Genomic DNA, 68,418 nt, shown 5'->3' with positions numbered 1-68,418 from the left:
ACTTGTACCTCATAAATTTGTATAACAAAAAAGATAAGTACCAACGCACATATACTAGTTTAGTTATTCGTCCGTCTGTGACGACGATGACCACAGTCTCATCTTCGCAGAGGAGGGGATTAATCTGGACAGTGAATGCGGAGGTGACTGGTCACACCGATCCTCGCACAAACAGATGAAGAAGTTTTTCGACTAGAGCCACGTCCCCTTCGTTGTAAATCTCAGCTGGGATAGAGTCTCCGACAGGTTCTTTGCCAGTTAACAACAGGCTAATTGCTTTCTTGATCTCATCCAACGTGGAAACGGCGTCCAGTGACTGGTTAATGGGAAACTGGGCAGTCGGTTGATGGCTTTGTCGTTCATGGTAGAAGGGCGGTTCAGAACGCCATTTAAATGTTCAGCCCACCTGTCAAGTATCTTTTCCTTCTCTGTAATGAGTACTGTATTAACCCGTCATCACTGAGGAGAGGGGGTGAGCCTGATGGAGTTGGCCCGTAGACTTACCCTATTCCACAGTAAAAGTTATTTCTGTCATGAGATTCGGCGTAGCATTGGATCTTGTCAGCTTTAACATTCAGTCAGGAGTCTTGAATATCCCTAAGCTTTTGCTTCACTGTGCTGCGAGCGTCTCCAGACGTCTTTTTGGCTGTGGAGTTGGTATCATCAATATGAGCCTTGTACATGTAAGCGCGATGTTTGTCCTGTAAAAGCTGCGTGATCTCGGCACGGTTCTCATCAAATCAGTCTTTGTGTTTTTCTTTTGTGGAGGGCCCAAGACACTCGAAGGATGCATTGTACACTGTATTACGAAGTGTGCTCAATGCTGCTTCCACGTCGTGGTCATCTAGCACGGTTGATTTCAGGCGTTCTTCCAGGGTGTCAGCAAAGTACTGAGAGGTGGAAGGCAACCTGAGCTTGCCAACGTTTTGAGACGTTTTGAAGCCTTAGTCCCCTAAGGACGTATCCTGAGTTTGATCTTGAAGTTGAGAATTGAAGTTTAGAGACGATGAGACGATGATCTGTCCAGCACTCCGCACTCCACATAGCCTTGTTGAACAAATAAACTTTCTGTCTGTCTCCCTTCCTGACAATGACGTAGTCAATGAGACGCCAGTGCTTTGAGCGAGGGTGCATCCATGACATCTTGTCCCGGATGGGAAGGCAGAAAACTGTGCAAGTGATGAGAAGGCCATGTTCAGCGCAGGTGTGAAGAAGCAACAGGCCGTTACTGTTGCACTTACCACTCCGTGCTTCCCAATCATGCCTTCCCTGGTGGTGGTGTCACGTCCAAGTCTCGCATTAAAGTAAGGTCCTCATAGAACGTGTTTTAGCCTCGTCTGGGTAAGTCAGGGTAGGAACATATGCGCTGACAATAGTGGCCAACTATCATCAAGTGAGGAGATCTCATCGTCATCAGGCGGTCATTCACTGCTAAGGGTATGCCGACTAGCTTGCCAGCAAGTGTCGTCTTTATAGCAAAGCATACGCCAGCTTATCATCTCTCCTTGGTTCCTCGTCCTCTTCAAAAGAAGATTTAGCCATCGTCTCTTTCACACAGTTCACCTTCTCCATCCATTCTGGTTTCACTGAAAGCCGCAATGTCAATGTTATACTGTAAACCAATTATTATACGCGTCATTTTTTATTCGCGACTGACCGCTAGAGAACTAATCCGCGACGATTTATTTCCGCGAACAAGTGGTCATATTTTTTTTTTATTTCCACATATAATTTTGGTATCAAATTAAAAAATTTTATCCGCCCATAAACTAGGTAAAATGCTACCGTGAGTACTGCTTACGCATTATCATTCAAGACATTCTGTGCATTGCGTCCATTTAAAATCTTATATCCGCACCTAAAGTAGGTAAAATGTTACCATGAGTATACTTCTTACGCATTATTCACGACGCTCGAATGAAAATCAGGAAAAAATCGAGGAAATTAAAGTTGATTTCAAACTCTCGTGTGTAAAAGTACCTCATGCTAATTGGGTAATTGACGCTTTACAAGATCTACATAGCCAAAGGGCAATTATTATAAATGGTTGGGACAGAGCAGGACTGGGCCATAATTAGTCGTAATTAACCAGGCTATCTCTAACTCGTCTGTGACAATAATGAACAATAATAACACAAGCTGAAACAATTATTGACGTTTTAATCATTTTTAGACAAATAGTTTTAGATTTGCCATTCGTTTATATCTTTTTTCTTAATGTTTGTAATTAAATTTCAACTGCTTCTAGAACACTAGAGTTCTTCCGTGATTACTTGTTGAACCGTCGGGATCGGTATTCAAAAAAGGGTAAATAACTCTAATCATAACAACTGGTTCGCGACGATAAATATCCGCGAGCAGAGGTTACTCGCGGAACTCGCGGATATTTATCGCACGCGTATAATACTTGGTTTACAGTATCTCGTGAGTTCGCTTGCGATCAGTGCTGTGCGTCTCTGGGGTCTGTCTGTAGAGTCTCTGTCGAGAAGCGTTCGAACGTTCCACGATCCAGGGCACAGTGGGATGATCCTTGTTTTCTTCTTGTAATCTTTGTTATTCCAACCACATTTGTAGGGTCCCCACCAGCCGCGGTAAACTTGCTAGAGAAGGGTGGAGCAGGCAATGTTTGGGATACCTTTTTTAACCCACTCCTCTTTTCATGGAGGTGAGCAATGCGTTCCTATGAAGAGGGCTGCTTAGTCGCACAGGTGGCTGCCGAACTCCAACGCTGCTCCGGTCTGTGGAGAGTGACTCTATGGCCTGTGCCGCCTGCAGCTCCAGGACTAGCGACTTTCAGTGAACCCACACCTGTCACTTTTGTTCCTCGACTGTCGCCACAGGGCGTTGGGGTGGGTGATAGAAGGGATGGAAGATGATCGATGACTTGCACGATGAGTTTGATTCAATAAAGAAGGGTTGCGCGTCGCCGACCTCACTCTCTCGCCCGCAACCATCTAGATCCAGTGGCAAGACATGTCAGTACGTCTGGAGATGCAGACAGATACAGCGGATGACTTAGACGTGCTATATGTGCCTTGCCTTGCTCCAAGCATTCCATGGTGCTTACTGTGTCCGCCCTCTTTTCCGTTAAACCATGACGGTTTCCCCCATAGAGTCCGCCGGTGCGCAGTTTTACATGCGTTATAGGTAGGCAAGCCCTCAATCAACAGGGTTTGAGAGCCGTCAGCACTTTGTGTAGAGAGTGCTCTCCTAGAGGGATCTCCCTTAAGAGGGTACGGGTTCTCTCTACCCGGACTATTGGAGGGAAGGGACGTCAGATCATTGCAGGTCATGAGACAATGCCCACAAAGCAAATATATATGGAATCAAATGACTGTGCATATATGTTCCTTAATTTTGATGTCAAAAATATATAACAAATTACACGTTTAACTTAGATGATCATACAAGTGTCCATTATCACCATCTTTTAGCTTGAGATTAAATAAATAAAACATTTTACGTAAAGGCTCTACTTGAGACCTGACATATTCACAATATCTATGTTAAAGGTACTTGGACACAGATTTGAAGTTATTATTTTTTTTATAATATTACAACTTATATAATTTAATAGCATTTCACACAAAAATTAATTAAAAATATTTTTTCATATAAAAGATATTAGAATTTAAATTTTTTTGGCGGGTTTGATTGACAATCCTTGCACTTTCACGAATTAATTTTATTCTTAATCCTTAGGAAAAGTGGCAATCTCGTTGTGCTTAAATGAAAAATATTAATACTATAATCCAGAAAATTCAGAGTAGACATGTTCGAAAGCAAAACAAACACATAATATATTGTCAGTCCGTGCACTTGTGGTAAGCAGACTGTGACAATTAAACGCACCCGGTGAATTGTAAAGATCAACAAAAACAGAACTCGGCCCTGTTTACAAAAACTGTGTATGTAAACACGAGTGTGCTCGATTTGCTAAACTTTGTACGCAACTCTTAGTTCGGAATGACGATACTTGTGAAGAAGTTTTGCTTTCTAACATTTCTACTCTGAATAAAATTATTTTCTGGATAAAAATTTTAATATTTCTCATTAATACACAACAAGATTGCCACTTTTCCTAAGGATTAAGAAAAAGGTTAAAATTTGTGATAGTGCAAGGATGTGTCAATCAAACCCGCCAAAAAATTTGAAGTTTTAATAACTTTTAAAGGAAATAAGATTTTTAATTAATTTTTGTATGAAATGCTATTAAAATATATAAGTCGTAATATTATAGAGAAAATATTGACTTCAAATCTGTGTCCAAGTACCTTTAATTAAGTAAAAAATATATATGTACGCACAGGGTAAATGAAGGCAATTAATCTTAAATTTTCATTTTTAAGAATAGGGATAAAGATTTTTTATGAAACCAAGTTATATATATTTGTTACTGAAATAATGGTTTAAAATGCTAAAAATTCTTTAAATAAAATGACCGTACAATATGTTTTTGATGTGAAAATTGTCATGGTAGTAATTTCTTTTAGCTGATTAAAATTTCAAAATCGCATATTCCATTTTTATGATGAAGGGTAGAAATTTATTCCTATATATTTCAGACGGCTCATTACAGAACCAATATTTATATAATAGTGTTGCATTATGCATGTACTATGCCTAAATAGTAGGCAGGGTTTGACACATGGTGCACGAGCCGGAGGCGAGTGCACTATGTGTCAAACCCTGCCTACTATTTAGGCATAGTACATGCATAATGCAACATTATGCATGTACTATGCCTAATTATTATGCTTCCTGTCAGTTTGTCTCTATATAACCCATACCCTACTATTCTCGCATAGTGGTCTAAGGATTTGTATAGCGTAAGCATACTATGCCGAAATAGTGCACGGCCTTATTTTCTGAATAAAATTCTCTAGTGCACATGCCGGGGATCGAACTCACGACCATGAGGTTGCTAGTCCGATGCCTTATCGATTACGCCACAGAGACGATCACTGATTTAGGGAATTTTATTAAATATATAAACTTAATTTATACAATTGACACAAGAAGGAGAAAACAGACAAATGTTATTTGAAAACAGTTATATTTATTCTAAGGAATCTTAGATAAATGTGTACAACAAAGTTTCAAACTAATTACATGCAGATCGTTAGATGAATTGATATCATGGGGTCATTAAAACGCTTTTTTATATAGCGCTTGATTGAAGGATGTAAAAGAAAATTATCAATGAGAATCCACGTCTGTAAACAAATCAGTCTTACTAGCAAAACAGAAAATAAAGATGAGTATCTTTGGGACAGAAAATCCTGACTTATTTAGAGAAAATACTAGTAACCAAAATAACTAAGCATGCAACTAATTTTAGCATGAAGATTTTGAATGAGTTTTTGCAAGTGCGCTGTGTTACCACCATTATTTTCAGGAAAAAATCAAATGGATTGCCGCATAAATAATAACAACAGTCAGCATAATAATAACAATAGTGTTGCATTATGCCTCCGGCTCGTGCACCATGTGTCAAACCCTGCCTACTATTTAGGCATAGTACATGCATAATGCAACACTATTATATAAATAGTAGGCAGGGTACACATAGAGCCGGAGGCGTGCACTATGTGTCAAACCCTGCCTACTATTTAGGCATAGTACATGCATAATGCAACACTATTGTTATTATTATGCTGACTGTTGTAATTATTTATGCGGCAATCTGTTTGACTTTTTCCTGAAAATATCGGTGCTTAAACAGCGCACTTGCAAGAACTCATTCAAAATATTCATGCTAAAATTGTTTGCATGCTTAGTTATTTTGGTTACTAGTATTTTCTCTAAATAAGTCGGGATTTGCTGTCCCAAAGCAACACATCTTTATTTTCTGTTATGTTAGTAAGCCTTATTTGTTTGCAGACGTCGATTCTCATTGATAATTTTCTTTTACATCCTTCAATCAAGCGTCATATAAAAAAGCGTTTTAATGACCCTATAAAATCAGTTCATCTAAAGATCTGTATGTAATTAGTTTGAAAGTTTGTTGTACACATTAATCTAAAGTTCCTTAGAATAATATAACTGTTTTCAAATAATATTTGTCTATTCTCTCCTTCTTGTGTCAATTGTATAAATTAAGTTTATATATTTAATAAAAGTGCACAAATCAGTGATCGTCTCTATGGCGTAATCGATAAGGCATCGGACTGACAATCTCATGGTCGTCAGTTCGATCCCCGCACGTGCATGGAAGAATTTTATTCAGTAAATAAAGCCGTGCACTATTTCGGCATAGCATGTTTACGCTATATAAATCCTTAGACCACTATGCGAAAATAGTAGGGTATGGGTTATATAGAGACAAACTGACAGGAAGCATAATAATGAATGATAATTGAAAAGGGTAATAGGATGGTCTGCATTCAAAAGAATTTTCAAGAAAATATCATACGAAATAAGATAGAAATTGTATATTGAAAAAACAACCTTCTTCTTTCAAAGACACAGCTGAGAGAACGAACAAGTTGGGTTGGTGTTTATAAACAGTTGATACACCATTAAAGCCACAATCAATTGAATGCTATCATACATTTTCTGAAGGTAGAGATGTACGTCCTTCAAAAATTAACTATGAAAATTATTCACCAAAGATGGTACCGATATCGAAAAATTCATGGCCTGGCTCATGGACTAGTATGGTTGTGTAGATAATTTATCGTAGAAGACAATGGTAATAAACAGTTTGACAGTGCATTTCCTCTGAAAGTGAATGCATTTCTGAGATAGGGGTACTTAGTGTAATTTGGAGTTAGATACTTACATGCATTTTTTTTTTTTTTTTTTTTTTTTACAATTTTGCAACAAAATAATCTGACATCAAAGTTGCAGCTCATATTGCTTTAATAATTAGAACGAATGTAGGTGTTTTTTTAATTGTAAACTACCTTCACCGTAGACAGTTCAATAAGTTGACGATGTTCACTTAAAATGTTTCAACACTTCTGAAAACTTAGTCGGAATGGATTATGTGTTTAGGAAATATATTGATGAATCGAAATTACTCTAAAATCTAATATGCAAACCATTTATCCTTGCGTTTACAAACATGCACGGACTTCGTCAAATAATTAGAAAGACTATATGAACAATGTGTTAGGTTCTAGCTTATGTCATGTTGTAAATTTTTAATTTACCGGGTGGCAGTATAAATACAAAAATTTGATGTCATATTGTAAATTTGTATTTACTGCCACGCGGTAAATTCAAAATTTACCACAGGACACAGGCAAGGAATGATTGCAAGGTTTTTCATTGCAATATTAAACGAACTTGGTTTTTAATTCTACATTGTATATACTGGAAATAAAACTTTTACCCGCATTTCACTTTTGAAAGATGAGATCACATTTTACTATTACTAAAAACCTTTAACATTCAAGTTTACTAACATAGATGAGTTAGATCTACCCTTTACCTTTATTGGATTCTTAAACTTAATAAAATCCTTACAAACAGAGATACATGTACTTTGCCGGGTCCAGACGTACTGTGCTACAACATATGCCAGAAGTATTAAAAATCAGATGTTGATTCTACAAAACTATACAAATTACTAATAGAAAAGTTAAAACTGACAATTTTTTAAAACGCCCTTTATATATAGAGAGTAATACATACCCTTTTCCATATCACATCTTGTATCATCCAAGGGCTGATATTGGTCGAGGGCTGTTACAGGATGTGATGTGGAAAAGGGTATGTTTTATTATATTTATTATATGCTTAGTAATAAAATACAGAATACATTAAGTTGAGAAGAAAATAAGTAAACAATCATGCACGGAATTCTTAAAATGTACACAGTCTATTGTCTCATACAGTTTCGGTTTGTTTCTGCATGCAGTTCTATTTCAAATGTCCTCAGTCCGTAATTTTGAAATAATCTTTCATTTATCAGTTAGATTTTCACTACATTCAAAAAGTTAAAATTAAGAGAATTGTGTTACCTCCAAAATATGTTTCTGATCAAAAGTACTGTTTTTTGAGGTTTAATTCACTAGGGGTGTGATATTGATCCGTATCAGCCCTGCAGGGCTGATCCGTATCAGCCCTGCAGGGCTGATACGGCTATTGTGACGTCAGCCATATCGCATATGCAAAAATCCTGTATTTATTACTAAGTATGTAATTAAAAAAAATGTAACGTGTTTGCCTAACACGTATACTTATGATTTTACTCTGGGTCTAGGGCCCCCTCCGATAACTTGCTGAGGAATTTGATTGTTGACTAAAACTTATTTACATATGCAAAATATACAGATATCGGGTGCTTCCCTAGCACGCAAATAAACGAAATAATCAATCGGGCTTCTAACTCTGGAGCGACTTCAAGAAGCGCCCAAAGAAACAACTAAAGCACGTCGCTTTTACCAGAAGCGACAGGTTACTCCTAGATTAATACAGAAAGGCTCACGTAGACTGTTACATACTGGGTAAAAACTGTTCTGCACATCGCAAAGCAGTCATGATTTATGAACAGATTTACCGCTGTCTTCTAGGCCTATCTCCGGACTTCTCCTCTGGCACTCTTTCAGAAACTGACTCTATCGAGTCTCGAGGCCTTATATATACTATGAGTATATCACGTGACGTGCCCACTCGGAATTCTAGGGAACTCGGAGTTTAACTAGCCTGGTCCCCTGGCTCAACCTTTGCCAAGACTAGTGACGCGGAGTATACGAAGCAAAACAGGGACAGGGAACCAGGCTAGGAGTTTAACGAACTCAGGGTCCTTTCGGAACGCCCTGTCCCCTTCCCTTAGTTATCTATTTCCGTTACAAAAACTACAAAAAATTTAGTAATTTACTAATTTTCACTTTCTAAAAACATATAGATTTGATTAAAAAAGGCAAAAAAACTATTACTTGATTAAAAAAGGTAAAAAAAAAAAAACATGACGTTGAAGGACGTCACAGAGCAGCGAGTAGCAATAAAATTTCACTTTGCATTCGGGAAACTTCTTTAACAAACTTAAAAAATTCTGTATATTTAAAACCAGGAAAAGTATTAAAAATAAGTCGTGTATAAAATGGAAAATACAATTTTTGAGTGGTAGCAAGTTTGAATCGGACGATGAGTGGTCTGCAGAGAAATAGGTTACAGGTAAAAATCTTGTCAAAAGAGTTAGGAACGTCATTAACCAGTGATATGCGCAATTCTTTACCGCGGAACTAATAGAGTTACGCGGTAAAGATTTTGAAAACACTGACAAGATAGTTCAAGCTATTTACACAATTGGTAGCAAACTAGGTGTTAAGTGTAATGGGTATGTTTATATGAATGGAGAAGACGATATACAAACCGTGAAATTAAAAAAGCAGAGTAATTTTGAGAAACTTTCACGACGTTGTTTTTGACGTTACAATGTTGGTTAACCGTGCTCCTTGGTAACAAAAACATGTTGCTTTAAAAATTGGCTAACATGAGTTCTATTTAATCAAATGGAATGAAACTTGACACTTCGACAAAATAAATGTTTTTATTTACGAAAATTTGTTGATATATAATCTTGTAATTTAATAATATGACGATGAGGAACATTGTCTACGTATTTTTTGAATGACCATCGTAAATACATGCACTTTCTTCAAAAGCTTGGATACCTATAATTTTTATTTCTAAAATGTTTTTGTTGATCATATTTGAATTGGAAAATGCATAGAAGGTGTTTTTATTTGCATTTCCATTTGAGATTTACCAATTTCGACCCATAGAACTTTAGTACAGATGAAGTTTGAAAAATTATCGTGGGTAAAAACATGTTACTTTAAGAATTCAGACATTTTTGTAAGCGTTTTCAGTTAGTCAATGCTTGATTTTCAGAACCTGAGGATCGGAGTACCTTAATCCTCCTGTGCGCTAGTCCGAAATACGACTGGGAATTTCTCCATCTTCAATCGGAGTGTATTTTTTAAAAAATACTTGGGAACCGAACTAAACCGAAATTTGAATTTATCAGTAGCACAATTCTCTAGTACACACCAATATCGATGAAAAAATATTACTCCACATTCCGTTGGTGACTTGAAAGCTTTTAAAATGCACAAAATAAAGACAAATCTCATGAGTCTGATAAAATATTTTCATCAGAATGTATATTTTATCAATGAACCATAAAAACGATATTGATAAGAATTAAAAATATTGCACTATTGATAACTTCTGAGTTTGACAATTAATTCGGTTTGCAAGTATCTATTATCAACTCGAGAATGCCGCCTCAGTTGGAGGCGGCGAATTCCCAGTTTTCATAAATGCACCGGTTCTGACGTTTTCCTGGCATGTAAAAAATCAAAATCATAAAAAGCCAGAAAAACCTCAGATATTTCGGACTACCTGTGCGCCAGTTCTGAAATTTCCAAGGGTCCGTGTTTGTGCCCTCTTATCAGACTTGTATTGATTAAAGATTTTTTAAGATCATTCTTTACCTTTTTCCTTTGAAATCTATAGCGAGAACAGTGACGTATTTCTGCTTCTAAAAATTACTACAGATCAATACCTACCTACCTACCTACCTAGTCCTTGTTGCAACCGGAGGCACATAGGGCAAGGACTAGGGATTTCCATTCCTCTCTATTCTTTGCAATCTTCTCCACCTCTCCCCAGGTGAGATTTATCTCCTTAAGCTCTTTCTCTACTGTTCGCCTCCAAGTTGTTTTTGGTTGGCCTTTCCTCCTCTTCCTGTCTGGGGTACATCTAAGTGCCACTCTTGTGATGTCATCTGTGGGTTTTCTCAAGACATGGCCTATCCACCTCCATCTGTTTTTTTATTAGTAAGGTCCTCATGTCTGTTGTTTTATACAGATTTTTGTTGGTTATTTTTGTTGGCCAAAATATCCTCAAGATCTTTCTGAGGCACTCATTATGAAAACTTGATAGCTTCTTTACTTTCACTTTCAGTCATCCTCCTGCATTCAGCACCATACATTAGGACAGATAGCACACAGCTATTATACAATTTGATCTTAGTATGTCTGCTGATGTTGCTTGACTTCCATATATTCTTAAGCTTGAAAAAGGATCCTCTGGCTTTTCCTAATCTTGATATTATGTCCTCGTCAGCTCCGCCAACTGATGTTACCACACTTCCCAGGTATGTAAAGTAATCTGTATTTTTGATATCCCCTCCATTCAGTTGTATTTTGGGTGGGCTTTTTGTATTTAGGGACAATACTTCTGCTTTCTTTATGTTGATGTTCATACCGATTTTGCTGGCATTTATTTGTAAATAAGATGTTTTTCTTTGCATTTGTGTTTCCAGATGAGATAATAAAGCCAGGTCATCTGCATAATCTATGTCTTCTAGTTTGCTGAAAAGAGTCCATCTGATGCCTATATTTTCGTCACTAAGAGTTGATCTCATTACCCAGTCTACTGCTATGATGAACAATAGTGCTGACATCACACATCCTTGTCTCACTCCTGACTTAACAAGAAAGCTTGTGTTTGATGAACTACCAATAGAGCATTTAAATTCTGCATAGAATGCTTTTATTAGGTCAACTAGTTTAGATGGTATACCGTAAGCCTCAGGATTTTCCACAAACTGTCTATGTGAATGCTATCAAAAGCTTTTTCAAAGTCAATGAAGTTTATGATGAGTTGTCTTTGTCATTCTGTGCACTGTTCTATTATGTTTCTTAGTACAAACACTTGGTCACAGCAGCTCTTTCCTTTTCTGAAGCCTGCCTGTTCTTTCCTTAGCTTTTTATCCACTGCTGTCTTTATTCTGCTTACAATTATTTTACTAAATATCTTGCTAGGTATAGAAAGTAAAGTAATATCCCTCCAGTTGTTACAGTTAATGAGGTCTCCTTTTTTTGGTAGTTTGATGATGCTACCTTCAGACCATGTTGCTGGTATCATATTGTACTTCCATACCTTGCAGAAAAGGAGGAAGGATATCTGCTGCAAGGATAGGGGTCTGCTTTGAATATTTTAGCTGGTTAGTTGTCATTCCCAGGTGCTTGATTGTTCTTTGAATTCTTGATTGCTGTGATTATTTCTAATTTTGATGGTTCATCCGTGTTGATATCTAAGTCGATGCTTGTTTTGGGTATTTCTGCTCTGTTGCTTGGATCTGGGCGGTGCAGTATCTCTTGAAAATGCTCCTTCCATCTTTGTTCTTGGTCTTTCTCAGATGAAATCATTGTGCCCTCCCTGTCTCTTACTGACATACATGCATTTCTTCTTTGTCCACTTAGCTTCTTGGTGATCTGATAAACATGACCCATTCTCTGTTCTGATGCCGCTTTTCCAGCTTCTTTTGCCATATTTTCAATGAAGTTCTTACGGTCCCTCTTTGTGGCCTTCTTTATTTCTTTGTTACTGTCTGAGCATTGTTCTCTTAATTTCTCTTTGATTCTTTCTGAATGTGTGTTACACAACCTCTTCTTTAGTTCTTTTCTGTTGTCAATGAGTTTCCATGTACCTGGTGTTATCCATTCTTTATGTACCTGTTTTCTGAAACCAATAACTTTCTCGCTTGCATTGTTAAACGTATCTTTTACTTTTACTCAGTGTTCATCTATCTGTTCTTCGTCTATATCACTACGTTGCAAGATAGAAAATCTGTGTTTTTCAGCTCTAATCTAAAATCTTGCTTGGTTTTGATATCGCTAAGTTTGCCAATATCGAATCTTTTCCAGCTGTACTTAGGTATAGTTTTCATCAGCTTAAGTTTAAAAAATATGCAGTACTGTTACAAGGTGGTGATCGCTGCCTAAATCTGCACCTGGTCTTACTCTCACATCCTGAAGATATATATATATATAACAATATGGTCTATCTGATTTTTGTCTCTTCCTCCGAGTTATATCCATGTGAGCTTGTCTTTGTGTGGGAATAATGTTCCACCTATAACCAAGTTGTTGTTACCACAAAACTCTACCAGATGTTTACCATTCTCATTCATGGTACCGCAGCCATATTTTTCCATGGCCCTTTTATATCCGGTGTTGTCTTGGCCTATTTTTGCATTACAATCTCCCATGATGATGGTTAAATCATGTTTTGGAATCTTTTCAAGTTCGGCTTGTAGTGCATCATAGATGTCTTGTTTAGTTTCATCTTCTGCCTCATTTGTAAGAGAGTATAGACTTGTATGATGGATGTTTTAATAGGCTTTGTGTCGAGTCTTGCTCTTATCATTCTCTCACTTACAGGATGGTACTCTATCAGTGACTTCACTGCTGCTTTACTCAGAATAATTGCTACTCCCTCGTGCTGTCTACCATCTTTCCTGCCTGAGTAAATGATTGCTTCACCGCTGTTTGTCATGCTCTTTCCAAAATCTGTCCATCTGCATTCACTTACTCCTAGTATGTGTAGCTTGTTGTTCTTCATCTCTCTGACTACTTGAGCCTGCTTTCCTGTCTCGTACATGGTACGGACATTCCAGAAGCCGATCTTAAGTTTGGTTCTCGTGCTCAGTATACTCTTCATACGACCAGCTTCCTGTTGGCTTTCACTGGTTGCGTTCATATGCGCAGGTTGCTGCTGGTATTCTGATGCCGCGAGAAAGGATGAAATACTCCTAGTCCTCGTATCCATAATCGTGCAGTTTTCGCGAGAAGGGGAGATTACCCCCCTTGCTCAACCCCCAACTTGGTGGACCAGGGATTTGTAATCGAGGTTGCCTTCCTCTAGAATGGTTGCCTGCCACAGCTCATGAAGCCATTCTCTCCTGTTTTTTTTTTTTTTGTTTGAGTTTCCTCTCGTAGATTTTCTGTCTGGATTTTCTTCCATAGCCTTTGACTTCCCCAAGCCATCCACAAGGCAGTGGAACTATTTAACCCATAGCTGGGAACTAGTTTTGCAGGTATCAGGGCATATCCAAACGCCGTTGGGCCATGCATACCGTGCATTTAGGGGCCTAGTTTCCTCCAAGACCCTGTGGTTCTGCTTGGGGCCGCAAGGTACCCAATTTCTATCTGCTACCTCGAGGAGGATCCCATATCTGGGCCACATAGGTCTAACTGCGGAGAGGCTATACCTGGCAGAGAAGACTTCCATATTTTTCTTACTCTTTCGCAGCAAGCTACTAGCCAGGGGTGGAGCTGAAAGCGAGAGTGACAAGCACAGACACAGACAACACACACACTGTACGCAATACACAGCCATTTAGCAGATGTTAGTTTATTTGTTAATTTCCTTTTTTAAGAACCAAAGATTTTTTTAACAAAAAATATATGGAATGTAACAAAGTAAAAAACAAACTACCATTTCGTTAGCTTCTGAAAGCTTCCAATCTAAACCAAAAAAACATAATAATATCAGATATAACTGCTCTTAGTAGACCGTAAAAAAGTTTTTGTTTTTGTATCGTTAAATATTTATTATATAACAACTTCATGTAGATCTAGGCTTAATAAATATACCATATGTGAAAATAGGAAGCATTAAAAAACTAATCAGTATATATCCGAAAAATAAAAAAAAATATATGGAGGAAATTCATATCAGCCAATATCTATTTGTGTTAGATTATTTATGTCATTTTGGTAGTACAATCTGATCAGCTGATAGTAAACTTTTCAAAAAAAAGAAACGCTTAGTAGGAACAATACCCTGAAAAATGAATGATAGTTTTGCCATACCTTTTATTTTTAGATCGATGATGTATGCGAGTAAAATGTGTGATTTTTTAATGCAATTGTTAACTTTACAGCTATTGTACAAGTCTCACAGACAAAAAACCTGATTTTGCAAAATTTCCCCCAAAAATTTTGATCTCAATTTTAATTTGTTGAATTCTGATGCAATTCCTTCAGGTATAAAGGGGCTATCAAAAGCGGGGGTTCACGATATTTTGAATCTGGTTTTATCTGAAAATTGACGCTTTCTAAAATGCTGTATCTGAATGTTGCATAGCACAAAAAGGAATATGCATGGGCGACTTGAAGTAGGAGTACCGCAATCTTCAACTACAAGAGGTTTAAATGTTACGCACAGCACAATATCTAACCCATAAAACATAAACCATGGACATCGAACTCCCAATGTTTGCAAAAAATACGGTAGACTATGTGTGACATCAGCAGCACAGCATCACTACGGAGGGTTGCGTAAATTGAATGAATGCAGACTTGTTTACTCTTACGATTTCGCCGTATTTTGTACGGATTTTTAGTTCAAAATACGTCTCACGTTTTGCTATTTTGAAAATACGGAAATAATAGATACACTTGTTTAGAATTGAGAAAGTAGTTTTCGTTATGATCTGTCTCAGTTTCATGCTTTTTTAATCGCTAAAAATAAATTCAAGTTCAGTAATGTCCATTTGCCAAAATGCTGTGGTATAAAATGATCAAGATCATGTTATTAAACCATGTTTTAGTAATCAGAAAAGCAGTTGTTCTCCATTTACATATGTAAAATTGATGGAAAGTGAAATCTTACTGGCAAATGCCAAATCTCACGGACAAATCTAATCAAAAATACTGAGAGACAACGATATGGGTAAACAGGTCTTTGAATGTAACGCAATGACGTCTTCTAAAGCATTAGATATCCCTGAACTGCACAGATCATCTAACAAGACCGTTTTCAGTTGACTACAAATTATTGCAAGAGGATTATTCATGCCATTGTTCCGACCCCACAACACCCCAAATATCGACTTCAAAGATCTCAGATCAATAGATTATGATCACAGCACCACCGCTGAACATTTTGGGTTTAGCTACAGGTCCAGAATGTTTATCTGAAAGCCTCTTATACGTTTAAGAGTTCTAATGCTTTGTAATGAATGTTAGAAAGATAACAGCCTCCAGGACGTTAAAAAAATTGGTGGTGGTAGTGTAATGATATGAAAAACGGTATTATAAGAAAGTAAGATTGATTTGGTTCGAATTTAATGGACTCTGATGGAAAAAGGTACTCTAATCATGTTCTACCTACACATGCCTATTCAATTTTGCAGCATCCTATAGCCGTTTTGCAATCTCGCAATACACATGTACAGCCACATACGATTCGTTTGACACTCCCATTCTTGCAAAGCGACAGCAACCTGTTTCTGCCACAGTCATCTAAATCGCTAGATTTACACCAAATTAAGCAACATTGGACAAAATGGATTGACATGATTTGCCAAAGACAATCGCATCCCCAGACTCCACAACAGCTGATCAAAGCTCTAGATTTGGAGTGGGAGAGTATTCCTATACAGTTTTTATTACACACATTTGCTTCCATTAGATGCCGTTTGTGTCTATCATTTGTGTCTGCGGGGGGCATACCAGATATTGATCTTTAATGACCTTAAACTGACTATGATTTTAAAATTCTTGAGTAATTATGACATTTAGATGGTATTCCTGTTGCTTAATACATTTCTATGCTATCAATGCATCATTTTACTAAATAATCTTTATGTTCAATGTGTCACTGAAATTCTACTATGCGTTTCTTTTTTTTTGAAGAGTATATATATAGTTACATCTGTTATTCAAAAAGAACAATATACTTTTGAAATAGAGGTAGGTATTAAATGATTGGTATTAACTGTATTTTTTTATTCCTAAGTAATGTCAAGGAAAAAGATGACCTTGACTTGGCCTTAAAATGGTCTTTAATCTAATTGATACCATCACTCAGTGATGTCTTTTTAAACTTTCAATAATACTAGACAAGAAAACATTGATGTAACCATCAATTGACGCCCGGGAAATATATAAAGTAAACAATGTAAATAAGTCTTGATCATCAAACCGCTTTGATATGTTTGAAAAGGCATGCGTCTAATTGATGGAAACGATAGTGGCGAATATTTTGAAAACTCATAGTCGGATAAAAATCAAACAAAAACGATACCATTTTAAACTTGATCAATTCCTCAAGTAAATGTTGGCTGCATAAAATATAAATTGAAGTTAGACACATGCATCACCTATATTCAAAAATGTATTTTAATTTTCAATTTTCGAATATAAAATGGCGTCGTTTTGATTCACGCGCAAATTCTCGTTGTTGATGTTTTTCATCAAAGTGAAAACCACGAACTGCGCATAACACGTTTTTATGCTAGAAGTAAACGTCGATGTTCTAAAAAAAGGAATCTGTCATTTTTTCCAAAGTAAATGATAAGCAACTTTATATATTAAATATGAAAAACATATATATTTTTACAGATTCACTTTATGGAAGTACATATATTATTTATCTCCTTATTTATAAAGGAAAGAACATTCTGATTAACAATCTTTTCAATGTTTTGAAAACATTTAATTCTGAATAACTACTCCCAACACTTAAACTTATATGTATAGAGCAGCCCGGTCCTCCGGGCTGCAATAAACACCCGCGCAAGCGCGGGAAATTGAATTAATATATAGTTACGATTTACAACAGAAAATATATTTTTGTTGTAAATTGTAGTTTTTACTGATAGACTAAGGCTTATAGAAGGAAGAAATACTTTGTTCAGAATCCCGCAAGAAGAAGTTGTACGTTACCATCCCCACCCACTTTTTGTGAAAACTTGAAAAATAAAAATTTCTTTAATTGACGTTTATGTGAAACCTTATACAGTGTTATGGATATTGTACTTCAGTTGTTCTTATTTCATGTTCATGAAGGATAAAAGCAGCGAATATACACAATTTACAAATAAATAGATTTTGGGGAGTTGGGGGGGATTCACAGGGGTAGTTGGATCTTCGTTTATAATTTTTTTGTACCCTTATCAATAAGTTAAAAGGCTTTTTTTAACATTCAATAAGGTACATACATGAACATATTCATAAACCAAAACCCAACTACTCGTGCTTTTAGTGAAATCTAAATGTAGTTTACAGACATCATCTTGTACGAAGTGTAGTATTAGAGGAGTATGTAAGAACTCTTGTGCACCCGTTTCGGAGTTTATTTGCAAAATGTATTAATTTACTAATATAAGTATAGATTTTAAATAATAGAAAAATTTAAAGAATCTCTACTGACACCAGCTAGAATTTCAGTCATTAAAATTAGATAGATAATATAATTATATTCAATAAAAATGCATAAGTAATGTAATTTTATTCCATCCAGGGACCTCTTTACTTTAGTATATACATGTAGGTCTCTGTCCCATCTTATCTTTTAGCGATTGTTTTATATAACAATCATTAATTAATTCTTTAATTAATGCATCGGGATCAAAGATCCAAATATTTGTTTTCCGTGTTTTGAGATGCGGCGGCAAAAGTACACAGAGGTTGAGGAAATGTGCGCAGTAACTACAATGAATACGCAAAATGTCTGAAATTATTGTTCTCAGAACTCTGTTTTGGCTCAGGTGATCAACTTTTTGAGATTTAGTTAATTTGAAATTTAAAGGTAGTAGAGAATGCAAGGCTTAATTTAGGACTCTCCACTTAATTATGACTTACCTGTACACTGGAAGTCCATATTTTATGATTGATAAAAATGATATCAGAAGGTTGCATCAGTTTTGAACAATAATTTTCCAATTTCATCTCCACCGGTTTAATTTAAGGTTCATAAACCCTCTGCTCACTTATATAAAGTGTTGCTTGAACCTTAATGATTTTCCAAAAGAAATGTATTTTAAAAGTAAAATGCAAACAATTATAGCATAGGTTGCGGGGCAAAATTGGACATAAAAAGATACTTCAACTTGGGAAATCTATAAAAGAATTGTAGACATTTATATCACTAAGAGTTATCTCTCTTATCAGAGTATCAATGAACCTTAATACTTAATCAGAACTGAGAAGGATGAATGACTTGTGGAAAATTCTTTTAACTATATATATTCAAAAAATTCTCAAATTTATTACATTATTCATTAACATTAAAGTCAAATTCCTCAAAATTTCAGGTACCAGAAGCCATGCATGTGGAACAGAACTGTGCTGGTACATGTATCATTTTGTATGTATAACTATTATAGTAAAATCTCCCCGACTAGGAAGGAGGGCTGCTCGGCTCAATGTAGACATGTCCCTGGGGCGTATGGGCAACAGCTTGACCATCGAGGGGATGAGAGGAATGTTACTGACGGCAAATATCCACCCAGCTTCAGCTAGCTCCATGCAGGACACTGCTAATAAAGTAGGGAAAAAAGTTAGTTCTGTGAACAGAGAGAGTATATATTTATTATATGGTATACTTCTATCAGTCTATATACAATCCTGTCATGTGTTTTCATGGTATATACATTTTCGTGGTATTCTTAATTTTTACGAATAATCACACAATGGGAGATCGAAATGACATCATATTTGTTATTGATAATTCATAAAGGGGAACCCTATGCATGTTTTTGGACAAAATATGAATCTTTTCGCAATTGCCAAAATAAAATGTGGTGATTGAGTTGTGCATAGTTTACAAATTTGACAATTTGCACACTACAAGTTTATTCATCATGTTATAATTCCAATCTTAATTTTATTTATTGATTCCCTGTGTTTTGATTGGACGAGAACAAATTCAAGAAAAAGTTAACACATCGATGAATTTTTCAATCAGAACTACTTTCTTGATCTAGCTTATAGGCTGTTGTAAAAACAATGAAAACAGATATCTCTAGTCCGTTTTAGCTAAATTATGATTAAAAGAAACTTGATATAAAAAAAGCAAAACAGGAGATAAACAGGACTGACAGACGGGAATATTATGTTTATGTCACTGTCGGATCACGAGTGTGAATTTTAAGCTGATCATGCTGTCATTTTCTCGACGTTCCATATCAGCTCAGTTGGTATCGTTGTGATAGGGAAAAGAAACGTACCTCAGACTCTTGCCTTATCAGCATCAAATTCATATATTTACATCCTACAAATCCCATATTCTCCCTAAGTCTTTGAACGAACCAGAGCAAATCGAGGACGTCGTCGGTCTGCAACTTTCGCTATGACTGAGTATGAGCGTTGTTGTTAATGTCAACATGGCCATGGTCAAGGACGAATTATTCTGGAGAATACGCGTATTTACGATATTTGTTGACTTAAACAACATTCAATGAGTTTTTATAAGTTTATTTATTGATTGTTTTGACAATTTAAGTTGGATTTTATCGATATTAATCTTGTATACGTTTTTTTGCGGCATAAACTATTCATACGCCGTACAAAGTAACGGATTGTATGGCGGCCTCAAAGAGAAATAATTTTGATAGTTTTAAAAATTCGTAATTGGAATTATAAGAATTAAACATTCTGTTTTCAGAATTTATCGATGTGTAAACTCTGCCTTTTTACTCACAAACTTTACATAAAAGTGCTTTGCACTTTTATTCAGTTTGTGAGTAAAAAGGCAGAGTTTACACATCGATAAATTCTGAAAAAGAACATTTAATCCTATATTAAACTAGAATACAAACTTACTAATAAAAATCTGACGACCCTGCATATCATCGTCTGTAAATTATCCATTCAGCTACCAGTCGTGTGACAAGAATTTGGAATTTCCCTCCTTTGATATTTTTTCTATGGTGACCTAGTATAAATGTAATTTTATATTACAATTTTCAAAGAAAATATTGGGCATGCTAAAAAGTTATATGATAAAAAAAAGATATTGTGCCATTCATGGTAATTAGTTAAATTAAACATTTCATTTCTTTAAATACCGCTAGATATGGAACTTATATTTTAAAACATGAAACATTCAAATAAAGCTTTAAAAAATAAAGCTTTAAAAATTACTTTAAAAATTAGACCAAAAGGTGGTTCCGGCTATGCAAGTATGCTATGACCTTCTGAACAAAGGATATGCGAGTTGAAATAATTTTAAAATGAAGAGAATAGTTGTTTTTATATGTGATAACTAGCGAACATGTAAATTATTCAGTATTGAATTGTATTGTACTATATTACACATAAGCCTTAATGCCACGAAAACTGTTGATTCAAGGGTAACAATTTAGTCTGTTGGACAACAGAAAACAATCTCAATATGACAATAACAGGTAAAAAGTACAGGAGTTATCTTTCTTTTTTCATATACTGTTAACTGTGCTAGCTCAGATATATACAATTAATTACCCCTTTTGAGGTGAACATGGTGAAATAAGGTTCCCAGACCTGGCCCATGAGGTGCCCTAACCCAGGTCAAGTCAGAAAGTGGGCCAGGTATGGGGTCCTTATTTCACAATGTTGAACTAAAAAAAAAGTTGCTATGTTTTCTATTACTGTGAACTTTTTTTTCAGTGTGTGATTAATATTTGCTTTATTTTAAGTTTCAGAATCAAAAGAACTATTCCTGGAATCAAGAACTGTCAGAGCAAAATATTGCTGCATATTGGAGTTTTCTCCCCTATAGTAAGTTGATCTTTTTAACCCCCCCCCCCCCTCTTGTTTTTTTCATATTTTATTGATGAATCAAATGGATTGGAAACAAGTTTTGAATATTTTTTCAAAAAAACTATTGATTAGTTGCTTATTAATTTGCTTGAATTTCTTGAAAGTCACCAGTATATTGGAAATTTAAATCGAGTTCCCATCAATGATTGTGAAATTGACTAGTTTTCAAGGTTTTTTTTTTCTTTTTCAGTTTCTCCACCTAAATTATCACAAGTCTAGATAATTGACATAATTGCAAAAACAAAATCAGATCTATGATTTTTGTCCATCTAGCTGTCCACAATTATATCAAACTCTTTATTTTTATACCCCCACAGCGTTCCCGAAACGCACCGGTCCACCGGGGATCCCCGGTAAACTTTGAATTGGACCGGTAAAATCTTAATTTTATCGGTCAAAATGTCCGATGTTTTTTTTTATAGACTGTATAAAAATTACACATAATCTTAACAAAATCAATTAATTCAATTGTCCTGACAATAAACAAATTCAAAACTAAAGGAAATAAAAAAAAAAAACGTCAGGGGCGCGCCAGATTATTTTTGTGCATTCTTGTTTAAATAAAATGTAGACCGTGATTATCTACTATAAAAAGCTACATATTAAAATAATAATCTCCATAAGACTGGGAGGAAAAACAGTTAAAATACTGTCTAACAAATATTTTTCCCTCTTAATAAATATATGCAGTCTGTAGTTCTTACAGTAAAAAATGTCACAATCTACTTTCGTTTTGCAGGACGAATTTGCAGGGTTGCAAGAGCTGCCTGCTATTTCTGCTTGATTGCAGACAATTTGTTACCATTAATTATTTTCTCCATAATTTAATCTATTAGCATGATTAATATTTTACCAACTTTTTGATTTTTTTCCATATATTTAATAGCATTTAAAATACATGCGCGTTTTTCCCCTTTTCTAAAAATAGCGGGCTGACTCTAATGTAATAAAACGACAACAAATTCACTTAAAATCATCATTTTCATGATAAATTTGCATATCTCTATATCATTAGTACATATTTTTAACTGTGTGGAGGTTGTATAATACGTTTTAACTACTCAGAAATATCTGACGTTTTCCAGGCTTTTTAAAACGATTTTGATATTTTACATAATATTTTTCCTGGCACACAAAATACCAAAATCCTACAAAAAAGCCTGCAAAACGACAGATATTTCGGACTAATTCCAGTCAATCAACCAAAAGTTGTCATGGTGCAGACTTTATTTAAAAGAAATAAAAAATCTGTCAGAAAGGACATAATAATTCAACACGATGAATTATATACACAGGCCTAATAGAAAATATTTCAATAAATCAACAAAAAAAAATCTGCATTTGCCATCCTTTCATTTAAACATATTATTTATTATATCTACACAATTTCCAATCCTATAATATGTTAAATTTACATACAAAAAATTAATGTCCGGTAAATTTTACAACTGTCCGGTGAGTTTTGAATATTTACAGGACAATTGTCCGACATATTTTTGACTAGTTTGGGGAACTCTGCCCCCATTAGGAAGGAGAGTGGGGTATACTGTTGTACCCTTGTGTATCTGTCCGTAACAAATTTTTGGTCACAGTTTTCTCAGCATCTACTCTTCACAGATGCTTGAAATTTTAGCACATGTTTTGCTGAGGCATGCCATATGGTGGGATTCATTTTTTGTTCAAATCTGATGTTGACTTCCTCTTTGTCTGTATGTCTGTCGGTAACTGAACTTGTATATTAACATGATAGCATATATTCACATCAGAGCGGGGGTATTACTAGTGAGCATTGGCTCACAGACTTCTTATTATTAAAGTATTCAAACTTCACACATGCATGTATATCTAAATAAGGTTGATGTTAAGGAGGATCTCTACACCTATGAAGTATAACTGATTTTTGTTGCATGCATTTGTTTCTAATAATAGGCTCAATATCCGATAAAATAAGGTTCCAAAGTATTTCACTTTATTTTTCAGAAATATTTAAAATGTTTTTTTTTATTTTGATAAAACCCCTCCTTTCTATATTTTTAAAAGCTCAGTGCTTTAAATTTCTCTTCAAAGTATAATGTTATAAAATATTGAAATTATAATAACCAACAAAGTTATAAATAAAATCTACATAATTTTTATTTAAATTTACAAAAATAGACAAAAGAAAAATTAAAACAGCATTTTCTTGAGAACAGCTGGTAGGATCTTCTCCAATATCTGAAAAGATATATAATAGCAAAGGGTAAAAACAATGAAAAAAAGAAACTGAACAAAATTGAAAAAACTGTCAAAAATTTCAAACATCACAAAAATTCAGGTTTGAAAGATCTGCTTCAAGAGTGAGCTCAAATATCTTGGTAATCTTTTTCTACATACTTCAAATAAACTTGACTAAAACTTGCACAAGTATTGCAAAAAGATATCAAGCAAAGCCTCTGAAAGAAGTTCGTATTGTATTGTTTTTCAAAGCGAAAACCATCACGTTTCCAGTCAATGACAAAGACATGTATTTAGTGAATTCATGGTATTGAGAAAGGTAGATTTACTTACTGTTTTTATCCAACCTGCATGTGTTATCCAGTGCTAGATATAACATAACATGTAAACAAGGTAAATGGCCAAAAGCACGTAAGAGAAATTCCTGTAACCAAATTCGCACTTCCTTTAAAAGCTGCACGTTTCCCATACAAACAGCTGATAATCAATGTTGATCAAACGTTTGAGTCAAGCAAAATTCCACTTACTCTCGAAACGTTTTGGTAATTTTATGAAGAGTTTAAATTTCACCAGGAATAACCACACATTCGGGTGTATACAAATCATGAACAAGTATCGACTAGTCGATGGAAAGATGATACATATACCTTATCTTATCAAATTTGCATTTTTTAGGGGATATATTTTGCTAGAGTTTTTTTTTTTGAAGAGAAAAGAAATTTCGGAGTGTATGGCGTTTTGACACGTAACGATAAATTAGCATATAGACAAGCAATGTTATGTTTCATTTTTTCTTACGGTACCTAAAATCATATTTATTCTAATAAGTTTGTAACTATATATATATATATATATATATTAATTAAATAAGTAGAAATTGAATAAATTGACAAACAATTCATTTTTAAAGAAAAGATATGTATTGGTACATGTACGTACTACGCTGTATTCATTAGGTGATGCAATGTATACTCCATCCACAAAATCGCATGTTATGTTATACTCGGTGATTCATCGGTGTTAAGTGAATTTTAATCAGATCATTTGGGATCAAAATGGCGTTTCAACGGAAGCACGCCATGTTGTGACGTTGTAGAGAGCCCCCTTAAATATGATTAAAAAAAAAACTTCTGATGAAGATGATCAGGGTTGATGTTGCCCTTTTGACCATGAGATTGTTGTGTAATACATTTCTGTTGAGAAAAGCCTGATATATCATTTTCTGATCAAACGGTACTATGGATGTGGAGAGGTTTGGAGTTCAGGTGCCACCGTGCCAGCATTGAAGGTTTATATCTATCTTAAAGCAGTGCATTGTGACAAATTATTGTGGAGTATTTTTAGCTCACCTCAACGAAATTGGGGGAGCTTATGTAATACCGTCGGCGTTGGCGTCCCAGGTTAAGTTTTTTGGAGCAGTTTTCTTTTTAAGTACTTCTATGTCCTATATTGATTAGACATGCATGGAAGATGCTTCTAATGTGTTTCATTGTACCAGTCAAAGTTTCAGATGCTGCAATTTCAGCAAAGGAATGGCCAGGTTAATGTTTTTGGAGCAGGTTAACATTTTTGGTGCAGTTTTTGGTGCAGGTTTCATTTCCAAGTAACTATAAGCCCTATGTTGACCAAACTTGCATGGATGATACATCTAAGGATGCATACTATCAGGCTTGCTTCGGATGCTGAATCTGACCTACATTTTCCGGTTGAGTGAACAGGTTAAATTTTTTTGTGCAGGTTTCATTTCCAAGTAACTTTAAGCCCTATGTTGACCAAACTTGCATGGATGATACATCTAAGGATGCATACTACCGGGCTTGCTTCGGATGCTGAATCTGACCTACATTTTCCGGTTGAGTGAACAGGTTAAAGTTTTTGGTGCAGGTTTCATTTCCAAGTAACTATAAGCCCTATGTTGACCAAACTTGCATGGATGATATGTCTAAGGATGCATACTACCGGGCTTGCTTCTGATGCTGAATCTGACCTACATTTTCCGGTTGAGTGATAAGGTTAAAGTTTTTGGTGCAGGTTTCATTTCCAAGTAACTATAAGCCCTATGTTGACCAAACTTGCATCGATGATACATCTAAGGATGCATACTATCAGGCTTGCTTCAAATGCTGAATCTGATCTACAATGTACATTTTCCGGTTGAGTGAACAGGTTAAAGTTTTTGATGCATAATTCATTTCCAAGTCACTATGACTTCTTTAATGACCAAACTTGCACGGATGATACATCTAAGGATGCATACTACCGGGCTTGCTTCAGATGCTGAATCTGACCTACATTTTCTGGTTGAGTGAACAGGTTAAAGTTTTTGGTGCAGGTTTCATTTCCAAGTAACTATAAGCCCTATGTTGACCAAACTTGCATGGATGATACATCTAAGGATGCATAGTCGACTACCAGGCTTGCTTCGGATGCTGAATCTGACCTACATTTTGTGGATGAGTGAAAATGTTAGTTTATGATGAATGTATCATTTCCAATTAACTATGAGCCCTATAATGAGCAAACTTGCATGGACGATACATCTGCTGGATGCACACTAATGGACTTACTTTGGATGCTGAAAATCGACATACATTTTTTCAGATAATAGACCAGGTAAAAGTTATGGGTGCAGGTCAATTACCAAAAAACTTGAAGGCTTATATAACATTGTATAAACCAAACCAAACTTGCACAAATGTTGCATCAGGAAATGAAAACTCTCAAATTTGCTTCAGATGCTTAATTTCAATTACATTTTCATGAACAACTAGTTTAAATTTTTTATGTAGGTCTATTTCAATGTATTCGATCAAAATTGCTTAAATATTTTCATTTCTGGAATGTACACTTTTTGTTGGTTAATTGTGTGACTTTGCCTTACTTAAAGACAACATTCGTTGAGGTGAGCTCTGTAATCTCTGATTACCTATGTTCATACTTTCTGACCCATGTACCAAGTTTAAATAAATCCCATGCAGAAAAAAGTATACCTACAGAAAATGTACCGTACTAAATTACATACATACATGTATTGCCTTATAACATTTCTGTCATGCATGTTCACTTGATGTTACATCATGTCTCAGTTCTGAAGCCCAAGGCAATCTTTAGAGAAGAGAGTGTGTGTTTGGAAAAGCTTGTAGATTTTAAGTGATGCTGACACAAATACTGTAATTGTTTTCACTTTATTCCATTACATCAGATTATTGGTAGATATTTTGTCGGCCTCGTTTATGAATGGATGATTGATTAAATAAGTTAACCCTTGAACGAGAATAGAAACACAGGGTTCAGATCTCTGGAGCATTGTTTTATTAGCTTATTTGGTATTATATCTAAAAGCTTTATGTGATTGGACATTTTGTATCTTTAATGAATTTTGTGTAAATCTTCTCAAGAATAAATGATTTCATTTGTACTTCAGAATTACCATTTTAGGGCTGAAAGGTTTCTCCTAAAGCTTGGAAACAGACTGTTGTAAGATTAAATTGTCGAAGAATTTCTAGCAGAATGGCTTGGTTTCTATGGTAATCCCAAGATAGAAGTATTGAATTATTGGTTATAGAGTCTGATAATATACAATTATCAGGTTTTATGTGGGGGGGACTATTGGCCGCTACAGACGGTGATCTAACTCGGGAGGTAAAAGTAGCTATTGAAATTATTTACAGTTTCATGTTCCAGAGTTCACAATCATCATTATTTGTTTTCCAATCTAAGGAAAATTCCTGAATTTTGATTGTTTAAAAATATACAGATTTTTACTCTTTTAATAAAACATATTTACTGAATTCTTTCTGATTTAAATATGAAAGACATAAATATTTAAGAATCTCTTGTTTTCTTTATTTTATGCCCCGTCATGAATATTGCATGAGCATTTTATGTTTGTCATGTCCATCATCATGTCCGTCTGTCCTTGTGTTGCGTTTAGCTCATTTTAAAGAATTCATTCAAGATCTTTTAATCAAATTTTATATTCTGAATCATATTGATGAGAGATTTTCAACTGCAGTAACATTTGACTTTGACCTCTTTTTTTTGACCTTGACCTCACTTTTCTCAAATTAGTTTCAAAGACAAAAATCAAGATATTTTATGAAACTTCATATTCTGATACATATTGAGAAAAGCAATTTAATTTCTTAAACATTTTTTTTCTTTGATCGTTCATTTGATCTTGACCTTTTTTTCTCAAATCTTTGTGCACCTCAGTTTTAAAGAAACTTTTGAAGATAATTTTTTACATAAGCTTACATATATTTAAAGAGAATTGATCAACTTTATCAAATTTAATTTTTGCTTTAACCTTCCCAATGACTTTTGTCTCTATTATTTATAGCAAATTGAACTTTTGCAATTCTTGAAAAAACTATTTAAGATATTTTTGTCAATCTTCATACACTTAATACAAATTTTCATTTTGATTACTGATGAATCCATGACAGGGCATTCTTGCTTTATGGACATATTTCTAGTTATAGATGTACTCAAAACTGCAAACAATGTAAAAAGGATTTTAAAAACAATTAATAAGAAAGATCTGAATTCTTGTATTAAGCTTATAAAAACATTTTTAAGGAGAGTAGAATATCCATTTAGACTTCAATTTATTAGAATTACAAAATAAGAAAAATTTAGAAAACTATTAACCTTGTGTCAAGGCCAATGTCATTACTCAATACAGGATGAAGTTCTTTGTAAATTTCAAAAACCATTCCTTTGTTTATACTTCCTGAATGAAGATGCCCACAAATTATTTAATTTTTAAAAATTTTTGTTTGAAGTTTTTCAACTTGTATGCTTTTCAATTATGCCATATTTACCTAGGCCAAGTTTTCAACTTTTCCCAGATTCATTGATCAGAAGGAAATCGGCAGATCGTTAACGTGGGAAGATTAAGCATCTGTTTTATTGTGACGTAAAAGTGAGGCCCCAAAAAGAAAAATTAATGAAAATAGTAGCTACTAATCAAGTTCCTTACATAGATGTTTAAATTGAGGGGGTGTCATTAAAGAACATTTACATACAGAAATATTCTCCAAGAATAGAAAATTGATTTTCAATTCATCTAAAATCTATGTTAATGTTATTTCTAAAGAGTTCTAAGTAAAAAGAAGAAAGCTTTGCGTAAAGTTGGCCCCAGTGAAGTTATGTATGCTGAACTATAAGATAATTAGAATATTGAACATTTTTTTCACAATCAATAATTACCTTCCTACAGTCGCATGCTGTATAAGAATTCAGGCGGTAATTGTTTTACATGTGGACAGCCTTTTCAGTGGATGTCTTAAATCCAGCAATTTCTGTCAATTCACACATGAAATCTATCAATCAGGAATTGATCTAGTTTTCTCCTAGGAGTTCTTTATTGATTAGCATAATTTTGGTCTACGGAGGACCCATGCAGTTTATGAGCAAAAATTGATTTCCCAGTGTCACTTCTTTTGGTCCATCTCATCTTGTAAAATTTCAGGCACTAGGCTTAACTTTGAAAAAAAAATTGTGTTTAAAATTACAGTTTAAAACATTAAGAGTTGACTTTTTTGACAACTTAGATGTGGGTGTTGAGGAGACGTTAGTATTCCTCCCGTATTGGAATTCCGTGCTGGTCCTATTCTGGCAGTGGAGAGATTACTTTCATGGAGCAATCACGGTCAGTGTGAGGTAAAAAAAAAGTTTTTCATCGTTAAAATTTGCAATATCATTTTCTGTGAAAAGGTGTTATCATTATTCCTTATTTTTTAAAAATTATTTTTTTATTTTTAAATTTCAAAACTTTTTATTTGGCAAATATTAGAGATATGGCATGTCATTGAGATTAATTCCAGAGTACATGCAAGTTTTTTTTCTTGGCACAATCAACTTCTTTGATAAAGTTTGACTGTAGTTTAACAGTAATTGTGTATTCTGTGTTCAGATTTTATTTGCTATGTATGATTATAATGTTTAACCAAAGTGTTTTGCTGTATGATAAAAACTCATAGCATATATATTCAATCAGTATATCAATGATATTCCTCATGTCAATTTTCAAGATACTGAATTCTAACTGTATCAACAAAAATATTCCACAAAAATTGATTAAACCAGGTACAGCATCTACTAAAACGGCAATTGTATGTAAGATACCTAAGATTTAGTTTACGTTAGTCAGAGATGCATGGAAGATGCTTCTACAGTAACTGTGTTTCATTGAACCAGTCAAGGTTTCAGATGATGTAATTTCAGCAAAGGAATGACCAGATTAATTTTTAAGGAGCAGATTAAGGATTTTGGAGCAGGTTAAAGTTTTTGGAGCAGGTCTCATTTCCAGTTAACTATAAGCCCTATGTTGACCAAACTTGCAAACTGGTGATACATCTAAGGATGCACATTACCAGGCTGGCTTCAGATGCTGGATCTGACCTACATTTTCTGGAAGAGTGACCAAGTTAATGTTTTTGTAGCTGGTTCATTTTTAAAATAACTACAGTAGAACTTTGGTATCTCCAACTCCTCTATCTCGAATACCATGGATATGACAAAGTGATTTGGAAGTCCCAATCACAAATTTTTTTAAGTATTTTACCTTGGATATCTCAAATCCTTGGAAAGCTCATAGTTTTTTCTCGGTCCCATCAGGTTCCCAGATAATGAAGTTTGACTGTATATAAGCCCTATGATGACCAAACTTGTATGGATAAATAATGATACATTTAAGTGTGCACACTACCAATCTTGTTTCAGATGCTGGATCTGACCTAACTGACTTTGAAGATGAGTGACCAGGTTTTTGTGAATGTTTTGGTTCAAATCTATAAGAAACTATAAGGTCTATCGATCTGAACCAAACTTGCATGGAAGATGCATCAAGGGATGAACATTCTTAAACTTGCTCCAGATGCTGGATTTAAATTACATTTTCTGGATGGCTGACTAGTTTTAATTTCCACTAGTTTTAATTTCCAATTAAGTTTCATTTCCAAGTAACCTCTAGTCATGAATTAGGGCATCCTTGTGTAATCTGACCCCCTGTGTAATCTATCTCTCTGTAAATTTCGATGTTAAATATCGTTCCATTTTTACCATTCTCTGTTTCTTTGTATACTTTATAATCTGACACCCTGTCTATTCCGACATAAAATTCATCTCCCAGTACATGTTGGATAAGCCAGGTTTCACTGTACCAGATTTATAGGTCATACTATTAATACACTTAGTAATGGAAATTTGATCTTTATTCAACCTAAGTAAGACTCCAATTATTTTCTCAATGTAATATTGAAAAAAAAATCTAAAATTTTATTAAGAATTTTTTGCAACTATTACATGTATAAGTATAATGGAACATTGCATTCCCATGCCATGGATTACATGTTGTAAATAGTGCCATAACACAACATATCTAATACATGTACCCACTGGTCATTCTAGTTCAAACTTGGAAGTTTTTAGTGTTTGTTCAAAATCTTGTGTTGAGAATGAAATCTCCTCCATTTAATCAATTGGAGTGGGGGAAATGCCAGGCATTTGTTTACACTCGCCACAGAAAATGCCTTCCTGTGCTAGTCCATCTTAGAAAGGAACCCTTGTAATGAGCATTACAAACACAGGAAATCAATTCACACTGTATAGGAGCCATCCAAGTTGTCTTTTTCCCTCAAAAGATTTTTAAAAATTGCCCTGATCTAAGGAGTGCTGTAGCAATTGGATTCAAGATTGATCAAGCATGGTAATTAAATTGTCTCAAGATTTAGAAAGGCCACCAATCCAGATAAGGAACCAAATTAAAGTCCATTTTGGTGGATTTCTGTCAAGCAGTACAGATTTATCCCAGAATTGGAAAACTTTCAATAAAAGGCAGGAAGACTTGGCAGAAAATCAGATGTTCTCCATGTCTGATCTTACTACAGAACTTCTTGATAGAACACTGTACAAAAATCAGTTGTTTACCCAAAATCTGACCTAGGACTAGATATTACACTATAAGTTCCTTTTTATCTAAATAGTTTAAGTTTTTATCACAATTATTTAAACTATTATACAGAAGAATTTAACCTTACTAAAAATTACCATACTAAAAATGACTATTCATTTTGTGGTGAGCTCGAGTCCACCTGTTTGTATGTCACATCTTATGTTTTGATGTAATAACATGGATAATAGTAGTATTGATATGATTTTTCAAGTAATTTTTCCAAATCATCTTCCCTATGTAATACATTGTGTTCTAAATATTGAAATGAGAAATGCCGTTATCTTTCATTAGAGCAGAGTTCTTTATCGGTGAACATGTAATATTTTCTAAACAAAGAGTCATTAAGATTCTTTGAAATAACCAATCTTTGAAATAAAATGTATCATAAAAGGCATTAAAAGTTGAGATGGCTGCAAGATGGACTATTAATTCTTTGTTTTACCTTTAGAAGAAGCCATTGGTGTGCTTGTGATGTTATAAAATCTCATTTCTAGGGCTTAATCTGCTTTGATATTACTGTACAAGGCTTCCAAGTGCTCATCAAAGAAAAATTACGTTTCATTCCAAAAACAACACATATCTTGTTCCAATTTATTCCCACCAGAAAACCTTAATTTTCTTGTGTTTTTTCTTTGAGGTTTACAATTGCTTTCTTTCATCCTTGGGCCTCAGAAAGAATACACAGCATCATGGAGACATAAGAATTCAGATCCCTGCAGAAGAACTGCACCAAAGTGGTGAGTAATGGCTTGTCCAAAAAAACTAAACCTGAGTATTGAGAATCAATGTACCTGTCTGCTTGTCTAGAGATCGCACTCTATAAGTTAATTAGATTGAATTGTAAATACTGCTACTTCCACATCAATTATTTAAGGAGTTTAAATGCTTGAAATAGTTTTCCAATATAGATTTGTACTTCTAGGAGTCTTTGTCAATAAGAAATTTCTCTAATTACCTTTTTTAAAAATAAAATGAATTGTTACAAACACACAGGACAGGGTTGTATGTGTTAATAAACTGCTTAATGCTATTTTATGGGACAAAATATTTCAGAATTTACACTGAAGATACATGTAAACATGGTAAATAAGTAAATTTTAATCACCAAAGTAAATATCTAGTCATGATTTCATTCTAGATAAGAATCTTTTCTGTGAAAATTTTAATCTTTTTAATTAATTTATTATAAAATCCTAATATCATACAGTCATGTACTTATAAAGTCTCACTCTTCCATTCTTCCCAGAATCTCTCCATAGTTTACTGAGCTTGACCACTGTCCCCCCTCAGGCAGAGCTGACTGGACAGTAGAGGACACGCCTCCTGGACAGCTATGGGGGTCCACTTGGTAGGAGTTGTTTCGGTCATCATCTTCTACATCCTAATCCTAGGAGTGGGACTCTGGGCTGCCCGGAAATCCCGCGGGGAGACAGACAGCGAGAATGTGATGCTGGCGGGGCGGAATATCGGAGTTCTTGTGGGGGTGTTTACCATGACAGGTGGGTTATGATACTTAAACAGGGTTGTCCCTAAGAACAGGGGTCAGGGAATTTTCCCACATCAATGAGGAAATCCATCAAACCCTTGTTAAGGGAGGAATAATAGACCCCACCTCCTTTCTTATGTCCCCTGCTTTTTCAATTCTTAGGGACAACTCTGGTTAAATTTTTTAGCAACCTTGTACAAAGGTATGCTGAACGTGAAAAGAGAAACTGTGAAGTCCACATTTGAAGATTTTTTAAATGATGTTGCACGGAACTACGTCAACCAGTTAAATGGGACAAAGTAAAAAAAAAAAAAAACAAGAGGCCCATGGGCCACATCGCTCACCTGAGAAGCGTTGACCATTCTGTTCTTTACCAGATTTCCCCCTTGTTATACATAATGCATCCTCACCCTACCCCACTGATCATAATTTAGACATTTTGAAATCTACACTACCCCATGATCCTTCCATGGGCACATATGTTTCAGCTTTTTTGGCCCAGTGGTTCCTGAGAAGAAGATTTTCAAAGATTTTTCCTATATATTTCTATGTAAAACTTTGATTCCCTATAATGGCCCTGCCCTTCCCCTGGGGGTCATGATTCCTACAATTTAGAATTTACACTACCCCAGAATGCTTCCACATAAGCTTCACTTTTTCTGGCACAGTGGTTCTTGAGAAGATTTTCAAAGATTTTTCCTATATATTTCTATGTAAAACTTTGATTCCCCATTGTGGCCCCGCCCTTCCCCCGGGGGTCATGATTTGAACAATTTAGAATCTACATTATACCAGGATGCTTCCACATAAGTTTCAGCTTTTCTGGCCCAGTAGTTCTTGAGAAGAAGATTTTCAAAGATTTTCCTATATATTTCTATGTAAAACTTTGATTCCCCATTGCGGCCTCGCCCTTCCCCCAGGGGTCATGATGTGAACAATTTAGAATCTACACTATACCAGGATGCTTCCACATAAGTTTCAGCTTTTCTGGCCCAGTGGTTCTTGAGAAGAAGATTTTCAAAGATTTTTCCTATATATTTCTATATAAAACTTTGATTCCCCATTGTGGCCCCGCCCTTCCCCCGGGGGTCATGATTTGAACAATTTAGAATCTACACTACCCCAAGATGCTTCCACATAAGATTCAGCTTTACTGGCCCAGTGGTTCTTGAGAAGAAGATTTTTTAATGACCCAACCCTATTTTTGCCTTTTCTTGATTATCTCCCCTTGCGAGGGGATATGTCCCTTCATTTTAACAATTTAAATTCCCCTTTACCCAAGGATGCTTTGTACCAAGTTTGGTCAAAATTGGCCCAGTGGTTCTTGAGAAGAAGTCGAAAATGTGAAAAGTTTACAGACGGACAGACGGACGGACAGACAGACGGACGGACGACGGACAAAATGTGATCAGAAAAGCTCACTTGAGCCTTCGGCTCAGGTGAGCTAAAAAGCAGATAGGTTTTTTTTATTTTTATCAATTTCAAAATATTGACTTTTTAGGTCATAATTGTTCTAACATTAGATTTTGATAAAAAGGGGAAAATATAATAAGAGGGTGACCTCAGTGCTTCAGCTCAAAAAGACATCACTATGTCACAAGGATTAAGTTTTCATCAAGACATTTGTATCAATTGTCAAATATTGTACATACTTGTACTCTTTAGATCATTTTTTTATATCTCTGTATTTTAGTTATGGGACTCTCAAACATATCAATTTACCATTTTTTATGTGTGTTAGATATTTTCTGGGGGGTTTTTTTCTCCAAGAAATATCTTTAGCTGTCATAAAATGCAATTTTATGGAAGAAAATCAACCATAATTGTACAAAAGAAGCTTTTGTTGTCAAATCAAAATGCTTAATGTCGGAAAAGGGGAACTTTACAATTCATCAAGTTCCTCCAAGGCACACTAATGAGACCAATTAATTTTTTTTATTCCCACAGTGAGTAGATTTTTGTATTTTTTTTTTTTTTAAATTCCTGCAATGATATCCAGTTTCCAATGTATTGGAAATATGTTTAGTGAAAGAATTTTTGAGAATTATGCGTAAGAATGAGATTTTAGTTCTTCGCTTTGATTTCAGACAAGATTAAGGATTAGAACTGCTGGATCAAAGCAGAGAATCTACCATCCAGCAAAATGTTACAATAAATAGTTAATTAGGGAAGCAAAATGTGACAATAAATAGTTAATCAGGGAAGAAACACATTTAGAGTCATAATCATTAGTGATCTATTTTCCTCTTTTAGGAAAAAACTCCCAAGAGAAAAAAAACCCAAAGACTTGTTATGAATTCCCTTTGATTTTTGTTACGTAGAATTATTTCAGGATTGAGGTCTGTTAGCTGAAATAAAGATCTAATTAACTTCTTGTCTCTCAGAAATCTGCGTGTATGAAACAGTTATGTTATAGGAGATTTTGTTCACTAATTAAAACATTATTTTTCATAATAATGCATTGGCCTGGTGAAAAAATCAATATACACACAGCATCAATTTTATTTAAAGATGTAACATAGGTCATGTAGTGTAAATTATTTTGAGATGGTTTAAAGGTTTTTCAGTAAATCAGAGCACTTCAATCTATAAGAAAGATCCATTAAAGCCTTTCCAAGTTTTAAATATAATGTTTAGCATCCATCCCAAGATTAAAAAACCAGTTTAATCTGTCTATTTTGGAAAAACACACACAAACCAACAGGTAAAAACCACAACATTATTAATATTAGCCTTAGAAAAAAAGTGTTTAAAAAAAATTAACATTGGTGTATTTCCTTCATATTCCAATGCAGGTTTGTCCTTAAGATATGAAATAGATGGATACATTTAAAAAGAAGAAGGGGATCTGGGGTTACTCTCCAAATGGAGGGTTTAGGAGGAATACCAAATAATCGGGGAATTACATCATTATAGGCAGGGAAATTTCCCGGTCCCCAGCTCATAAGGACAATGCAGCGATGCAAAAAAAAAAAATGGTATTTTAAAAAACATCTTTGGTACAAATTAAAAAAAAATGTGGAAAATCAGATACCAATCAAAATGCATAAATGGGTTGCAAATCTATTGATTTTTTGGTGATTTTTTTAATACCTCAAAACCCATACATCTGGGGATGTTAAACAAAGAAAAAAATTGCTGTGGCCTTAAATTTTGTAGACTTTCAATGATATTTCTTTTTGTAGTTTTTTTCATTATTAGTTATGTCTGTTTAGGGAGTTGAAAATATACTTGGTGGTCCAAAAGAATCAGTATGAACTTTCCAAAAAGCAATGCTTTAGAGGATAAACAGCGTCGATTTGGTTATTGAATTTTGTTGGACAATCAGTGGTTTGATAACTAATTAGGAAGAAGGAATCGATCTCGTGGACTAGGTAGACATGCAACAATGTATAATTTTGGAGAAGACGTGGGTCTGAAATTGCGAATTTGGAAGGGAATATGACTTGCAACAGATAGCCATTTTCCTCCACCTAAATTGTAGCTGATCTAGCTTACCTCATTAACTAAGATGCCAGCCTAATCAATAAAGGTTCTCTTTTGCCAGTCTTCCAGATGATTGTGTCCCCTTAATAGATTATAAAGGACATTTCAGTTGGGGGAAATTTAATGTACATTTCTGGCCTTCTTGAGTTGAGAGCTATACATTCATTAATGAAGATATTTAACCCCCTGTTGATAACACTGTGACAGGGCTACCAAAGTAATGTGTTTATTATTTTGGCAAAGAATTTTATAGGTTGTAGCTGCATGTTTAGTCACTTAAATTACCTCCTGATGCAGAAGACCTTAAGGTCAATATGGATAATTTGATCATTATCAGTCCTAATGTAGGTATATTGCCATGCAAAGAGTGATATTGGAAAACTTGGTTGGTACAAGAATGACTCTTTCTGTTTCAATCTCTGAAAAAGTCCCACAAGTTTTGTTTTATAGCTATAAAACGTAGAATCAGTGAGTCAGTAGTCATTTTTAAACTCAAATTTTCAGAATTTGTAAAGAAAATCTTACTACCTATACAAAGAAGTCAATGTTCATTAAATTGAATTAAATGTTGTTTTTCTTTTTTTAAACTACACTTGTTTTATATAGTGCACTATTAATCTATTGTAAAACTTTCTCTGTCAATATTAAAATCCCCCCCCCCCCCCCCGAAAATATATTAACATGTTTGTGGGGAAGTATACATGCATATGCATAGTGGAAGTTATGCAAGTAATGATTTATTCAAGCAATGAATTCTTTTTTTGGATTATTTATTGAAAATTTTTCACTTATATGGAGATGCCACCACAAGTGGAGAGCTACAAATTTTGTCCTATACTCGGCAATCTGGACCATTGAGCAGGGAGGGATCATTTACGTGCCAGCACCTACTGGGACATGGGACCACGGTTTATATGGTCTCATCCGAAGGATCGGACTCCCTGCTTCGGGACTCTTGCGCAGACGCTCTAACCACTGTGCCACTTGGGCGACTATGACAATAGATAAATTGAATGTGAGTCTCAAAGGAAATGGTTAATAAATGTATATGCAAGCTATTTTGATTTGAAAATTTTAATAAAGCGAAGGGGGGGTATTTGTTTTTTTAAATGTGTGCAAACAATACAATTTTGATGTAATCAGTGTATTGAAAGTGTATGTAGCACCTATTGTGTATTATATTCAGTGCCTATTTGTTCAATTGTTGATAGCCTATTGAATACTGTATGTTACCAAGGGCTCACATTAAGTGAATGTAAATATATTGGGATGGATATATTAAATTCCTTTGAAAGGGAATGCTCCACTTTGTGATGCCCTTAACTGTTATTCAGCTCTGATGACTGAAAATTGCTGTGTTAATGAACAGTAGCTTCCTTTTATTCAAATTTTGGGTAAACATTCACTTAAACTAATTATATAGAATGTGATTCCCATCACATGTAATTGATATGTAAAGTGCTATTTGTATATACACATTATAACATGCAATCATGCCCTTATGCCCCATTTGGGAGCAACCCAAAGTACCTTGCTTTTACTCAACCAATGGTATAGAAAAGAATTTTTTGTGTCAGTTCTCTAAATTATGACCTAATCTAACCACAATTTCCTCATGTCTATTGAGAAAATCAGAGGCATTTTGCATGAAATCAGAAAATAAATTGCCTTCCTCTTTGCTGAAATGTCAGGAATACTTTTAAGATGACTTGCAATACTGCAGAGAAAGTTTCACATAGCCAAGCCTTTTACCTCATAAATGAGGCAATAAAACAGAATATGAAACAGCAATAATTTTCTCTTATTTAATGGTAGATTCCTGGAAGTTGAGGTAAAGATAGTATGTCATTCATGGCCAAAGTGCGGCCTGCTGGCCCATAGACTGATAGACAGGAAAATCAATGGCTTCCTGCCACCTGACATTGCATGATTGCACATAAATGAGAATTTAAGAGTTTGATAAACATTCAGTGTTATCTTTCAGACTTAAATTGTCTTCTACAAATGCAAATGTCACAAAAAGATGGATTCAAAATAACACTGAGCATAAATTAAGCATTAAAAGGAAACATTAACTTATGGCCTTTTTTGATTTCTTTAAGATGCCATTATGAACTTAGAGAAAATCATAGTTTTTATGGTCTCACTGTTGCCTGCTTACCTCAGCACTTTGGTAAAGCTCTGATTAGAGAGAAAATGTATGGCTTCAATGATTGGGTTTTATGACTATATACTATTGACATCATACATTTTCAGGTTTTATGACCTTGTACTTTTGATACATAGAACAGTTCCTTCAGCCACTGAAGATTGTAGAATGGCTTAAATTACCTTTAATCCAGTCTCCTATTTTATCTTGTTTGCATGGTTATCACGCACTATGTGTGTGTGCTTTGAAACCATTTCTTGTTTTGTTGGCTTAGATGTTATAGTCATCAAATGAAGTAAAGAGTTTTATGGTAAGAAGACTAAATGTAGATCTCTAAGTTCCAATACATATCCAATACTAGGCGATCTAATCTCAGCCAGATGTCGTAGGGACTAAAAATTTTGGTGTGGTTTCCCTTAACGTAGGGACACCAGACCAAAATATTTTAAGTCCCTACAACATCTCGCTGAGATTACCAGCTATTTTGACATTTTAAATTTTTGTGAGATTGTATTGCAATATGTCAAGTTTTTCTCAGACTGCACATTCAGAATGTTTCTGTGATATTTCATGTATGGAATTAAAGCATATGTTTATGCCATGAATTTTTATGCGCCCGGATCGAAAGATCCAAGGCGTATATTGTTTTTATGCGCCCAGATCGAAAGATCCAAGGCGTGTATTGTTTTTGTCCTGTCTGTCTGTCTGTCTGTCTTTCTGTTTGTCTGTTTATCTGTTTCTCTGTTTGTCTGCAAACTTTAACCTTCGCCATAACTTTTGAACCATGTATGATTGAGACTTCATATTTGGTAGGCTTACACCACTGATTAAGTTCTTTTTAATGACACCATGATCAATGACCTTGTGACCTTGACTGTGACATATACGCTAAATATAGCTTTTTTTGTCAGCAAACTTTAACCTTTGCTATAACTTTTGAAGGAAGAAAGATAGAGACTTGATATTTGGCACGTATACTCCACTAATTAAGCCCTTTCACATGACACCAAGGTCAATGACCTTGTGACCTTGACTGTGTCCTATTTGCTAAAATAGCTTTTTTGAACCTTCACCATAACTTTTGAACCATGAGAGATAGAGACTTCATACTTGGTATGCATACTTCACTTATCAAGTTCTTTCAAATGACATCAAGATCATTGACCTTGTGACCTTGACTGTGACCTATATGCTAAAAATATGTTTTTTAACTTTGTTGCCGGCGGGCGCATAGTGATTCACAAACACATCTTGTCTTCGTTGAATTTAAGAAATGTGATTTTTAGCTCTACTGGTCAGAGACCAGAAGAGCTTATGCGATAGTAATGCGTCCGTCGTCCGTCCGTCTGTCTGTTTGTCCGTCTGTCTGTCTGTCTGTCTGTAAACAATTTTTCAAAATGCTACTCCTCCTACAGTTTTGGTCCGATTTCAATATAACTTGGCACACAAGTAGACTACACTAAGATACATAATTTTTTGCATCGGTTTTTGATTTTGATGAACGGTGTTGCCGTGGTTACTAAAAATAGAAATTTCTGTGAAATTCTTTCAAAATGCTACTCCTCCCACAGTTTTGGTCTGATTTCAATATAACTTGGCACAAAAGTAGACTACACTAAGATACATAATTCTGTGCATCGGTTTTTGATTTCTATGAACGGTGTTGCCGTGGTTACTAAAAATAGAAATTTCTGTGAAATTCTTTGAAAATGCTACTCCTCCTACAGTTTTGGTCCAATTTCAATACTACTTGGCACACAAGTAGACTACACTAAGATACATAATTCTGTGCATCGGTTTTTGATTTCGATAAACGGTGTTGCCGTGGTTACTAAAAATAGAAATTTCTGTGAAATTCTTTCAAAATGCTACTCCTCCTACAGTTTTGGTCCAATTTCATTATAACTTGGCACACAAGTAGACTACACTAAGATACATAATTCTGTGCATCGGTTTTTGATTTCGATGAACGGTGTTGCCTTGGTTACTAAAAATAGAAATTTCTTTGAAATTCTTTCAAAATGCTACTCCTCCTACAGATTTGGTCCGATTTCAGTATAACTTGGCACACAAGTAGACTACACTAAGATACATAATTCTGTGCATTGGTTTTTGATTTCTATGAACGGTGTTGCCGTGGTTACTAAAAATAGAAATTTCTGTGAAATTCTTTCAAAATGCTACTCCTCCTACAGTTTTGGTCTGATTTTGATATAACTTGGCATACAAGTAGACTACACTAAGATACATAATTCTGTGCATCGGTTTTTGATTTCAATGAACAATGTTGCCATGGTTACTAAAAATAGAAATTTCTGTGAAATTCTTTCAAAATGCTACTCCTGCAGTTTTGGTCTGATTTCAGTATAACTTGGCACACAAGTAGACTGTACTAAGATACATAATTCTGTGCATTGGTTTTTATTTTGATGAGTGGCAAGGATCATTTTTCTATTTATTGCTGATTTAAAGTCTCAAGTCCCAACTGCTACTTTTCTCTTCCTTTGTTTTAAGTATAAACCAGTAGAGCTACAGTCTCGACAGAGACTTCTGGTTCTATATTGCAATAAAACCATTTTGACCCTAAAGGAAATGCAGTTAGCTATCATGAATGATTATAAGACAAGCTCACTAAACACTTCCTGATTTTACCTATTAGAGTTGGAATATTGCCTTTGTATATCAAATTAAATGAAGATTACACAAACCAATCTTGTGAATCGGCCAGTGTCATGTCTGTCTTTTATACTTCAATTTTTTTCTGTCTATTTGTCTTTCGCGAAAGCGAGGAGACATTAAATCTCATTCGTCTGTCAGTCTGTCTGTCCATCATACAAAAACTTTAACCTTGCTCATAACTTTTGATTTAGTGGAGCTATGACTTTCATATTTCACATGTGTATCCCTAGTGACAAGACCTTTCTTTGGGTACCACCAAATTTGACCTTTTGACCTTGACCTTGGAGTTTGACCCACTTTTAAACAAAAATTCCAAACTTTTACTTTGGCCATATCTTTTGAATGGTAGATACCGTAATTTACGGAATATAGGTCGATACTTTTTTTCTCAGAACCGCTGGGGTCGCCTAATATTCAGAATTCGACCTATTTAAGGCTCAAGTTTACGAAAAATGCCCCCAAATCAGTAAAATTTACGTCAATTTCAAAGGAAATTTGTGCCACTTTCGTAATTTTTTTTATTATTTTTCGCAAAAAAATTAACGCACCGGTAAAAAATGAAATATTTATTCTATAGCTTTCTTACAAAATAAATTCCATTAATTATCCGTTGATGACAAAGGAAAACAACATTGCTAAGAATACATATGTGAAATATGAAGGCCCTAGGGCTTTCATATTTCACATATGTATTCTTTGTGGCTAGACCTTTTATTGGATATCAACAACCTTGACCTTTTGACCTTGACCTTGGAGATTTCCCTACTTATGAAAAAACTTTTACCTTGGCCAATACTTTTGGTATGGGCTAGGGCTTTCATATTTCACATACCGGTATGTAATCCTCGTGAGGAGACCTTCATTGGATACCAACAACTTCCGTTTGACCTTGAACTTGGAGTTTGACCTACTTTTTAAAAACTTTAACCTTAGCCGTAATTTTTGAACGATTTGGGCAAGGGCCTTCATACTTCACATATATAATACTTGTGGCAAGACCTTTCATTGGATATAAAGAACTTTGACCTTGACCTTGGAGTTTGACCTACTTTTCGAAAACTTTAACCTTGGCCATAACTTTTGTATGGTTCGGGCAAGGGCTTTCATACTTCACGTATGTAATACTTGTGGGGAGAACTTTCTTAAGAAACTACCAATATATATTTGATTTGCATTTAAGAAAAGTTGAGTCTTTGCTATTTTGCCATATGGGTCATCAGGTTCACTTTCTTGTAATATTTGATTGAGAAGAGATAGGGCTTTCATATCTGACATGTGCATTACCTATGACAAGATTTGACACAATATGTCATAATAAAATACGACATCCCACCCACAAAGACACCGAAAGCGGGGGACCTCAATTCTTTAAATTTGCTTGATTACCTTTATTTTGACTTTGACCACACATTTGCTTAAATAATTTTCTGTATTGGGGAAACATATACACTGTATGTTTGGTTTTTTTCTTCTTTTTTTCGGTCATTTTAATCCTTTGTAACAAATAGTAAATGGCATTGATATGTTGAACCTAGTTTATGACAGTATAGATAAATAATACAACAAAAATATCCCTACTTTGCGAGGATCGAGATTTAATTGTCTTATACAGCCTTAACTAAGTGCCTCATCCTTCAAAATTGATAGAACCTGTGTCCAAGGCCTTACTGATTACTCTGTAGAATATGCAATCATTTGTAAAAGATTTGTATAAGTAAATGTCCTGACTCATGGACTTGTTGGGAACTTTCAGGAGCGCTGAGAAGAAATCACACACATCAGAGTCTGTCAAACTCTTGTCTTATGAAAGGGGATATGTGGCTTATCCAGGCTTCATGGTAGAGCCAGAAGCCAAAATCGTACTCAAGTCAAAGGATGGGAGGAAAAAAGATATGATTTATCAAGATTCCTTACCAGACTTTTCCATTTCAAAAATCAATATATGCTATGCTTCTATTACTTGTAATAAATAAAGCAATGGCTTTTTTTTTTATTTCTCTTTCAGCTTTTGTAACTTCTGGAAAGATAATATTTTTATTGGAGAAAGTCATAGAAATTAATTTTGGTAATGAGATTGGCTTAGAAGATATACTTCCTTATTCAAGCTCGAAAAAAAGAAAAAGAAAAATCCTAAAATCGTTAATCATATCAGAGTGCAGTTTAGGTCTAAAGTAAAAATACTCAGTTCAATGTGAATTGAAGTAATGGCTGAAAAAAAAGAACTTAAAGGCAGAGATTTTAAGCACCGCCTCTAAAAATACCTGGTCTGGGTAGCCCTGTCAATCAAGTGCGTGAAGGTCCATCATTGGATGCTGGAACTTGATTGACACTTGCTTACTGGTCCCTGTGTATACCCTGTACACCTTGATTGGGACTCACAGTGACCTTCTAATTAACTTTTGATCCTTTGATGTTTACTGAACATGGTATACAGAAACTGTATTACTATGAAAATTTTATATTGATGATATATGAATTAAATATACCTTTAGTATTTGAAAGTATTATAATATAATATGCATTTAAAAAAATAAACTTTAGCACATAAGACTTTTTTTTCAAATGAAATTTCAATTTTAATTTTAATATGCTAAATGGTAAGCCTAAAGTGGAGATGTTATTGACAAAGTTCAGAGTAGCACTGTGTGAAGTAATTAAATTTAAAAATAATGTTTCCAATCATGGGTCACTTATTTTCCTTTTTTATTCAGTTAAGAATTTACAAGAAATCTTTTTTAGCATATTTCATGGTGACAAAATCTTATTGAGGTTAGGATAAAACCTAGATATTTTTCTTAGTGAAATGTAGTTAACTCAACTCTCTTTTCGTTTTATTAATAGATGGGATCCTTGGGAGGAATGAATTTTAAAAGTCTAATCTGGTTGTTACAGGAGTTTTTTTTTAAATCAACACATACACTAACATCTAAAACTATCTTTATTTTAATATTTGAATTTATAGTATGGTAAAATAATGATTTTTTAAATGGGTAGGGGTATTTTCAAAATGTAAAAAATAAAAGTAATATTGAAAAAAACCTTTTACGACTAATTTTAAAATTGTCTCAAAATCCCCAACACAGGTAAAGTTTGACATCTGGGTATTTCACTGTGTATTAAATCACTTCCTGTGTATAGGGATTAGGAGATAGATGGCCACAGGTAGACTGCTAGCCCCCAAGGCATTCACACCTGTACAAAATAAGCCCCTCCCTCACCTGGAATTTACCACCCGGTAAAAAATCTCTGCCTTTAAGAGTGTATAGAGATTATGTAGAATTTCCCATGATTTAATTGCATTTCTTCAGTCACTAATTTTTCAACATTAATTGCAGAAGTGAGAGCATTTCAGTTGAAGTTATATACTCAGGGGCATTTAGTACACTTAAACTGGGATATCTAGTGAATTCATCTGCTGACATCTGCCAGCTATCATTTGTAAAACTATACTTGCAATTTTCTCCACACCTCAAGGTCCAATATATTTAAAATGAATATTTTTTAAAGAAAATAGAACTTTATGTCCTTTTTGAAAGGGAGGTAAATGAAAAAGTAGTAAAATTAGGTTGATATTATAAAAGATCTCGTAGAATAGATCTTCTGATCAAAAAGACTTATTGAATAGAAAAAAATCCTTTTGTAAAAGTATTATTCTAGCTAGATTGTAGTTTGATTAAGTAGTATCATGAAGGTATAGTACAGTATATGAAAGTTGCATAGAGATGACAGGACCCTAGCATCGATTTTGAAAGTGGGGGGCCAGCCACTGAAATTTTTTTTTTACTTACCTGAAAAAGTTGACAAGCCAAAAAAAAAAAAAAGGCAAAATTGCCCAAAGTCGAAAATCCTATTTCGTGTGTGTGTGTGTGTGTGGGGGGGGGGGGTAGAGGCAAACTTTTTTCACTACCAGTTCCTTTCGATATCCATTTTTTAAGCCTACAATACTATATTTCCTTCATATTACTTTACTTTTGTATAAAATGGGGGGGGGGCCAACCAGCCTTTCTATGAACATTTTCAATCGTAAAAGTATTGTTGGCAAAAAAAGTGGGGGGGCCAGGCCCCCCCTGGCCCCCCCGGTTGCTACGTCCCTGGATGATACATCATAGAGATGATGAGTACCCCTCATGTAGCCAAGATGAGACAAAATATGTCAAGATTTATATAGTGTTGGTAAAATTTCAAAAGAAATCAAGTTTTATTTTTGGTGGGTGGGACATCTCCACCTCTAGACAAAATAAGTAGTTTATAAAGGATGTATTCTTTTTTATTGAAGAAGAAAAATTGCTAAAATCATGACCCACAGAGTAAGACTGGGGATGCATCAGTACATCGTTCTAATGGCATAGTAAATTATTGTAAGATTATAGCAATGTGGTACAAACAGTATTCCATTGATCTGTGGGCCTATTGTTTAAACTATTGATTTAGTAAAGAAGTATGGAATAACTTTGAAACCAAAGGTGTTCTACATATTGGTGTTACTATGCCCTATATACTGATGTAATTGTTGATGAATAATTTAAACAATAAATACTAACATATTTGATCTCCCATAAATTTCATACTCGTGTAATTTCTGAAGGTCTACGTACATTAAAGATTTCTTTGTGTGTGTGTTATTGTCTAAGTTGTAACAAGGTGTGTGATCATTACATAAACATCACACCATGAATTGGCTGTGCCCAAAATTTCAGAACAAATACCTATTTTATATAAGGTATGGTCAACCATACGTAATAGGATATTCATTAAACATCTTTTATTAATAAGTCCTAAGATATCCAGGCCAATTTGACTGTCTCACCATTCCTGTATAAAACTGTCCTTTAGCTGGTTGATGAGCTTACCAATAGAACCACCTTCTGACACAGATGACATTCCTTAGCCATTTAATATTTTATCTGTAAGAAGTTTTAACTTTTCTTACTTTTTTCCACAGCTACCTGGGTAGGAGGGGGATTTATCAATGGAACAGCTGAATACATCTTCAAGGATGGTCTGGTATGGTGCCAAGCTCCTTTTGGATATGCCCTAAGCTTGGTGTTTGGTAAGTTTATGTGTAAATTTGGACATATGCCCTCAATTTTAAGTGACATTTTGTAAAATTTGAGCCGACTTTGGCTTAGTTTAAGGTGGCCTATTTGTCTCCATTTCTTTAAGGTGGCCTATTCTTTGCTGAGAAGATGAGGACAGAGGGCTATGTGACAATGCTGGACCCCTTCCAGGAGAAGTATGGACAAAGGATGGGGGGCCTCCTCTACATCCCTGCCCTGCTGGGGGAGGTGTTTTGGACAGCAGCCATTCTTGCTGCTCTTGGTGGGTAAAATGTGAAATACAATCATAAAGCTCTAAAACAGTGTCTAGAAAGCTGTGTGTCCAAGTTTTGCAAAAATATTTGACACTTTTCAATGTGTAGTTTTGTCATTTTGTACAAAATAAATTAAATTTTTGTATGCAGTCCAATATTCATCTTCAAGCAATAGATTTGGATGTTGTTATTCCCTGTTCTGTATTACTTTGCCCATTTCAGGTGCTACAATCTCCGTGATCATTGACAGCGATGTGAAGACATCCATTATCGTGTCTGCTTGTATTGCCGTATTCTACACCTTGTTTGGGGGACTGTACTCTGTTGCCTACACAGACATTGTACAGCTCTTCTGTATATTCTTTGGTCTGGTAAGGTATATGTTGTACAGCTCTTCTGTATATTCTTTGGTCTGGTAAGGGATACATTGTACAGCTCTTCTGTATATTCTTTGGTCTGGTAAGGAATACGTTGTACAGCTCTTCTGTATATTCTTTGGTCTGGTAAGGAATATGTTGTACAGTTCTTCTGTATATTCTTTGGTCTGGTAAGGAATATGTTGTACAGCTCTTCTGTATATTCTTTGGTCTGGTAAGGAATATATCATACAGCTCTTCTGTATATTCTTTGGTCTGGTAAGGAATACATGTATCTTGTACAACTCTTCTGTATATTCTTTGGTCTGGTAAGGAATATGTTGTACAACTCTTCTGTATATTCTTTGGTCTGGTAAGGAATATGTTGTACAGCTCTTCTGTATATTCTTTGGTCTGGTAAGGAATATATCATACAGCTCTTCTGTATATTCTTTGGTCTGGTAAGGAATACATGTATCTTGTACAACTCTTCTGTATATTCTTTGGTCTGGTAAGGAATATGTTGTACAACTCTTCTGTATATTCTTTGGTCTGGTAAGGAATATGTTGTACAACTCTTCTGTATATTCTTTGGTCTGGTAAAGAATATGTTGTACAGCTCTTCTGTATATTCTTTGGTCTGGTAAGGAATATGTTGTACAACTCTTCTGTATATTCTTTGGTCTGGTAAGGAATATGTTGTACAGCTCTTCTGTATATTCTTTGGTCTGGTAAGGAATATGTTGTACAGCTCTTCTGTATATTCTTTGGTCTGGTAAGGAATATGTTGTACAGCTCTTCTGTATATTCTTTGGTCTGGTAAGGAATATGTTGTACAACTCTTCTGTATATTCTTTGGTCTGGTAAGGAATATGTTGTACAGCTCTTCTGTATATTCTTTGGTCTGGTAAGGAATATGTTGTACAACTCTTCTGTATATTCTTTGGTCTGGTAAGGAATGTGTTGTACAGCTCTTCTGTATATTCTTTGGTCTGGTAAGGAATATGTTGTACAACTCTTCTGTATATTCTTTGGTCTGGTAAGGAATATGTTGTACAGCTCTTCTGTATATTCTTTGGTCTGGTAAGGAATATGTTGTACAGCTCTTCTGTATATTCTTTGGTCTGGTAAGGAATATGTTGTACAGCTCTTCTGTATATTCTTTGGTCTGGTAAGGAATATGTTGTACAACTCTTCTGTATATTCTTTGGTCTGGTAAGGAATATGTTGTACAGCTCTTCTGTATATTCTTTGGTCTGGTAAGGAATATGTTGTACAGCTCTTCTGTATATTCTTTGGTCTGGTAAGGAATATGTTGTACAACTCTTCTGTATATTCTTTGGTCTGGTAAGGAATATGTTGTACAGCTCTTCTGTATATTCTTTGGTCTGGTAAGGAATATGTTGTACAGCTCTTCTGTATATTCTTTGGTCTGGTAAGGAATATGTTGTACAGCTCTTCTGTATATTCTTTGGTCTGGTAAGGAATATGTTGTACAACTCTTCTGTATATTCTTTGGTCTGGTAAGGAATATGTTGTACAGCTCTTCTGTATATTCTTGGGTCCTGTAAGGCTTGTTATCTAGGTTAGACAGGGGGGATATTTGGTAGTAATACAAGGAGGAAAATGTCTACATTGAATTTCGCTATACCATGTGTATACTTATGTGATTTTTTTGTCTGGATATAATGAATTATGGATATTGTGAGATAAATTCACAGGTCCACAGAACTTCACTATCAATCATGACCAAGTTTTACTTTTTTAAATTTCTTTCTGCATCAACTTTGAAAAACTTTTTCTAGTACTATATTGTATTGTTTCTTAATTGAAATTTGGTCTTTTTCAGTGGATAACCATTCCATTTGCCATGACTAATGAACATGTAGGAGACATCGCTGTAAATGCGTCCTCCCTATGGATCAAATCCATTGACCCTCAGTACACGGGGGTGTACATCGATGGCATGCTGCTGCTGATATTTGGGGGAATCCCCTGGCAGGTGTATTTCCAGCGAGTTTTGTCGGCCAAGTCGGCCTTCAATGCCAAGATCCTGTCCTATGTGGCAGGGGTGGGCTGTATTGTTATGGCCATCCCCTCAATCCTGATCGGTGCTATAGCCACAACTACAGGTAAAACAAGGCTTCTTCTGGAGAAAATTGTAAACATTCACTTCCTTAAGATTAATGTTATACATGGTTATTCTCAGTCCTTGTAAATTTCAACCCGTTTATCCAAGCAATCTTGCCCCATTTTAAAGTTGCCCAAACACAGTGGATTTAAAGAGATGGCACTGTCTTTTTAGCTCACCTAAGCTGAAGGCTCAAGTGAGCTTTTCTGATCACATTTTGTCTGTCGTCCGTCCGTCTAGCTGTCCGTCTGTAAACTTTTCACATTTTCGACTTCTTCTCAAGAACCACTGGGCCAATTTTGACCAAACTTGGTACAAAGCATCCTTTGGTAAAGGGGAATATAAATTGTTAAAATAAAGGGATTATCTCCTCTCACAAGGGGAGATAATCAAGAAAGGACAAAAATAGAGTGACTGGGCCGGAAAAGCTGAAACTTATGTGGAAGCATCCTGGGGTAGTGTAGATTCTAAATTGTTCAAATCATGACCCCCGGGAATAGGGCGGGGCCACAATGGGGAATCAAAGTTTTACATAGAAATATATAGCAAAAATCTTTAAAAATCTTCTTCTCAAGAACCACTGGGCCAGAAAAGTCGAAACTTATGTGGAAGCATCCTAGGGTAGTGTAGATTCTAAATTGTTAAAATCATGACCCCCAGGGTAGGGCGGGGCCACAATGGGGAATCAAAGTTTTACATAGAAATATATGAGAAAAATCTTTAAAAATCTTCTTCTCAAGAACCACTGAGCCAGAAAAGCTGAAACTTATGTGGAAGCATCCTGGGGTAGTGTAGATTCTAAATTGTTCAAATCATGACCCCCGGGGGTCGGACAGGGCCACAATGGAGAATCAAAGTTTTATATAAAATATATAGGAAAAATTTTCTTAAAATCTTCTTCTCAAGAACCACTGGGCCAGAAAAGCTGAAACTTACGTGGAAGCATCCTGGGGTAATGAAAATTCTAAATTGTTAGAATCATTACCCCCAGGGGTAGGGCGGGGCCACAATGGGGAATCAAAGTTTTACAAAGAAATATATAGGAAAAATCTTTGAAAATCTTCTCAAGAATCACTGGGTCAGAAAAGCTGAAACTTATGTGGAAGCATCCTGGGGTAGTGTAGATTCTAAATTGTTAAAATCATTACCCCGGGGTGGGGGGGGGGCCACAATGGGGAATCAAAGTTTTGCATAGAAATATATAAGAAAAATTTTTGAAAATCTTCTATTCAAGAACCACTGGGCCAGAAAAGCTGAAACCGATGTGGAAACATCCTGGGGTAGTGTAGATTCTAAATTATTCAAATCATGACCCACGGGGGGTGGGCGGGGCCACAATGGAGAGTCAAAGTTTTACATAGTAATATATAGGAAAAATCTTTGAAAATCTTCTTCTCAAGAACCACTGGGCCAGAAAAGCTGAAACTTATGTGGAAGCATCCTGGGGTAGTGTAGATTCTAAATTGTTCTAATCATGACTCCTGGGGTAGGGCGGGGCTACAATGGGGATTCAAAGTTTGACAATGGGAAATCAAAGCAGCTATGGTAGTGTAGATTTCAAATTGTTTAAATTATGATCAGTTGGGTAGGGTGGGGTCACAATATGTATTACAAGGGGAAATCTGGTAAAGAACTGAATGGTCAAAGCTTCTCAGGTGAGCTATGTGGCCCATGGGCCTCTTGTTTGATTTTGTCACATTTTAAATTTACCAACTTGTGGCAAAGGTGAAAGAGACAAAATGTCAACAGAGGAAATAAAATTCCCCGATACAATAAGCAAATCTATATATTTTGGGTAATGAATGACAATTTGGTCTATTTATGTTGAACAAAATATGTTCTAACACATTTGTACTGGTATAAAATGTAAATGTCTTGACTTTCATCAAGTTTACAGTTCTTAAAATATATCGTATTCTATGATAAACTTTCAATCTTCTAAATTTGTGTGTGATTTCATTCTAGACTGGAACAACACTGACTACACTCTTAGGGATCACCGAGAGTTCCCCATCCCCCCGGAGAACATGAACCTGATCCTCCCTATGGTCATGCAGTATTTGACCCCCACCTGGGTGGCGTTCTTTGGACTGGGAGCGGTGTCTGCCGCAGTGATGTCATCAGCGGACTCCTCCATTCTGTCTGCCAGCTCCATGTTTGCCAGAAACATATACAAACTGTTATTTAGACAACAGGTAAAAGCAAGATTCTGTAGAAAATGTGTGTCTGTTCACATTTATAGTGTTCAAATTATTTAATAATATGAAAGGCCTGCAGTCAAAACTTTACTTGCATGAAAACTTAATTGAATTTTATATGTCTGTATCATTTTGAATCTTTCAGGCATCCGAGCAAGAGATTGTGAATGTGATGAGGGTGGGGATATTTGGAGTGGGTATCCTAGCAACAATAATGGCCATAATGGTGGACTCTATCTACATGCTGTGGTACCTCTGTTCCGATCTCGTGTACGTCATTCTGTTTCCGCAGCTTGTCAGCGTTGTCTATCTTAAGGGCACCAACACCTACGGATCTCTAGGAGGGTTCGTTATAGGCTGGTTCTTCCGATTAATGGGAGGAGAAAGCAGCATGAACATTCCCGCTGTCATAAAGTACCCCTGGTATGATGAGGCCAGTGGAACACAGCTGTTTCCATATAAAACCTTCTGTATGCTTCTATCCTTCGGATCTATAATCCTCATCTCCTATCCCTCAAAATACATGTTCGAACGAGGAATGATTCCCCCTAAATATGATGTATTTATGTGCATTGTTAATTTTCCGGAAGAGAGTATAGCGTTAGCCTCCAGTAAAATGTCAGAACTGACTGCAGTGACTCCTACGGAAGTGAATGGAAAAATTAACCCCGCTCTCAAATTTTCACAAGATGACTTGCTTGCTGTTGAAAAGCAGTATGGAAGGAAAGAAAATGGCGATACAGAACATGCCAAGTTTCTCACAGCAGACGATGCTCTACATCAAAGAGAATCTCAATAGGAATTTTAGTTTTGCTTTATAGAATCTTGAGTTATCAATGATAGAGTATGGAAATTCAAGGGAAACTACTCCGACTGGAAAATCTCTATGAGATATATATGTGCATAATATATATTGTTTCATCAAATTTTAAGCATCATATGGAAAATAGTGATAGCTGAGATGTTTTTGTAAATGCATCAATTCAGACTGCTGTCAAGTTTTCTGTAATTTTAGGCCATTGCATACAATTTAGTTCTTTGGTTTTGTATACCATGAGCCTTAAAATTTCCAGGGATTAAATAGAGAACTTTTTAAACAATTATCTGGTAAAGAAGTAGTAAACAGTTTAAGAGGTTATGCTATTGAATCATAATTAAAATAATGGTATATACTTGTAATTTTCTTACGGGGTGGGATAACAGATAATGTAACATTAATTTTGTAGCCAATAGTTCTACTGTACAGTCCTGAGAACAATCTGGTCTCCTATGAAGACCCTTGAGCTTTTGATAAATGTCTATTATTTTGGCCAGTTGGCAATGTGAAATAAGTACACCTGTTGTGATAGAATAAATTTACCAGCAGCTTCTGGTGTTTGTGTTAATATTTGTATGTACCTTTCTCTGGGTAAGCAAGGCAACAGCTGAGAAATCCAGAAAAAGTACAAGACAACTTTCTGGAAAAATCTGAGATAAGTATTTTGTCCAAAACTCATTCTATTTTGAGAAAGGGGGGGGGATAGTAAGTTACAACTTTTTCCACATACAAAATACATTATACATTTTACTTTAATAACCATAATAACTATACTGGCAACAAAAAAGGTGAATCACCCTTTCAACAAACAGTTCAAACAGTAATGGTAAGCTTAGAAAAAAGAGGTCCTAATAAATATTCTGTAGAGGTTGCTAGCTAGGGGTTGTTTCACATTCATGATCAGGGAGAGTGAAGGTGGTGTGACTTGGTTAAGCATTCCCAGGTTAAAAAGAAAGCAAAGTAGATGTTTAAATGTATTTATTTTTTAAAAAATTGTGGTCCTTTTGACACATCATTTAGGAAAAAATAATATAAAATGTAAATATATGTGTACAAGTCCATAGAAATTTGATGCATACGAGATTCAGTATTGAACCTTTAGTAAATCATGTATAAATGAAAAGCTAATGTCATATGTTGATAATCTTAAAATAGATAATTAATATCAGGATAGTATGTAAATACTAGAATTTGCACAATAAAATATTTTTGTTGTTGGAATGATCAGAAAGTTTGTTAAGTCTAAGCCATAAATAAATAAGCCCTCCATATATGAACCCCCCACTATGTTTTACAATTACCAGTTCAAACAACTGGTAGAATAAAACTGTACAAATTGCACAAATCTGGTTATTTTATTAACCTCCAAGGAGTATTCCTCATGAATTCTTGGTAAGAGAGGTGAAAGGATTTCAAATATCTAGAGTGATAAATTGTGAATTGTCTAGCTGCAGCCATCATTATAACCCTGGAATGACCTCTGACACTTGTTTAATGGTATCCTGGGGACTGGTCACAGAATGTCCAATTGTCCTGGAGTCTTCGTAAATCTCATGGTCATTTCCACCCTGCAATGCATATGTACTTATCTTTATAGCAATAAGTTCTATATTTATCGTCTAAATGTTGACTTTGTCAATGAAAGAAAAAGTGAGCAAGCTCACATACCCCACACTCCCCCAAAACTCAAAGTGCTGAAAATCCTGGAAAAAATAAAGGACTTGGAATATCCTGGTTATATGCACATCTACACATTGTGTCCTAAATATCTGCAAAGTTTGACGAAATTCTGTGCAGCAGTTTAAGAGGAGTTGCGCTGACAAACTGTTCATCTCTATATTCAAGGTATGGCCAAAAATCTAAGTTAAAAAGTGCGGAAATTCCCGGAAAAAAATGAAGGAATCGGAATTTCCCACTAATATGCACATTTACACATTGTGTCCTCAATATTTGCAAAGTTTGATGAAATTCTGTGCAGCGATTTAAGAGGAATTGCGCTGACAAACTATTCATCTCTATATTCAAGGTATGGCCAAAAATCTAAATTAAAAAAGTGCGGAAATTCCTGGAAAAAATAAAGGAATCAGAATTTCCTGGTAATATGCACATCTACACATTGTGTCCTAAATATCTGCAAAGTTTGACCAAATTCTGTGCAGCGGTTTATGAGGAGTTGCGCTGACAAAAAAACAGGACTGACAGACTGACACACTGACTGACTGACAGACTGGTCAAAAACATTATACCTCACGCAACTTGTTGCGTGGGGTATAATTACATAAAAGATGCATGCTCTTGAAATTATATGCATCTTAGCAGTAATCTGATTAATTAATTGGTTGCAAAATAAAAAAAAAACACTATTTACTACATACACATTTGTGAATATAAGGCCAAAAAAAATTAATCAATACTCAATAGTTTCTTAGGCATCGCCGCATCAGTTCAAAAACGGCAGCATTGATCAATTTTATTGACATATTGAATAGGGAAATAACTTAATTTTCTATTTTTTTAAGTTGAAAAAGAAAATCGAGTTATTCCCCTTTTCACAAATGCTATTAAAGATAGACGTTTTTATTAGAAAAACAAGACATTTCTCTCTTCTAAATTTTCAGTATTTTATTAATTAACTTTTAAATAAATGTTTGGAGTAACATTATTAAAGTTGAATACATATTACAACTATACAAACATATTTGTTTCAGAGAACAAAAATTAAGAATTGGTAGATATTATCATTTTATTGAACAAATGGCTTAAAAAAGGTATTAAACCTGCTAAAAAAAAAAAAAAAAAAAAAAAGCCTGCCTGCCGCATTGAATTATGAATTTTTTGGCCTGAGATACTATTGATTAATTTTTTTTGGCCTAAAAAGAGAATATTTTAATAATAAACATTCACTAAAAATTTTTAAAAAACTATTTTCATACTGACTGGATTTGTTTTGTCCCCGAAGAAATGGATCGTCTTGAAGCCGGCCTTCTCCAAAAACTGTAAGCAGAAAGTTTTGTCCCATCCAACAGGAAAGACATCGATACTGATCTGTCCACCGATAGCAAACTTCAGTCCAGCCTCAGGAAAGTTCTGGTACAAGGCCTCCACAAACTTCTGCCTTATGTTGTTTTTCTGTGAAGAAGAATATAGTGCACTTCTTGGTCTTGAAATGAAAAATCATACATCATTTTCAATATTTCTTTCATAAATATAGAAAAAGAATTGAAATGAGTTTCCAAAGGACAATTACAGTATCTCTTTATTTTTATTACAATTGATTTTGTTGTACATTGTAACTCTTAATGCATTGTGACAACATTCAACAGTCGGTAAAGAAAACAGATAGCTAATTAACATGCAAACTTGTATACTGATGTCAGAAAATCTAGTGGCTTTTACCTATTTATCAAATGATACTTTGTGAGTTGTGACAAGTTTCTGAAAGTGGTGCTTGAGAGGAAGTCAAAAATAAGAAGAATAGTTTACAACAGATGAAAGGCAAATTTTGATCAGAAAATAAGAAATCCCCGGCTTCCAATCTGCTTCCCCACACAAATGTCCCACAGTCTTCCAGTCTTAAACCAATCAATATTTTTAAAAACTGACACTGCATAATACCATTTCCAGGAACTTGATACACAAAATGATGGGATGGGATGAAAACAGGAAAACCTTAAATTGGTTTTACTATGAAAGGCTGCTATAGCAGTTGATTCATGTGTAACAGAGAGGGAGAAAATGAACGGCTGGACCAGGAATCGAACTCGGGACCCCTGCATCTCCAGTCAAGTGCTCTACCAACTGAGCTATCCACGCCAATATCCACAGCCCAAACCATTACACATGTAAAAGAACAACTAAAGCATACCTTGTCAAATTCAGAAAATTCATCTCTTTCTTTCTGTGAACAGCTTCTACCAACTGGACAAAGATTTAACATACTGCTTCTAAACTCAACAAATGTTCCTCTAGATGGAATAAAGAATACAGAAAATATGTACATGTATTTTATAAAAACAAATATCTAGAAGGTAACAGTAAAAGAGACTTTTATAAAACTCCTTGTTCATAATCAGGTTAATGTTATGAGAACAAGAGGCCCAGGGGCCACAGCGCTCACCTGAGCACATTGGCTAGGAAAAAGCACATATCGGTTCAGAACTGAAAGTTTACTGAGGTGGGGGGGGGGGGCTTGAACTTTATCCCTTCAGGGGGGTCATGATTTGAACAAACTAGAATCTACACTACCTGAGGATGATTCCATATAAATATCACTAATCATGGCTTTGAAGTACTTGAAAAGAAGATTTTAAAAGGTTTACCTATATATTCTTATGTAAAACTTTGGTCAGTCATTTTGGCCCCACCCTACCCCTGGGGGTCATGATTTGAACAAATTTGAATCTACACTACCTGAGGATAATTTCACTTGAGTTTCATCTTTCCTGTCTTAATGGTTCTTGAGAAGAATATTTTAAAGATTTTTCCTATATTATGTAAAACTTTTAACGGCCATTATGGCTCCACCCTAGCCCCGGGGATCATGATTTGAACAAATTTGAATCTACACTACCTGAGGATAATTTCAATGAGTTTCATTATTCCTGTCTCAGTTGTTCTTGAGAAGAAGATTTTTACAGATTTTTCCTATATATTCCTATGTAAAACTTTGATCGACCATTTTGGCCCCACCCTACCCCTGGGGGTCATGATTTGAATAAACTTGAATCTACACTACCTGAGGATGATTCCACATAAGTTTCATCTTTCCTGGCTCTGTGGTTCTTGAGAAGAAGATTTTTTAAAAATGCTATTAATTTTTCTCTTATTCATAATTATCTCCCCTAAGGAGAACATGTCTATATTATTCACTTTTTAACCCAAAATTACGCTATATATAGGTAAATGTTATGTACTGAACATGTGCTCATTTAAATCTTATCCCATCCCACACATGCATGCAATTCAACCAACAAATCCATGTGCATAATACATCTATCTATAATAACTCAGAAGCTGCTATTTATGAAAAACACAAGTATATCTAGTTGTTGTTTCTTTTCTCAAAATCTTTACATTTTGAAATAAATAGCATACCTTTTGGCAGGTAACTCTAATTCAGACATGTATTTCAGAGCAAAGTTGATCACTTTTTGTAGACATTCCTCCCCTTTGTTGTGAAGAAGATTCTGGAAGAAAAATAAAGATCAACGATTAACAGAAGTTTATAATTCCTTGAAATTCTTTTAAGAGTTAACCTTAATGTACACTGAAAAAAAATAAACTGCACAAGTGAAGATATTAAGGTGTACAGTCTCACCTCCTGTCCTACTTGTTTGCCATCTTGATAAGCAACTAATCCATTCTCCGCAAACAAAAAATCATATTCTGTTGCAACTGTAAAACACAGATCAATCCAGAAATGTTAATCTTTACATATCAATTTAGAATTCATTTATTTATATTTTTCATTTTATATATTTCTAATGAATGATGCTGTATCCCTTATTTCAGTATTAAATCTAACAGATACATGTACCAATCCATTTACGGTGGAATCATTGAAAATATAATGATGTACACTATACAAGTACAATGTAAATATTTGTATCCTTACTTTCCAACACCACCATTGATTCAATAGGTTTTAATTCTTTTTTTTGGCTTGCAGATGTAAGAAGAACTAATTTAAAAGAGCTTGACTTTCCTTACCATTGCTTCCTATCTGCTCAGCTATCTTGGATAAATCAGAACCTCCCACCAAGCCTACATAACACTTTTGTTTTAGTCTTTTCAAGAATTCCAACATTTCTTGTGTAGCTGCCTAAAATGAAGGAGACAATTATAATCATAGGACTGGGGTGGGGAAAACTTAAAGATTCAAACGGGATTCCACAGAGAAAAATTAAATAAGATATTGGATTAAAATTGCTTCTACAAACAGGTCCAGTGCAATCACTAGATTAAGCTATGTATAGGTAATTCTACCTATGTATTTACCTACCTCAGGTAGCTTTTTTTAGCTATTTCAATGCAACTGTTTTAACTGTCATACATAGCCCCAAAACTTTAGGACTTTGATTGCAATTGTGCAGAAAAAGACATTTCTTTAAGAGTGATTTTTTCATGAATTGTTTTCAGATGAGTTTAAAGTTGAAAATGATCACTGCATAAAAATGAGATTTTCAGCACATCCTGAGAAAAATGCTTTTTTTAAAGAAATAGACTGATTTGGTAGCTAAATAAACATCATAACCTCAGGTAGGTAAATAAAGCTAAGCAGGTAAATAAAGCTAAGCAGGTAAATCAAGCTACATAGATAAATCTAGTCAATGTACCAGACCTGAAAAAAGTACCTCCTATTTTTGGTAAAAAATACTACCTGTTTATAAACTTTGGAAAGCACCCCCCCCCCCATTTGAGAGTCAAATGCTAAATTTACATGTAATTAAAAAAAGCGAATTTACTTTTTTCTTTGCCTTTTATTTTATGTTATTTTTTCCTTGACCTAAATCAAAAGATTTTGCTAGATCTGTCAATCGTTGGTCAACAACACTTAATTTAACATGTTTAAAATCTAACAGGAAAGAAGAAAAGTGATGGCTAATTGTATTTGGCACGTCGACGCGCTCGCGCAACAGATTTTGTTTATAAAATTTATCACTTATACAGCATCGGGCTCGATATCGTCTACTAATCAAAGTACTGAAAGTACTCAGTCTGATAGGTGTTGATTTAAATAACGGTTTCAATAAGATTTAATGTTACACACTTTGTTCACAACTTTTTCAAGTTATGTTTATTTATGCTCCATAAGGAAGTTTGCTAGAATTAAATAAAAAGAAAATGACACGATTGTACGGAGTCAAAGGTTTGCTTTGATCTCACCATAATCTAAGAATGATATGCCAGAAAGTATATGACTTTTTCTCTGTTCAATTTTTTTCATTAAATTAATAAGGTATTTTTCTGACCAAAGTTTAAAAGGGCTATTAATAACAAAGTCATTTCTGTAACTATAGTTTCTCCCCCATCCTCAGATCTCTAATAAAGACAAGTTAATTCTTAGTAGTAATATTATTTGAAAATGTAACAAGGAATATTTTTTAAACACTGATACCAATGTATGGCAGCTTTTACCCATGAAAATCAAGTCTTTAAAAAGGAGTTTAAACTCTTCGAGTCTAGCGGCATAACATAATACTGATAAATTTTAATTTGTTACATTGGCGTCGGAAGCAAATTGAAAGGGGTGGGGGTAAGTGTAAGAAAAAAATTCGAACCTGAAAAATCTTAACAAGCAAAAAAATAATGTATCTATTGTCCAACACGAAAATCCTATTTCGTAGGGGGGGGGGGGGGTCGAACTTCTTTAAATACCATATTTTTGTTCTTTCAAACACTACCACTTACCCTTCTTCGACTACACTGCAACGTGCCTGTTGAAAGTGGGGGCTAAACCTATGCCCCAATGTTTAATATGATGTCTATCTGTGTAAGCTCCCTCCCCCAGTTCCCAGGCCTATGTGTTAAACATAAAATAAATTTATAAAAACCAAAGCACTCAATATTTTTAAATGCTAAGTTAAAGTTTGGAGAGATATATACGAGAGAGAGAGAGAGAGAGAGAGAGAGAGAGAGGAATCAAAAGTAAGCCAATTCCAAAATTTGGGTAAATTTCGGATTACTCTTGCATAAATTGTGGTAAGGATGCATGGATCAAAGGGGACCCGGATCCATAGAAAATTCAAATTTATTCAAACTGATATAGTAAAGCTAAAGCTATGCCTCGGACCTCTTCCCCTTGCGATTTGAGCCACCACCTCCGAGGGAAATTTTTCTGGATCCACCTAACAAAGAAATACAATCGGGCTCGGGCTGTCGACTTCAATATAAGCGATAACGCTTAAATTATAAAGAAAATCACCGTCATTTGAGTGTTTTAATGCAGGGAGTAGGGCTGGGACGATACAACTTTTTCTATATCGATACGTATCACGATATTTGAGCCACGATACGATATGTATCACGATATGTTTAATTGCTTATAAAATCTTTTTTTGCACGGAAATAAACAAATTATTTCTTTGCAAATAAGAATAATTTATTTTAAAAAGTTCTTTACACATTGTAAAAAAGAATATTTGACTCAAGTGGTGTTAATTATTATTTATTTCATATCTTTATTTATATTTAGCTTATTTATTTTATGTATCAAACCCCAAATGTTAAATAAACAAGGACAAACAGAAGTCAGATTTTTTTGGGCGATATTTCAATATTTCTCCATATGTATCGATGTGCGTATCATCCTCAAAGATATCACGATATATCGATATATCGTCCCAGCCCTAGCAGGGAGAAAATACTTTTGTGGTATTGGGATGAGATGGATGCGCTGGCGCACCGACGTGCCGAATACAATTAGCCAAAGTGATGGTTTTGTAAAACAGGGACTTAAATCTGGAACCCCTGCATTACTTGTCTAGTTAGTAATCCGAGATTCCTCTGACTCTTACCCATGCTTTTTATATTGTGACATGTGTTGGGGAGATGTTACAATATAAAAAGCATGGGTTAGAATCACAGAAATATCGGATTACTACGAGGGTTGTTCGAAAAGTTCGTGGACAACTGTCATATCTTTTTTATTTGACGTCATATGTTATCCAAATTTGGTAGAAATATTTTAACAATTAATCCAAATGATATGTATTAATTTTGACAAAATATTACGATTGATTTAAAACTTATCCAGGTTTCAAAAATGCAAAAATCGGATCGAGGAGCAGGTCAAAATTTAGTAAGTTACAGACATTACAATAAATAGTGTCTATAGCAATATTCTCTGTAAAATGGAGGAAAAACGAAAAACTACCTAAAGATTCAAATTAAGAATTGTTACATCGATACGTGTACCAAATTATGGTTTTATATTTTGCTTTGTTGAAAAGAAATCAACTTTAGAAGATAAGTAGTCCTTATTGAAAACAACAAAAACGATGACTTTTAGAACGTCACGGAGCAGCAGATACCGAAGCAATTTTGCGTTTTTCTATAAAAATCCTGAATAGAGAAAAGAGAGAGAGAGAAGAAAATATGTCACAAGCCAGTTGTGCATGTGTGTATAAATAGTACAGGCAATATTTGAGTGACAGAGACTCTGTATCGGATGATGATGACCTGTGAAGAAACTGTTTTACTGTAAACATCTGAACAAAACTTTAAAATTTGAATCGTAAATGAAAGACAAAGGCGCTTCAGAGTTGCTTATCCTGTGAAAGCAGAGTTAATCACTAAAGGAAATTAAAACCTTAACAAAGGAAATTATACAATGAGATCAATTTTTAAAAAATAAATGTCAACTATTAGAAAAAGATCGATTTAATGAATGTGCATTGGAATATTCTGTGTGAAATGTATAGGTATAGTATCTAATATTAAATTCCCGACGCTATGTGTTGACGTTACATTGCCGTTTTGTGTGCTCCGCGGGTACAAAACATGTTGATTTTAAAATGAAGTGTTAAATCAAATAGAAGGAAACTTCACACATCAACAAAACAAATATTTTTACATATTATTATGTGCTTGTTTTAAATTTCCAGTGAGTAATGTAACGAAGATGGACATCGTCCACGAACTTTTCGAACAACCCTCGTAGTTATGTGCTCTAACTACAGGGCTTTCTGGGCGGATATTTATGATCCATATATTCCAAACCACTAAAATATTAATCACCGGCGGATTTTGAGGGAGAGCTAGGGGGCCCCTTTTGTGACCAAATTATACATAACTGCAAAGATTTTTTAAATCCACTGTCTTTGGTGTGTCTGTGGGCACCGACCCCGATGTCACTGTTATTGACTTCTACTCATTATTACCGATTGTGCATTTACTATGAATGATGCAATATAATTTATAAAACTGTTTTCAGGTTTTAACATCAAAAGGGCAGATTAAAAATATACCACGGTACATGTTAACTGACAGGGTAGTTTTTTTTACCACAGAAATCCTAAAATTTCATGTCCTTAGGGACATATTCTTAATTGTGTGTCGTTTAAAGACATGATGAAATTAGGATAACTTGAATTTCCTCTGTTGTACATTTTAAAGGTAACCAAAACATGGCTATACGTATCGAAAATAGATCACATCTTTTTGAGAAAATTTTTGTCATGATAGAGACTTGAAAAGTATTACATACCTGACGTGGAGCGGTCAACGTTCCATCTACATCAAACAAACATATCAAAGAAGCGTCTCGTTGTTGACTTGCCATGTTGACCGGAAGTTGACGTGTGTCAAGGTTGGTGTAAAAGTAGTTTCATCTCAACATTGTAGGTATCCAATCAATTCGTGCCCATATTAGAAGATACAGTCATTCTTTGCAAAATCTTTTTCAATCAATTCAATCTTGCTTATTAAACAACAAACATAGGCTAGTTGGAAATTTTTAATAGGCACCAAAATGTGATTTATATCTTTAAATTTGTTTGTTGATTTTTTTTACTGTAGTCGTGGTGTAGGGATTAATTCACATCAAATTCCAAATGGATGGAAATATTCAAAATAAAAGGAAAAATATGTGTATATCTTTCATTCTTTGTTTTGATTGATAAAGAAAAAATGGGTGCGTCGATTTACCCAAAAGGACCCAAAAGGAACCCAAAAGGAACCCAAAAGGACTTTAAATAATATATCATAATACATTGAAAATTAATAATTTGAAGTAAATTACGAATATTATATTATACATGTACATAAAAGTTGGCAAAAATATACTTTGTTGCAACTGTTTATAGCACATCAAACACTAAATCTGGTCAGGTATGCTTTGATTTCTTTTAGCTGAAATTAAAAAAGTATTAATCTACTTCTCCTTCTGTTTTACCATATCTTACTATATGATATTTAATAAATGAAAAAAAGTTTTATTTTACGACATGTTCTAGGCATATGGTATCGGGGGTGATACCGGGGATGGGTGGGTAGGGGTTCGGTGGGGGACCTCCCACCTTCACCCCAAACACACACTTTCCACTCAAAAAACTAGTTTTACATTTAATATTCACTTCAATTCAATTCTTTATTGGCACTAAAGCACATATTTATATACAGAAATGTGTTGTTAGCCATATACATGTATTGCAAAATATTATACTATTGTAAGCTTGTTTCTAACATGAAAACAGTCTCTTATATCTAGACAGATTTGTTTCGTAGATACAAAGTTATGTGGATTAAGCAAACAAGAAAAGTTATTAACATCTAGTAACCTCGAATACTTTTTTCTGACATTTTTATACACAGGACAATCAAATAAAAAGTGTTTTTCATCTTCAACAATAGTTTTACATTGGAAACAAAATCTATTTTCTCTAGGAATGACAGGATTACAGTATCTACCTGTTTCTACGTACAACTTATGTGCACTTATTCTTAACTTGGAAAGATAAGAAAATAAATTCTTTTGAAGTGGAAAACACAAGTATGGTTGGATTTCCAGTTTTTTAGCATCATAGTTGAATAATGTACTATAAAATGACAGCTTACCGCATTGAGTATTGTTAATGTGTTGGAGTTCAGAAAAAAATTTATTTTCAAAGAAATTTTTAAGTTTAGGACTAAAAGTTTTAAAATCTGTGTCAAAGTTAAAATCTAACATCTTCTGTATTGATTTTACACAACTTTGCCAACATTTTTTATTTTCACTGGCCAATCGAGTATCTTCCAAGTAAGCATTCTTGAGCAAGACATTGCAATTATTATTTGTTTTTGTTAATTTTTCCAATCTGGAATAATATTTAAAAACAAGCTGGTAAATTTTGGTATGTACAGGGAAAACACCTAATTCAATTTTAGTTGCTAAGTTTGATGCTTTATTATGGACACCTAAGATGTTTTTTAAGATAAAATTTTGGATTTTTTCAAAAGGAGTTTTATCAAAATTATTGGGATTTGTATTAAAATCAGAGATCCAAATTTCTGAAGAATATGTTAAAATTGGAACAATAATTGATTCATATAGCTTTAACCACAAGCTGGGAGAGAGATTTGAGCCAAAGGGTAGTTTATGCTTTAAGGCAAAATAAGCTTTTCGGGCTCTGGCAGCAAGGTCATCACAAGCATGTTTCAAATTGCCATTTGATTGTAACAATACACCAAGATATTTGTACTTATCAGTAATATTTATATTATTATTGTTATAATGAAATGCATAATATTTCTTTATTTTTCTGGTAGAGCAAATCATAACCTTTGTTTTTTTCTAAGTTTACTTGCAACTTCCATTCTATACAATATCTTGAAAGACTGTCTATACAATTTTGGAGACCTTCAGCTGACTCTGATGATAAAACAAGATCATCAGCAAAAAATAAGTGATTAAAAGTTAAATCACCTAAACATACAGGGTAGGTCATAACTTTATCAAAATAATTTTCAAAGTCGTCAACAAAAATATTAAATAAAGTAGGACTTAAATTGTCCCCTTGTTTAACTCCTAATGTTGTATCAAAAAACTCACTATAATGATTTCCCTGTCTTACAGCACATTTTGTAGTAGAGTACATATGTTTTATAATATTGAAAAAATTTCCACCAATACCTTTTTTTAAAATCTTATACATAAGAGCTGGTCTATATACAGTATCAAAAGCTTTGGAAAAATCAATAAAGCACAAAAATAATTCCTTCTTTTTATTAAACAGGTACTTGTTCATTAAAGTTTTGAGGATGAAAACATTATCTGTTGTACGATATCCTTTCCTAAATCCTGCCTGAAAATGACTTAACAACCCTTCTGATTCTAAGTAATTACTGAGTATTAAGTCGGGTTTGAAGGAGTCTATTAAAAAGTTTACCGAGACAACTTGTTACACTTAATCCTCTATAATTATTGCAATTTCCTGGATCTCCAGATTTATACAAAGTTGTGATTAATGAGAGGTTCCATAATTCTGGCATTCTGCCATTCTGAAGAATTTTATTAAAAAGTTTAACCAGTACAGGCACTAAAATATTAGAACTTATTTTAATAAATTCATTTGGAATAAGATCTAAACCAGAGCTTTTTCCAGATTTCAAGCTCGATATTCCTATTTGTACTTCTTTAGGTGTAGATAGAAAGTCTAGGGGTTTGTTTTTGTCAACTTCACAATTAATATCCATACCTATGTCATGTTTGTTAAAATTTAATAGAGTTTGAAAATGGTCAACCCATTGAGATATTTTAATGGGTGACTCCGCCTCAACCTGATTTTGCATGTTTGATTTTAAAGAATTCCAATTTTTTTTTTTGTACATTTTGGGTTCAGTTCATTAATAGTGTTAGCTACAGTTTTATTGAAACCAGATTTTAATTGCTTACACATTTTATTAAATTGTTTTTTAGCTTGTGAAAATGCTTGAATTAAATAATAATTATTTGGTGATTTTTGAAGTTTTTTACCAAGATTTCTAACCTCCCTTCTCAGCATTAAGCAGTTATTTGACATCCATTCTTTCTTAAGTTTGATATGTTTTGTACGTCTACAATTTTTTTGTTATATCCTCTAAAATTCACAGTTTTGAAACCTGCTTCAGTATAAATTGTTGTTAGTAAAATATGAAAATGTTTATTATGTATCCATTTATTATCTTTATTTCAAGACCTTTTGGGTTGTTAATAATTTCCTTTTGGGTTCCTTTTGGGTTCTTTTGGGTCCTTTTGGGTAAATCGACGCACCGGAAAAAAAAATAATTCTATGAAATTTCCCCCACCACATCCCCATTGTAAACATTTTAAAAGACCAAGATAAATTAACTGAACCAGGGACCTATATACTAACTAGTATACAGGTCCCTGACTGAACATATGTTAATAACATATATGTATTTTCTCCTCCACAACAGTGATTTCTATTCAATGATACTGTGTGGTGTTAGAGCATTAATTTTTCCTAGGGGTAAATACCACGCACCATATAGTGAAAATTAAATAGATAACACTGCTGGTAAAGTGCGAATCGAGAAAATCTTGGTTTCGGACACCAGCTACTATTGGTTTACATCAACGAGGCAGTTTATATCAACTAAACGATCAGAAATGATATAATATTTGATTAAGACGTAATTATTAATGTTCAGTATATGATTTTATGCAGTAGAATTGCTTGTTAGTTGAATACATGTAAGGAGCAATCCAGTAACTGCTTCAGATTACACCCGTTCAATATATTTTCTTTTTACATGTTAAACACGATTTACACTGCGTTATTTGTGTTAAAAGTGATATGAATATGTATTGTATGAGTCATTTATGATTTCCCATGCCTTTAATGTTTCACAAAATTAAAACTTTTGATGCAATATGAAGTTTTCTGATATACAGCGCGAGTATGGTTGCTGTATGTGCGACTTTCGGCACCTGTAATTGCTACGTTTGGCTTCTGTTCTGTTTCATAAGGCGCGACGTTTTACTGCTGTATCATTGTTTTCCTAGTAAAGCATCTAAAGACTTTATTTTCGAACATTAGATAGTGCAACGTCCTTGAATACGTCCCAAAAACATATACGTCCAGTCCTTGACTAGTTGTTTCATAAATAAAGCTTCTATCAAATATTTAATGTGTGTTGCATATAACCCCCCCCCCCCCAACATAAATTGTTCGATTATGTGATTAAAGTTAAAGGATAAAAAATGCAGAATTCACTCTGTTTAGTATACACTGGATATCATTCTTTGAAAAAAAATCTTTTTCACTAAAATATGTTATATGTCCATTAAAGCTCTATCCCATAGTTCAATTTTAATAATTCCACTTTCATCTTGTTAGTAATCTTCAATTGACTACCCATGTTTTAAGGGCTACCAACTTTCAATGTAGAAGAAACGAAAAAAAAGACCTTGGACCCCCCCCCACCCCCCCCCCCCCCCCCCCCGGAATAAGAGATATATATAAGTATTTCAAGGAAATAGACGTTGAAACATGAAATTAAGTGTGTTATATCTTTTATATTCACCTCCTGAATAATTTTTCAACCTTTGAATTGGAAATATGGCATGGACAGGCATTAAGTATATCCGATATTCAACTTTTATGGAAGAACAAATCTGCGGAACTGTAGTGTTATGGTTTTATGTTTTAATCCTTGACTATCAAGACCAATAAAACCATAACGCTACATACAGTTCTGCAGCTAGGAAGGACAGTCTATTTCTTGGTGTGTGGGAGACATTTCCTCAAATATTCCATTTTCCCCAACGACTGGATTTGTCAGAGTTCAACCTTGCGGTTAGCTGCAGAACTGTAGCTCTCCCAAAAAAAAAAAAAAAAAAAAAAAAAAAAAAAAAAAAAAATATATATATATATATATATATATATATATATATATATATATATATATATATATATATATATTGACAGACGGGCGAGCTGCAGTGCCACCAACTGGAATAAAAGTGTATGTTTATTGTGCACAAAAAATGCACTGTTTCTCGGTTTCAAACTGTGATATTCTCAAACTATTTCTAATTGGATGTTCCAAATACAAGTTAATTCCTTTACAATGTCCACTTACTATTTCCACAACTGTTGTAAATAGCCCTCCTTGACATTGAGACCATCGAATTTCGCATTTTTACTTCCATTTGTAAAGAAAAAGCATTTCAATTGCAACGCGATTCGTGATTAACAAGTCAACTACAATAGTTGTTGCTAGAGGTCTTAGGATTATGTTTTTTAGCTTTTGTGCAGTTGAGATAAGAATCTGGAGGAATTAATTTAGCACCAAGCACAACTTTTGTGCGTAATTTTGTGAGTGGCATTTTGGTCGTCTATCTCGTTTTTTTTTCCAGACCAGCGAGTTACAGGAAGGCAGCTACTTTAGTAATAACTAAAAAAAAGGGGGGGGGGGCAAGCATATCTGCATAAAAAATCATGAATATGAATTAAAAGAAAATCAAAAGACTATTTTCAGAAAAAAGTACACCTCAGCTTGCATACTACGGACCTGAGATGTTACTGGATAAATTTAGACTATATGCAACTCAACGCTAAAGATACTCACATCTTGTTTTGAATAAACATATACTGCAAGGAAAATATTTCCATTATGCATTCGTTTATTGCTTTAAAAAGCTTGTTCGCTTGATCACAACATGTACAATATGTATACCTGGTGCAGTTTTGGATTATTTGGTGTCATCATCTAATACTCATTCACACCATATCACTCTATTTAAAAATAACAAAATAATTTAACCAAAAACACAATATCCGTAAAAAGAATTGATGGAACACTATGTAT

At 34.6% G+C, this 68,418-nt stretch overlaps 2 protein-coding genes across 4 annotated transcripts; one reads left to right on the top strand and one right to left on the bottom strand.

The window, feature by feature from the left end:
* The first annotated feature begins 18,882 nt into the window (after window positions 1–18,882).
* On the top strand, window positions 18,883–52,676 carry LOC134273682 (high-affinity choline transporter 1-like). Of its 3 annotated transcripts, XM_062755889.1 has the most exons (11): window positions 18,883–19,083; window positions 21,215–21,296; window positions 29,111–29,219; window positions 32,150–32,249; window positions 32,759–33,011; window positions 46,255–46,362; window positions 46,476–46,631; window positions 46,846–46,994; window positions 48,829–49,111; window positions 51,076–51,305; window positions 51,454–52,676. In XM_062755889.1, exons 5-11 carry the CDS (start codon window positions 32,846–32,848, stop codon window positions 52,105–52,107), a joined length of 1,746 nt encoding a protein of 581 aa, XP_062611873.1. In that variant the 5' UTR covers window positions 18,883–19,083; window positions 21,215–21,296; window positions 29,111–29,219; window positions 32,150–32,249; window positions 32,759–32,845; the 3' UTR covers window positions 52,108–52,676. The 3 variants fall into 3 exon arrangements, with proteins under 3 accessions (XP_062611873.1, XP_062611875.1, XP_062611874.1); XM_062755891.1 differs by lacking the exon at window positions 18,883–19,083 and having other exon boundaries at window positions 21,192–21,296; XM_062755890.1 differs by lacking the exons at window positions 18,883–19,083; window positions 21,215–21,296 and having other exon boundaries at window positions 28,360–29,219.
* Window positions 52,677–53,129: 453 nt separating this feature from the next.
* LOC134273680 (uncharacterized) lies at window positions 53,130–62,422 on the bottom strand. The gene is made up of 7 exons (XM_062755888.1): window positions 62,333–62,422; window positions 57,835–57,946; window positions 57,443–57,519; window positions 57,220–57,311; window positions 55,991–56,090; window positions 55,063–55,254; window positions 53,130–53,693 (listed from the first exon to the last, which is right to left on the bottom strand). The coding sequence occupies exons 1-7, from the start codon at window positions 62,405–62,407 to the stop codon at window positions 53,586–53,588; spliced, it is 756 nt and encodes a 251-aa protein (XP_062611872.1). The 5' UTR covers window positions 62,408–62,422; the 3' UTR covers window positions 53,130–53,585.
* Window positions 62,423–68,418: the final 5,996 nt, after the last annotated feature.

Source organism: Saccostrea cucullata, unplaced genomic scaffold (genome assembly GCF_032062105.1).
Source record: "Saccostrea cucullata isolate Sc308-1 unplaced genomic scaffold, CSIRO_AGI_Scuc_v1 ctg150, whole genome shotgun sequence".
Taxonomy (NCBI): Eukaryota; Metazoa; Mollusca; class Bivalvia; order Ostreida; family Ostreidae; genus Saccostrea; species Saccostrea cuccullata.
Note: the sequence above shows the minus strand (reverse complement) of the source record. Positions and strands in the feature narration are given on the sequence as shown.

Excerpts from the sequence above, each read along its gene's own strand:
- LOC134273682 (XM_062755889.1), top strand. The coding sequence starts at position 32,846 with ATGGGGGTCCACTTGGTAGGAGTTGTTTCGGTCATCATCTTCTACATC. Across the intron at positions 46,363-46,475 it reads TGCCCTAAGCTTGGTGTTTG|GTGGCCTATTCTTTGCTGAG; the intron begins GTAAGTTTATGT and ends CATTTCTTTAAG. Across the intron at positions 46,995-48,828 it reads TCTGTATATTCTTTGGTCTG|TGGATAACCATTCCATTTGC; the intron begins GTAAGGTATATG and ends GGTCTTTTTCAG.
- LOC134273680 (XM_062755888.1), bottom strand. The coding sequence starts at position 62,407 with ATGGCAAGTCAACAACGAGACGCTTCTTTGATATGTTTGTTTGATGTA. Across the intron at positions 57,947-62,332 it reads CGTTGACCGCTCCACGTCAG|GCAGCTACACAAGAAATGTT; the intron begins GTATGTAATACT and ends CCTTCATTTTAG. Across the intron at positions 53,694-55,062 it reads TCGGGGACAAAACAAATCCA|GGTGGAAATGACCATGAGAT; the intron begins GTCAGTATGAAA and ends TATGCATTGCAG.